The sequence below is a fragment of the Barbus barbus genome, assembly GCF_936440315.1.
Source record: "Barbus barbus genome assembly, chromosome: 29".
NCBI classification, from domain to species: Eukaryota; Metazoa; Chordata; class Actinopteri; order Cypriniformes; family Cyprinidae; genus Barbus; species Barbus barbus.
In genome coordinates, this window is record NC_136757.1 from 3956823 (window position 1) to 4017770 (window position 60948).

At 37.4% G+C, this 60948-nt stretch overlaps 3 protein-coding genes across 6 annotated transcripts; 1 reads left to right on the top strand and 2 right to left on the bottom strand.

Annotated features, from left to right (window-relative positions):
• The first annotated feature begins 388 nt into the window (after nucleotides 1-388).
• On the top strand, nucleotides 389-20097 carry LOC306848875 (KN motif and ankyrin repeat domain-containing protein 3-like). Its single transcript, XM_079383649.1, has 11 exons — nucleotides 389-570; nucleotides 10462-10543; nucleotides 10619-12253; nucleotides 14570-14678; nucleotides 15034-15258; nucleotides 15422-15512; nucleotides 15631-15850; nucleotides 17239-17381; nucleotides 17656-17856; nucleotides 18646-18744; nucleotides 19349-20097. Exons 2-11 carry the CDS (start codon nucleotides 10507-10509, stop codon nucleotides 19409-19411), a joined length of 2823 nt encoding a protein of 940 aa, XP_079239775.1. The 5' UTR covers nucleotides 389-570; nucleotides 10462-10506; the 3' UTR covers nucleotides 19412-20097.
• A 1274-nt stretch (nucleotides 20098-21371) lies between these two features.
• Nucleotides 21372-40853, bottom strand: LOC306849835 (dipeptidyl peptidase 9). 4 transcript variants are annotated; one of them, XM_079385178.1, is made up of 21 exons: nucleotides 40699-40853; nucleotides 37394-37471; nucleotides 37054-37292; nucleotides 35048-35160; nucleotides 34787-34960; nucleotides 34525-34696; nucleotides 33697-33807; nucleotides 33420-33548; nucleotides 31807-31868; nucleotides 31623-31723; nucleotides 29654-29831; nucleotides 28907-29066; nucleotides 28706-28785; nucleotides 28468-28620; nucleotides 27245-27380; nucleotides 27007-27152; nucleotides 26067-26213; nucleotides 24112-24264; nucleotides 23641-23783; nucleotides 23030-23141; nucleotides 21372-22052 (listed from the first exon to the last, which is right to left on the bottom strand). In XM_079385178.1, the coding sequence occupies exons 3-21, from the start codon at nucleotides 37274-37276 to the stop codon at nucleotides 21960-21962; spliced, it is 2586 nt and encodes an 861-aa protein (XP_079241304.1). In that variant the 5' UTR covers nucleotides 37277-37292; nucleotides 37394-37471; nucleotides 40699-40853; the 3' UTR covers nucleotides 21372-21959. The 4 variants fall into 4 exon arrangements, with proteins under 4 accessions (XP_079241304.1, XP_079241302.1, XP_079241305.1 ...); XM_079385176.1 differs by having other exon boundaries at nucleotides 37381-37471; XM_079385179.1 differs by having other exon boundaries at nucleotides 21373-22052; nucleotides 34525-34693; nucleotides 40699-40842.
• Nucleotides 40854-41229: 376 nt separating this feature from the next.
• Nucleotides 41230-57304, bottom strand: LOC306849230 (putative glutamate receptor). The gene is made up of 10 exons (XM_079384117.1): nucleotides 57130-57304; nucleotides 56819-56900; nucleotides 49722-49753; nucleotides 49447-49626; nucleotides 48959-49185; nucleotides 48769-48866; nucleotides 47142-47359; nucleotides 46535-46754; nucleotides 46104-46348; nucleotides 41230-43308 (listed from the first exon to the last, which is right to left on the bottom strand). The coding sequence occupies exons 2-10, from the start codon at nucleotides 56877-56879 to the stop codon at nucleotides 43213-43215; spliced, it is 1377 nt and encodes a 458-aa protein (XP_079240243.1). The 5' UTR covers nucleotides 56880-56900; nucleotides 57130-57304; the 3' UTR covers nucleotides 41230-43212.
• Between the last annotated feature and the right edge of the window lie 3644 nt (nucleotides 57305-60948).

Consider the following 60948-nt stretch of genomic DNA (forward strand, 5'->3'; position numbering starts at 1 on the left):
TTTTATGGATTCTCCTCCGTGAAATGCGCCACTTAGTCGACGCGAGCAAAATTAAGTGACGATTTTTAAAAATCGACTAGTCGACTAAATCGCAACATCCCTAAATCTGTTACATTGCTTTAATAAAGTAATTGAAATAGTTACAGTATTTATTGCATTTTAGATCTTTGTAATCTCTAATTTAGGCTATTATTTTCCAAAGTAACCTTCCCAACACTGATCATAATATGTGAGAATTTGCTTTAATAAGAATTGGGGACTTCCAGTCTGGGACATAGCATATTTCTGCCTGACTCGGATGGATCTAAATGCAGAGCTCTTGAAGTTGAAGATTACGACGCAGTTCCAGGGGTGGGAAGAAATCAGATCCAGCCATTCAAAGCAGTGCCAGCACCGCCCATGAGCCCCAGCCATACACTTCAACAGATCATTTCAACCGGATCCCACAGACCCTTCATAATTTACTTACAAGGAATGAACGGTAACTACTGCTCGTCTGACGGCTGAAAATAAATCAGTGCATACTCGGATTATTATAACGCGAAAAACAAAGTAACGTCACCCTAAAGGGTAAGACAAAGATTCATGACTTCCGAAAAGTATGAGTATGCTATAGAGAGGCTGTGTCTACTAGGATTGTTCTTGCTTTGATGATAGTTCAAGCTTTAGGTAACTGTAACTGCTAGCCTATAACTTTTGTGAATTTCTGCAGAATAACAATACTTGGCTCTATGTTCAACAAATTCAAGATGTATAATTGTGTCTAATCAGTATGGTGTGTGGTGCAGCCTACATTGCTTCACTAATTAGTGTTTGTTTGTTTAAGCTCACATCCTTGGTTTTAGGGGAAAGAGAACTGTAATATCTTATATAAAGTCTAATTCATTCAGTTTTTGTACACAACCTACCTGTAGTGTTCACTCAGCCATATAACCCAATAAAGTTTATATGCAAATGCATTGAATTTATGGGAAATGTTGATCAAAATAGGCTAACTACAGAAAAACACCAATGAAGTGTTAAACCTGTAGCCCTTTTACATTTCACTTAAATATTTTTATTTATCCTGATTTCGTTTTAATGTTAAATAAATAAATGGGTTTTAAAATGCATTTCATTGTTCCCTAAATTTTGGTAACAGGATTGCAAAAATGTTGAAAGTAAAAACTAATACGGTGTTGAAAAAGATGTGATTTAAAATGTGGCATTGGTTATTTTACCCGCTGTTTTGTACCATGCATACTCAAATTATATGCCTTTGTGTTGTTCTTGGAATGCAATAATTAAATAAATAATCAAACAAATGAATGCGACATAAAAAAAGAAAAGCACTAAATATGACATTTCACGACCTTTTCACTAATTAAATCATCCTGATCTACTGATCTCAGCAGAGAAAACTACTATTAACAATGCTCTATATTGTTGTTGCCCCAAAACAGTTCTGTTGCTTGAAAATTGAACTTGCCTCCGAAACGTTAAAAGAATCACATGAAGGTCTCATGATTCTATTTACAGGCCAGTCCCTGTCTGGGTCGCCCCTCCACCATTCACCCGTACTCATCTACACAGATATAAAGTGGAATGCATGTGTGCACAGAATTAGATTCAGATTACCAAAATGTATATACAACGCCTTGTGATTGACAAAATTCAGTCTGAAATGGTAGATTATTGATGCAGTGATGAGGATTTGGTGGATGCTTAGTTCATGTGATCATGTAGGGGCAGTCGTGGCCTAATGGATAGAGAGTTGGACTTGTAACCTGAAGGTCGTGGGTTCGAGTCTCAGGTCCGGCAGGGATTGTAGGTGGAGGAGTGAATAACCAACACTCCCTCCACCCTCAAAATCCTGAGACCCTTGAGCAAGGCATTGCCCACTGCTCCGGGTGTATGTTCACTACTGTGTGTTCACTTGGATGGGTTAAATGCAGAGCACAAATCCCGAGTATGGGTCACCATACTTGGCCACACACCACGTCCCTTCCCCTTTCCCCTTTCATAAATATATTAATAGTAAAAACTTCTGTTATGGTTCCACACTATAGCTTTGCACTGTAACACCATTAAATGTGATCTAATAACATTCTCATTTAATCTAATATAGTTAAATAATGGGACATGATTTGACTCGCTTCCATGACAGAAGTTCTTTGTTGGTCCATCACTGTGGATCATGTATAAGTTGTTTACAGGCGAATAGAGCCTGCAGTGTTCACGGCAGCATGTTCTGGAGACTTTCTGTTCCTCTAAATCACATTATTTGTCAGTATGTGGATAATATTAAACGGGCTCTGTCTGAAACCACGTCACAAACAAAGTTAATGTCCTTAATGTCTGTATGTTTAAATCAGCATAGAAAATATCAAAATGTTATGCAGTTCATTTATAAAATGTATACTTTGATCCAGTTTTTCAGTTTTGTTTCGTTAGAACACAGTGGAGACTTTTAACCAAAACCGTGGCCTTTTATAGAAAAGAGGAACAAAACCATTTGTCAGTATTTGTGATATACAATGCCAGGTTTATTAGACGGCTAGATTAGGAAGCAGGCTTGAGAAGAAGACAAATACAAAGAAGACAGTCAAGTTCAGTCATACAGTGGAATTCAATGAAAGTCAGTGAAGGGTGATTCGTTTCCACAGGAAGTTATCTGAATGTTTAGCAGAACAGAAAGCATTACATTAACTATTAAAAAATCAAGGTCTTTTATATCATTTTGTAGCTAAGAAACAGTCAATATGCTAGTAATATGCATGCTAAGAAACCAGTGTTACCCATACTTTCTCTCCCGCACCACGTGTCACTTCATATAATCTATGAAGAGGAAGAAACGTACTGTCACGTAATGTTATGGCTGAGATACTCTAACTTTGACAGGATCAAGTTAATAATCGAAAACAGACTCTTATGAGACCAAGACCGGCCAGAGACCCCAGACACACAAACACAGCTAAACAAATACTAGATAAAGAACAGGACATTCTGCTCATTATTCACAGAGCTAAGCTTGATCGGTTATCATGTTGAATATAAACATAAAACAAAGTATCAAAGTAATTGATATGTGTATGATTTTACTTAAGTGCAAATAACTATAGAGTCTATTTATACTATGTTAAAATAACATTTTCTGCTATTTATACTACTTATTGCAAATAGTGGCAATTATCTGCAGCTCAGTATTGTAGTACATTATAAAACAGTACGCGATAATAACGTATTGAGTGTAAATTATAGTTTTAATTCAAATTATTAAATGGATGCCACCTTATTGGGACAATACACCTACCCTAACCCTACCCGATACTTTATTTATTTATTTTTTTTAATAAATGCCTTTCCAATCCTATATGAGATTTGAATAGGGAGAAAAAAAAGATGAGTGTCTTTTTTTTATTGTTGAATAACCCAATCACACGTTGGTGGGTGGAGTTTTTGCCTACAAGGCGGCTATTTGCACGTATAAATAGACACTCGTTTACTTAATAAGCACACATGGATATGATTTTACTTATTAAGCACATATGGAGAATAGCTTGTAGTCTAATGCAAGCCAGCCTCGTTCTTTTCTGGCTCTTAAGAGTGTAGACACATAGCTATCATTCTTTTGAAATCACAAATCTGACCTTTTATGAAAATGAATAATAACACGTTTCTCGACAAGCTGTATCATTTGAGGTATTATTCATGTTCGTTCATGATTTACACATACTTTCATATTCAATAATTTAATGTTTGAGTATGAGCAGTACTAACAGTGATGATTGCCCAAGTAAGCACCCCTAAATAATGAATCTGCCGGTGATTTCGACTGGCCTTGAGAATCAGTTTATACTGCCCTTAAATGTGATCAGCTGTTTTTCACAGGAAGTGTCCATTTTCTGAAGCAGCTTTTAGAAACAATGGGAGGATGTTGCTGCTATTCACTGAACTGTGTCACGGCAGACGGTCTCCATCAGGCTTTTAAAGTGCACTCTGGTGGTGTTTTCCATTTACTAAAATTTTACACCAACAGAACTAAATAATGCTTTTGACAGATCTAATTCAAATTAAACGAATAATCATATGAGTGGCTTAAAAAAGTTGTTTTATTCTACATGAAGGGGGATTTATTGTGGCAACCGTGTTGAGCTTTCACTATTTTCACTATTTATATCACTATAGGGGGTTATGTCCCTTATTAATGAAAATCTAAAATTTAAATAAACATAAAAATGACATTCTGCATTTGGTGACCAAGCCTCTTGTTGGTATACAAACTGTAAAAGAAGACACATTTACAAATATGAGTTTTGTAGTGCCATCCCAAAGAGGCACAAAATGACTTTTACCTTAACTGTTCCCTCCTGGTGAAATGACCTGCCCAACTCGATCCGAACCTTCAAGAATCGGCTAAAAACACACTTAACCCTCTAACACTTTTCTTTTGAATTATTATAAATAATACATAACTTGACCCTCTAACACTAGCTCTATCTATAATATCTACTTTTTATTATTTTTAATAATTTAATAACTAACCGGGACTTGTCACAACACTTATATAATGTTTTTGATTGCTTCTCATTTGCAAGTAGCTTTGGCTAAAAGCGCCTGCTAAATGATTAAATGTAAAAAATGAGAGCAAATATGTGTAGAGTTCATGATGGGAATTAAAAAACATAAAAAAACTACTAATCTTAATTTAGAAAATACATTCTGCTGATGATAGTTACTAGCAAGCAGAATTTAAATTAATGGGGGCTTGGGACAAAAATGCCCCCCAAATTTACGATAAGGGGACTAAAAAAATCTATTATGACTGTTATGGATAAGTTAAATGCGAGACTGAAGGAAAAGTGTCTATTGTAGATTATTTAGACATTTAGATCTGCTCACACTGTATTACAGATTAATTTTTTACACATCGAGCATTATATGTAATGACCATTCAGAGGTGTTTAGATTAGTCACCAGTAAATAGGAAATCCAGTGAAGTCTTGTTAAGATTTCTCATCATAAACAACAAAGTGCAGATATGATTGGTTTTGTCTGTGTAGCAAGCAAGAATATCCTTTTCCCCACACAAAAACTAAATGTCTTCTACTCTGAATCAAGGGCAATAACTGACAATAATAATTTTTGTCATAAAATTACAGGCCACCCTGTATTTTTTATTTTACACATTTAGATAGGCCTATTTTATATAAAGAAAATAACATTAATCTCATTATGCAATTATGGTATGTCACCTTTGAGCAGTTGTCTGTGTAAATGAACCCACCGTGTCCTCCTTTGCAGTGTAAAGATGACTTTTGTTGATGTTGATAACATTTTATTGGTAGCGTATAGCATTCTGATTTACTGAATAAATACACGTTTTTGACACAAAAGACAGCACAGATACTTTTAATTATTAGAATTAATAAGGTCATTAAAAATGTACAAACTTGCAAACAACCCCAGAGAGCAAATATTTCCACTTAATGGAAAAATAAATGTCTGACCCCGCTATTAAGTAAAACTTAAAAAAAAAAAAATTATGTCATAAATTTGACTATGATGTAAAAATGGCTTGTGAGCATTTTCAACTTGTAAAACTAGTGTGCAGTGACCCCTAGAAGCTAATCTGAACTGGCCGTTTTCAACCATCTCCTGTGTAAGACATTCAGTACAGACTGTGGGTGAGCCGTCTTAGGCTGAGACTACTAAATCAGTAACCCTTTTATCATTTAATCAATATTATTTGACTATTGTCATAGATGTCAGCTGATATGAGAATACTGTAGAAGGACGTCTCACAAAAAGTCCCACAGAAGTGAGATAATAATTCATTATATAGTAAAAATTCCTTTGTGGCAAGCTGAGAACCACCCATCTTCAAAGGCAATTCATGTTGAGTGAAGTTTATTAGACTTACACATATGCAACTGATGTTCACTGATGGCATGTTTTGTTCTTTAAAATGTGATCATACTTCCTGCAGCATCTATAACTTTAAACATTGTCTTTTGTATCCTGAAAAATGATCTGATGTCTACATGTGCTACGTTTCCTTGTTTATTTTTCCTTGGCTGGTCCTTGAGGAAACAGCTTTTGCTGCATTGATCGACTGTCTAGCACTCGCTGTCCTGAAAGACAATGGCTGCTGTTCCAGGAGACCCTGGGGCTGTATCAGACCCACTTCCCTTCAGGAAAGAGCAGCTGTGTTGCTGAACTGGCTGTGACACTAGTAAAAACAAAATGTTTGGTTTGACCAAAAATGCTAAATCTGTTACTCACACTCAAACAACGTCAAGACAAAAACACTATGAATGCACAATAAAAGTAACTCCAAAGATGACTTCTTTTCTTCTGTTGAAAGGAAAAATAGATATTTAGCAAAATGCTCAAACTGTTCTTTTTCCACAAAATAAAGTAAACAGAGATGGACACTGCCAAAGCTTCAAAATGACACCAACACCATAATAGAATCATGTTTCCGTGTAATGTGTATGCAATATTCTGTCTTCTTAAAGAGTTTATTCACCCAAAATTGAAAATGTAAATTTCTGACATCAATTTCTGACCCTCATTTTGTTTCAAACCCATAAGACTTGTGTTCAAGTCTCTGTTGAAACTTCATACAACCAAAATGTAATGATGCAAAAAAATTCATAAAGCTGCTGAAAAACTAATCCATATGAAACAGTTTAATCCAAGTTTGTGAAGAGATGTGATTATTTTATGTGGTGAACAGATTTAATTTAGGCTTTCATTCAGAAAAAATCAATGATCGACAGACATAGAGTATATCAAATAAACATGGAAGCTCAAACATATGTGCATGATTCATGAGAACGATCATAAAGAGTGCGTTGATCATAAACCACTGAATTAAATCTTTTCTTCAACTAAAGTGATAGTATCCCTTCACAAGTTTTATGCCTTTATGACCTTTTTGGCTTGTAAACGTTTTGGTTGCATGGATCTTCAAAGGCGGGACAGAAGCCTCCCCATTTCATTAAAAATATCAGTAACACTTTAGTTTAGGGACCAATTCTCACTATTAATAGTTGCTTATTAGCATGCATATTTGGTTATTTAATAGTACTTATAAAGCACAGATTAATGGTAACGCCTTATGCACGACCATATTTTAGATTCCTTAATCCACAGTATTCATTGCTCTTAACCACCACTGAACTGTTGAACTATGTTCAATTGGTCACCACCAAGATGTGAGAACTAATGGCATTCGTCACAAACCTGGAATGACACATCTCGAGACACCAGCTTTGAATATGTGCAAGTGCAAAAAGTTTTGAGAGCTTTGGCGAAGAGAAAGATTTTCATCAAATAACAGCTTTTATTTCAAACTATCGTATTGCTTCAGAAGATTTGGAACATGGTTGTATAGACTACTTTATGGTGCTGCTTACTTTATGTGTCTGGTAACCTCTGGTAACTGTATACAGTCATGGCCAAAAATATTGGCACCCTTGGTAAATATCAAAGAAGGCTGTGAAAATTAATCTGCATTGTTAATCCTTTTGATCTTTTATTTAAAAAAATCACCCTAGAGTGCTCAAAATTGTGAATATGAATGGGAATATACTTCAGAGATATTTTACTCATAAGAATTTCTAGGGGTGCCAATAATTGTGGCCATTGTGTATTAGCGAAAAACATTTATTTCATAATGATATTTCCCCCCATTTTAAATTCTTATTATCCAATGAAAGGTTAGATTTTTGTGAATTTTTTTAAATAAAAGATCAAAAGGATTAACAATGCTGATTAATTTTCACAGCCTTCTTTGATCGTATTTACCAAGGGTGCCAATATTTTTGGCCATGACTGTAGTTTCATTTTATGGAAAGGAGAAGACTGGCCATTATGCTAAATATCTAATTTTATGTATAGAGGGATTTTGCATGGGTTTTGAACAATATGGATGTACGTAAATAATGACACATTATGTTAATTTGTTTGGGGCAAACTACTCCTTTAAGTCATGTGATTGCTCACAAATTCTTGACAGTGCTGTAAGGTGGGTGTCAGAAAGCTCTGCACAGCTTTTTTATGGGACTGCGCTTTTTTTGAATAAGATGTGTCCTTGCCCAGCCTGCAGAGTTCACATAACAAATAATGCGAATAGAGACCTCCTGCTTCCTCTGCAGAAAAATGAGAGGGAGTGCTATGAGGTCACTTTCAAAACATGACTCCCATTCAGACAACGCCACAGTGGAAGATTTGTTTGAGTTATTTGCCTGCTCTGAGAAGTCACTGTTCCCATGTTCAAAGTGGTGAATGTGATTCAGAAAGCTCTTTTACTTTTATGGACAAGAACTGAATGAAAGGTACAGGGTTTGAACACTGATTTTTTTTATTTAACTTGGAAAGCTCTTATATGGATGATATACAGTAACAGTCAAACATTTAGACTCACTTTATTGAGTTTATACGGTTCAGCTTCTTAAAATTCTTAAGGCTTCTAATTTAAATTAGTGTAATTGACATATAAACATTGCCTACATGTGTGAAAGTATTCACAAAACTTATGTTTTGAAGCAGAAAAATCTGTGTCCAGCATACATGGGGACTTCTTTTATATTGTTCAGAATGCATCCCAAGATGCATCTCAGAAGTTGATGTCTAGAGCTGGAATCTAGATTTTGGAGAAGCTTAAATATACAAAAGCTTTGATTTGTTTGGCTTTTTTAGTCAAAACATAATCCCCATCCATTTTTGTCATTTTGTAGTTTTGATGATGTTATTGTCGAAAATGGAAAACCGTAATAATAAAGAATGGGTGGGTGTGTCCAAACTTTCATCTTGTAGTGTAAACGTTCAGATCTTAGTCAAATTGTGGACATGCTTTTGTTTTTGCGGTCCTGGCATGTTTGTAGCATGCTGGTTAAGAGGTGCAGGAGGTAGACAGGAATGTGTTTTTCCCCTCTTACCTTGTAATTAGGCTTTTACCAGCAGGCGAACACAGTGATACGTCTCAGCTCACAGCTGGAAGGACGGGGAAATCCTGCAAGCCGCAAATCAAGACAGCACGCTGTGAGTTGGCAGGCTAGACTGTAGACGCAGAGACTGGAAACCTGGTCAGCTGCACTGCACCACAGTCAGTCTCTCCAATACAAAACATATTGAAGCATTTGGGTTCAGTCTCCACGTGGTACCATTACTTCGCTCAGTCAGTGGAAAAAACAGCTTTAGCCTGTTAAATGCGATCAAACGGTATGCAGTATGCTTTTAACAGTCTTCGCCAACACTACTTAAACCAGTGTAGTGCTTCTGTTTTTTCGCCTTGGCCCAACAGTCTTCTCATTATATCCTGCATTCGAGCCGTTCGCCACCCTGGTGGAGTCTTTGTTCTGGATTGACATGTCCGAGCCTGGTCACATTAGCGCTGTGTGAAATAGGAAGTGTTTGGTGGAATGTGCCTGGGGCTCTGTGAAAACAGTTATGTGCAACATGCTTCCCCTCCTCTGTGAGGGTGTGTGTGTGTGTGGTTTATTTTGTACCCAAAACAATCACAACACTTTAAGTGTTGCTGTCACTAAAGAAAAGGGGTGACATTCTGAAATTCATGTCAGTTTTTCATCCAATTTGTTATAACATAATTTGGCCTCAGATATTTGGTCCCTACTCAATGCCATGGTACTGTATTACCATATTCATATACACACATGGTAATCCAAGGCTTTTAAAATATACTATGGCCTATTTTTGAGCAAACATGACATTGTCCAAAGTAGGTAACATTTCAACAAAATTAATAACCTTGCAATACCATGGTTTTAATCGTAAACCAGAATATTACACAGCAGGAGCAGAAGTGAAATTCTAGAACAGTAGAGAAAGAGAGAAAATCAGGTGTGATGTAAATGCATTTTTTTGTTTATAAAAATTTCTGTGAACATTGATGGCACAAAGACGTTATACTCACTAACAGTCATGCCATTATACTACAATTAAAAGAGATCATAGAGTACAAAAAGGCATGCAACCTACTTATAATGAGGGTTACAGCTATATTTATTTTTGTCAGCCAGAATAGTCAAAGCTGTTTTCAAATTGCCTATTAAGTTTGCTGGATAGCTAACCACAATTCCCAGGTGATCATAAAAACCTCAGGACTGTGTAGTCTAAAAACAACAGTTTCTGTGATTTGAGACCAGAGCATGTTTCAACTAGAAACTGTGGCATCCTGGTTGCTAACATTGCAGTGATCTAATAAACATACAATGCAACATGAAGCAACACCATTACCGACTAGCCCATGTCAATTATAGCAGTTCAGGAACTACCATTGGCCACTGGACAAAAGAACAACCCTTAAAACCTTCACAGTGGCCACATACCTGTTGTAGAATGGTCCAGAGATGCTTTTAGGTTCAGTTTGTTTTGGGTCACCAGCAGCTCCCAAACGATGTTTTCATTTGTCTGATGACTCTATGGCACTGAGATGTTGTCTTTTGCTTGTAGGTGTGCTGATTTGTCTTCTGGAGGGGCAGCACAAGGCTCCATAAAATGACCCAATCTGTGCATATAACCTCCAAACTGCCAAGTAAGTGGTTGTTTTTCTGCTCTCGGTAGATAACACTGTTTCAAGATGAACACATCTGATATGTTTGCATTGCAGATCTGAGCGCCCCTTTTCATTGCTCTACTGAGGAAGAAACAGATCAAGGTGGCTCCTATTCAGTACAGACGCCCTATGGATTCCAGCTGGACCTTGATTTTCTCAAGTATGTTGAGGAAATAGAGAGTGGACACAGCATTCGTAGGGCTAATGTGAACCCTCGGAGGGGATCCCGGGGTGACCGTGGGTATCAGAGGAATTTAAGTGTTGGTGGGCGGGCCAGTGGCTGGACCTCCACTGAGTCCCTTTCCTCAACAACCAGTGAGAATGGCCAAACTAACCCACCTTTTCTCCAGAGCCCTATCACATCGCCTAGTAAATCACAACCACTTTCCCCATTACCAGTCATCGGTCCCAGTCCACCTACTTGCTCCAAAGTGCCACCACCACCTCCACCACGTAACCCTAGGGTTGAGAGAACGCTCCTTGAAACTAGTCTTCGGCTCCAACAGGAGCAAAGTCAGTTTTCCAATGGATTAGGCTCTAATTTGTCCGACCTTTCCAAAGTGAGTTCCAAAGCCGGTGGATTTAATAGGGACTTTTCTCTAGCTTCTTCCCAGCTTGCTTCAGATGCCCACTTGCTACAGATATCACCTGTTGTTCAGAACCCCCTTTCTGGGGTCTGGACCAAAGCAAGTCCTCAGACGTCTGGAAGGAGCACGCCAGCCTCCAACTCAGGAACACTGCCTCCTGGGCAGCTTCAGACAGTGCGAGAACAGATGGCCACTGCCCTTAGGCAGCTAAGAGAGATGGAAGAGAGAGTCAAAGGACTACCAGTTCTAGAAAGAGAAGTTGCCATGCTCCGTGCCGAAAAAGAAAGGTTGGCTAAAGAACTTCAAAAGAAAACAGAGGAACTTGATGCAACGCTCAAACTGCAAGTCTCCACTGAGGCAGCAGTAGGAGCCTCCCAACCAGGATCCCTGCCATCGTCGTCACTTTGGAATAAAAAGCCAGAATGCAAAAGTGATGAAAAAGACAAAAAGGACATAAAGAAACTAGCCATTCCTCCTGTAGAAAAAAGATCCATAGCAGTAGGCAGTGACAATCCCATTGAGACTGTGGTTGTCTACAATCGCCAAGCGCTCAAGGATGCTGCTGTCGAAGCTACTATTGATGTTAGTCACGCAGCTATTGAGACTGAGACTAGTGTTATGCATGATGAGGGAATTCAGACTGGCGTGGCTACAGAAGATGTGGCAGTCTGGGTAATAGAATCATTTCTAGGGCTACAAAGTGAGACAGAACGAGAAATTGACACCTTGCAGCACACTATCAAATTTCAACAGGAGTCAATCCAGGTTCTCGAGACACGATTAACTCAAGTCAACCAAGATCTTGAAGCTTTAAAGGCTCAGGAAATTGAGAGGGCATCCAAGATTATGCTGGACAAAGGGACAATAGCAAAACCACAGACAGCAAATGCCCAATTGGAAACATGTCCTGAAGTTTGTTCAGTTGGAGTGTTGTTTCCGGATGCGACTGACCTGGCGTATGTTTCAAAAAATGACCAAAGCATTCAAACAGATCCTGTGGAAACTTCAAAGGAAAAAATGGTGGAGCTAGTAAGCATTGGTATCCAGTGGGAATGTCTTAATGATACACAAGACGCTGAAGAACAGACAATGTCTGCAGAGGGTGAGCATTGTTATTTTCATTAAACATGTTCCTAGTCATACTGTGAACAATTATTTTAAGAAAAAAAAACACCTTATTAATCTTTAATTAAAATGTTAGTCTGCCTTGATTGTCCTGCTACTGTTGTAGGTAATACAGCCTATCTAACATTTTTCCAGTACTTAACGCAGTAATAAATGCTCTCAGAGAGTTTAGCATGGTTATATACATGGCAATGTTAATCTATTTGGTCTTGGCGGAATATATCAATACATCCACATTCATGCTGCGGTGAGCATGTAAGAAACACTGCTGCTGCACATATAACATATAAGAAATAACTCCCGTGTATAACATATATGAAATCATCTCGTAGCAGATCTAGCACCGGAGGAACCTTTTCATAGATCCTGGAACTATTGGCGGAAGTACCCGCTTTTTGGCATGTTCGCACCGCAGGAACTAGAAACGGTTTTAGTTCTAGGAACTCCGTTTGGAGGAACTAAATTAGCTCCTACTTCAGAGCAGGGTCTAAAACAGTTCTATAGGAACTACTAATGACGTAAGTGTACGGTGATTGGCCAAATGCATACGAAACACCGGCTACCTGGCATTTTTAAAAAGCCATGTAAAAATACTTACTCCATGAACATGGAAAAGAGCGATAACAGCATTTACCTGTTGTCTGCAGTGTAGTGTTCTTTTCTCAGCCTCGATATGTAACACTGCAAGTTGTCATTGGAGATTTCGTCTCTAAGCCCAACTTTTTGCTCTATCAGTCGTGCAAATTGTACATTTACCTGCCATCACGAAGCCTAGAACACACAACAAAAACAGCTCCGATCATGGTGTCCTCCATTCCCCGGTTGTTGACGTATGTAAATAAAGAGTTGTTGGCCGCTTCAGAGCTCCTGCTGCCGGTGCGAATGCAACCAGGAAAACGCCCTGAGGGAGAAATTGGTTCTCTAGGAACCACCCTGCTCGCTAGTTCCTAGAACTAAGTTCCTATAACTACGCAGTGCGAAAGCCCCTAACGATAAAGATATAGTTCTAAAAATTGTTCTCAATATTAATAGCAGAGTTTACACTAACAATTTTTTCCAGCTGATGAACGATATAAACATTGACTTCCAGTCAGAATCCATCCTGCTATAAGGAGCTCGAGAATTTAAAGTGGCAGATGCACATGCGCTTAAAATAAACAAATGATTTCGTACGCTGGTGTGGACGCTAATATCATAATCGTTATAAGTTATCATTCTTGGTGTGAACGGGGCTCACTTAAAGGTGCCATAGAATGGAAAACTGTCTTTACCTTGGCATAGTTGAATAATAAGAGTTCTGTACATGGAAATGACATACAGAGAGCCTCAAACACCATTGTTTCCTCCTCCTTATGTTAATCTCGTGAATAAAAAAGACCACTAAAAAATAGGCGAATCAGAACATAACACCGACTGTTACGTAACAGTCGGGATCACTAATAGTTATGCCCCCGACATCTGCATATACCCGCCCATCTTCTAGGCCAGCCGCAAGCCGAACCATCAGAAGTTCTGCAGGTATTGTGAAGAAACAAGCGCAGACAACAGCGAAAATGGCAGATCGTGGAAATAAATGTCATGTTTCAGGCTCTGCAGGGGATGTGAAGTGCAGGGATGAGTTGGTGTCTGTATTCAGAAAGGCATGGAAAGCATTCTAATAAAATAACGTGAGCCACTAAAGGGACATGGTTAGCTCCTTGCTAGTGGTAGCCTGTTACATTACAGTACATAAGATTTCCCTTACCACATAAACAGAGTAAGGAGATATGACTGAGGATGATGGCGAATGATTTACAGATCCTGAGCACCACTGACAAGCATCTGATCTTGTATAATGTGTGGTAAGTACTGCCGCTCCATAGTGTAAACAGAGTACATGCGATTGTGAATCTCGAAAGTGAAAGTAAAAAACGATTGTGCATTTGAAAAGTTTCAACGCCCAGGCTCCCTGATGCCCGCATTTTATTTACAGTATAATTACCCAACGATATAACTGCGCGAGAATGTATTGAAATATATATTTTCCCTGTGTTTCATTCCTGTGAGCTACTGAAATGAGCCGCGCTGTGAAACAGCCAATCAGAGCAGAGTTCAACATTATTGTTCAATAATTCTTTCTATGTAGATATCAGAGAACCATTTAAAATATTGTATCAATGCATTCTATGGCACCTTTAAGTCCAACTATACATTTGTTACATGTTGATATTAAATCAGTCTGTTTAAGAGAACCACATGTTTTTAAGGTTATCCATAGGAAAATCCCTTTAAAAATTATTTCTTTGCAAAAAAGCTGCAGGCCCTCTGAAATCTATCATGAAGAGGAAGGATGGGAGTGGTGCTGGCGCAGCTTCCAGCGGTGGCAAAAAGAGCCTGAAGTTTGTTGGAATTCTAAACAGAGGGTGAGTTGCTAGAGCACATTTAAAAAAAAAAGACATATTGGCACAATACCATTACTGTAGTAACAGACTGTCACAGCCTGCGTCCCATGGCTTATTGCTTTTATAAAGTGGTAACAACAGTAATATGCTAAAACTAGTCAATTTGATTCACAAATTAAAAATATTATTGTTAATGACAACAAAAATAATTATCCTGCCTAGTAACGACTGTATAAAATATCATTGGTTTCAAACACGGCTCTTTCAATCTGTTTTTAGAACTGTAACTATCCATTTTGTCATTATTTCTTATATAAATCTTTCAACTTGGCCAAACTGTCAATTAAACTGAATTTCTCCTCCTAAATTCTTTCAGATATGAGTCAACCTCTAGTGAAGAGGACGAGGAAGAGGATGAAGAGAGTTCCTCAGATGGAAGTGAGGCTGGTGCGTGTTCAGACAGCAGTGTGGAAGAAGGGGCAGCTCTAGAGGACACATCTGATGAAGAGATGAATATAAATGTGGATGAAACTGACAGTGATGAAAACATGCCAGCTGGGACTGAAGATTCAAAGGACCAGGAAGAGGAAGTGAAGGAAAAGTAAGTGCATGCAGATTTTGGTGATGACTAAAATTTCACATAACAGAAAGTTCGTGGCTTAGCTTTGAGGTCATCTATATGGTAGCGTACATCTAAAAATATTTGTATTGATTCATGGCTATGATGTAATGAACACAAACAATAAATGGAGATCATCTTACAGGTTTGAACTTAGTGCCAAAATGCGTGAGGCTTGTCTAATTTTGAAGAGCCACCTTAATGACGGAGCGAAATCAGTGAAGAGTAAAGAAGTGGTGAGTTCAAATCACACAAATTACTTTTTACTCAAATTGTAGTTAGAAATTAATCATTTCAAATTACATTCCAGCCAAATTGAACCATTATGTTGTTCTGTTAACATGTCTAACGCAGTTGTCCAGCACTCATAGCGTTCAGCTGGAGTGGTTCAGAGTATCCAGTGCAAAGATGGCCCGGCCTTCACGCGTGTCAAATTACCTGATGTCTTTCTCAGAGGTCTCCCCCGTCCTGCTCGAGCACATAGTCAACATGACGGATGGCAACGGCAACACTGCCTTACACTACAGCGTCTCCCATTCCAACTTCACTGTGGTGGACCTACTGCTTGACACAGGTTAAGAGAATGTAGCTTTTTAGGACACACAGGGTTCCTACAGGGTTTGTAATTTTCCAGGTCTGGAAAAGTATGGAAAAGAGAAAGCAGAGATTGGAAAAATATTTGTGTTTCCAGACTTTTGCCCGTATTTAGTTTTTTTTTTAATAATAGAAAAATAAGAATTTAATGAAAATAAATGTAACGTACAAGTAGTGAGGTTTCATGGCAGCTGTTTAGTGATTCTTTAGTGGTTGTCAAATAGGACTGAATGAATTCAAGGTGCACTTTTTCATTATGCAAAATGCAGGTTATAAGAATCTCACCACATTCTTAGCACCGTATTAATTAGCCTCAAGGACCTTTGCAAAAAGAAAAATATATACAGACTTTTATGTGCGCACAAGAAAACATTAAACTTAGCATATAGGAAAATGCACACTGTGCCATCAGCCCATTTCGCAGAGTGGTTTCTAGGCCACTACTGACTATGCATTAAAGGCCTTGAAATATGGCATACTGCCCCAATGAAAGCCAAATTTAAACCCTGTTTTTTTTTTTTTTTTTTTTTTTTTACAGAACCAGTCTTTTTTATAGACCCTTGAACATTTTATGTCATGGTTTCTCCACCGCCACAGAGGATGTGTTAAATTGGACATTAGGCCTCGATATTAGAGGTGCTACCGTAAGAAAAGCAAAATTTTGACCAGGTAGATCTCTGTTAATTCATGTGCATCCATGCTATCATTTTATTCATCGTAATGAATAGATGGCAGTGATGCACAGAGGAAACAGGTTATATAAAACCAGAAATTGTAATGTGTAAGCATGCAAAATATTTACATGTGAATAGTTTCTCGAGTGCACAAAAAAGTTTCTTGTGTGCATGTAAAAGTCTGTTTTTTTTTTTGTATGTTGTCACTTTGAGAAAATCAATAATAAAAAAAAAAATCCCTGAGAAAATAAAATATTTACAGATGACTGTACTATATACTAAATATAAAGGTGAAAATAATGCTCAATGAACCATTTATGTTAAATATGGTCTGAAAATGTACCGGGAGGTTTGGAAATTTGAGTCTGGAAAATTATGGAATTTTAAAATAGAAAATGGGTAGGAACCCTGGATTGGACACATCGGAATAACACGGTAACAAGAAATGTAATTGGATAAATGCACCTAGCTAAATACTTAAAGGGGTCATGAACTGCCTTTGGTTTTTATTGTGTACTTATCTGTCAAGTTTCTTGGAATTCACAACCGATATTACTTATTCACGTGTTGCTTTTGAAACAGAAGTTCAAGCTTTGAATAAAGTCTAAAGTTATATGCTAATGGGCTGTTCTGAGTTGTCCAACAGTTCGGGACATTGTTACAAAACCTCAGTTGTGGATGTGTTCATGCGCAGGCATGTGCAACATTGATCAGCAGAATAAAGCTGGATATACAGCTGTGATGCTGGCAGCGCTTTCAGCAGTGAAGGAGGAGGACGACATGGCAGTGGTCCAGAAACTCTTCCGTCTGGGCAACGTCAATGCCAAGGCGAGCCAAGTGAGTCACCCAGTTAATTAGTTATTCATCTGCGATTATATCCTCTGCTAATTTGAATATGACATTTCAACTTACACTTTTAAAGGTTGTTTATTGCCATCTATTGTTCCATGAAGAACCTTTAACATCCATGGAATCCTTCCATTGCACAAAAGGGACTTTATAGTGGAAAAAGGGCTCTTGTTAAAATGAGTGTAAATTAGTGAAAGTGTTGATTGGCGTCCAGCAGGGATCCTCCAGCTGAGCGTGTGTGTTGTGGTGTGTCTGTGGTTAGGCTGGACAGACGGCTTTGATGCTGGCCGTGAGTCACGGTCGGCAGGAGATGGTGCGAGCGCTGCTCGACTGCGGTGCTGATGTGAACATCCAGGATGACGAGGGCTCCACCGCTCTGATGTGTGCGAGTGAACACGGTCGGGCTGAGATTGTGTCCTTACTGCTGGAGCAGCCGGGGTGTGACATTTCAGTCGTAGACCATGTGAGTTCATCACAACGATAAATTTACGATAAAAATCAAGCAGTTAGTTTGTGTCATGTAATCAAACAGCCGGTGAACATTATTAACAGCAATGATTATATGTTGCGATAAAACTTATAGCACAATTTGGTAGTTTTGTATGTTGTCTGAGGGTTGGCATCATCTGAGGTCTTCTGAGGGGTTGGCATCATCTCTTCTCAGGTGTTCGGTCATCTCAGATCATTTAAGGGTTGGATCCAGACTGAAGCTTCTGTCATTCCTAGTTACCTCAGGATGCCAATAGTCCAGTCTAGAGGTCATGAATGCATCAACTAGCTTTTCTGCATCAGAAACAGAAACATTGCCAAGTTACGGAACATGTTACCTAAGATGGATATTCTAATATTTTTTAGATGCACCTGTATATATGGATTTGACTATATATATATATATATGAATTGTAACTATCTCACAATATGACTGTATTTTCTATATGAAAATGTATCTCTTTTTATTCTGAAGTGGAAGCAGATGTGTGTACAGATGTAATTCTAACATTTTGAATGTGTTGTCCTGCAGTCATTTCTTGTTGCGTGTATAGGTGGGGTCCAGAGTAATTGTGTAAGCTTGAAATCCAGTGCAGTCACTTGTTCCATTACAGCAGGAAGTTGTACTCTGTTTTACAGATAATGATGTAACAGAGAAACAGGTCACACCCTAAATGTTGCTGGACTTGGCATCCAGTGTTAAAGCATCCAGTCCAGCAATGCATTATGGGTAAATCCATGCTCTTTGACTTCTTTCCTCTAGGATGGCAGTAATGCTCTCTCCATTGCTCTGGAGGCGTCCCACAATGATATTGCTGTTCTACTGTACGCTCACATGAACTACTCGAAAACACAGGCAGATGTAAGTCCTCTCACACTGAACACTCATGCAGCCCGTTTCTAACTCATTCAAGCAGAACAAACACATGGATTTCGGCAGTTTAATTACACTTTACAAGACTTGTTTAAGTGATGAATGTGAAATAGGAAAAATGCAGGGCGAGACAGCAGTTTGGAATTGATTTGGGTCATGAAAGCGGGTGTTACCAGAATGGAGCCAGATGTGAATGGAGATGATGCCTTAATACAGTGGTCTCGAACTCAATTCCCGGAGGGCCACAGCTCCAAATCACACGCTTGGAAGTTTCTAGTGATCCTGAAGACATCCTGAAGCTGGATCAGGTGTGTTTGATCAGGGTTGGAGCTGTGGCCCTCCAGGAATTGAGTTTGAGACCAGTGCCTTAATAGCTGTTTGGCTACTTTTTAATTTTGTCCAATAGCCCATGCAGCCTAACTCGCATCAGAATAAAAATAAGTCATTTCAGAGACAGAGCATGCTATTATTTGGACAATTATTGTGTTTTCATGCACTGATTAATCGCTCACAATAAAAACAATATGAAAGATACTGTACGGAATAAGATTATAATGTGGTAAGATAACTTTTGTGTTTTTTCTTTGTTCAGGTATCATCTAAAGCAATCTCCCGAAGCCCGTCCACTCCTAAAAAAACATGGCCCTCAGAGTGATACACGGACACATGACTAACTAGCTTTACTAGAAGATTATAACAATTGTTATGTTTATATATCTATATATATTTATATTGTATTCATTTTTATGCACATATTTAATGCACTATAATGCAACATTGCTATGTAAAATACTATGCAAACCCATTAATGCAGGTAAGACCAATAACTTCAACAGGTGTAGCTACTATAGTAAGTTTCTTACTACCATGATGTCAGTGTTTAAAATAATGAAATAAGGTATTTGGGATAATTGCAGCTTAGCTGTAATGTTATTGTGATTACATGGTGTTTTGATTAGCGGTCAGAAAAACTCATGCAAATCATACATGAGCATGAAATACTGCAGCAGATTAGGGTGAATCACTCATATTCGTTTGAGAAACTCAATAATTATGAAACGCACACCGTGGCTTCATAACACAAGCAACCTGCGACTGCTGTTGACTGACTGTGCTGTTTGGAAAAGGCCAGCCGCAGACACCTGCATGAACTCCACCCTGATTTATTTTTATCCTTTGATCTAATTGGATACAACTCAGCCATATAAAGTCTATAATAATTGTGTATTTTACTTGGTTTCTATGCTTTGTTTAAATGATTGTATCATGCTGTGCAGCTTATGCTATTTCATTTAGCATTTTTTTAAATGTACAATTAAAGGAAAATTGTATAAAGTCATTAAGAAAATGCATTGCAATGATTGTGTAATTACAAATAGATGACATAGTTTCAGTAGAAATGACGTTAAAGTATATTTTAGTTTTGTCAGTACATTCTGCATTTTAACCAGATTTCATGATGAAATGACATATAAAGATGTACTTATACTTAAGTCGTTAAAGCAAAATACTTACTAAATGTAAATAACATGCAATGAAGTGTCCAAAAACTTTACATTTAGTTCAAATAAGATATTATTAGTCGTATTAAAACATGAGAAATCTGAGGAAAAAGTAAGGCAAGCAGAAATTTAAACACTATCTTTGCTATCAAGAGATTTAACCCACCTTCAGTCAAAATGCATATATTTGGTGAAGTATAGTGGTAATAACTGGTTCTGTTGCTTTATAGACTTAAAGAATAGTTATTTAGAGCTAAAGGACACATTTCATGATAGATGCGGTGTCCTCTTGGCATAGCTGAAGTCTTGATGATGCACCGAAACGTGGCCTTGGATCTGGTCTAAGCTCACGGTCTCAGGCTGAACCAGAGTCTATTTCTATTGTACTGAAGATAATCATCACCTCAACCAGCGATCTACATGGTATCATTACCATTACACCACTGGGCTCTGAATGGCTTGTTTAGCCACTGTACAGCGTGGCTCAGTCTTTAACGTGCTGCAATGAATGCATCCTGGTCTGGACTCAAACGCAGCTATAAACTGAAATCTTTTAGAAGACAATGGTGTTTTAATATGAAAACACGGCTTTGAGAGTCGTTCAAGTTTCTTTCACATTTTAGTCTAAAGCGAGACACGGGTTTGTTTTCAAACTTATAGTTGATGTTCATGAGCTTAATATCACTGCAAAAATCAGTACAGCACCAGAATGATGCAACATCTAGATCAGACTATAGTGGATTTCAAAAGTGTAAAGCAGCACTAAAACTAAAGAATACCGCTAGTAATTTATTTTTCTGTTTTTAAGGAAACAAGTCCATTCACGTTGACAAATTGCATTCGGTGGAAACAAATAAAAGGCATGTTTTCATGAACAAAATATCTTAACCTTGCAAAGCCTTACATATGAAATCATGATTGAAAAAAAATATATATATATATATATATTTTTTTTTTCAATCATGATTTCATATGTAAGGCTTTGAAACACCACCCTACATTTTTTCCTCATTAAATTAAAAAGTCTGCATCATATTACAGAAGTAAATCAGATGGCTTACTTCATGCTACTTTGACTAAAACAGCATACATGAAAGACAAACGACCACAACTTCATAAAAAATATGTTCCTTTAATAATACACACTTAAAATATGAACTGCAGGTAGTAGTGTGAGGTGTCCTTACGCGAGAGCCACAGGACTGCGGCTAACAGTGACGCTGGAATTCATGTTGGACCGAAACACGACTGCATTCATAGAACTGAAAAAGCTTAAGTTAAATGAGCAGAGGGGGCGGGTAAGAGCATTTCTGTACGTACATGTAGAAATCCAGTCTGTATTCTGATAAGCCACTAACTACAAATTTAGAAAAAAAAGACACATTTGGCAACATAATCAGTGTTTCAAAGGGAGCCGGAAAGGAAACATTACCTAGATGTGGCACATAATCCAAAATTTGTTTAATGAGGTTAATGAGCTACTGGGTTCTTCTCCGTTCTTGGATGTGTCCTTTCTGTTAAAAGTGTGCCGACATGCGCAAAATTACATGAAGTTTGGGGACGAGTCAGTTTCTGGCTGCGAAGACACTCCTTCCAGAAAGAGTGCGAGAAAGCAAAGGCGGGTTGGGGAACCGGTGAGGGCCGTATTCTGTCTTTGCTGCTGAAGGAAGAGGAGGGGGCTGGGATTGGAGAAGGCGCTCATCAGAGGTGCTGCTGGAGGAAGTACAGTAGCATGATCTCGTAGTGCTCTCCGGACTCGGGACAGCGGATGCTGTGCCTCTCATTGGGGTAGAGCTACAGAGAACACAAATGAATCATGTGGTTGAGGGGGAAAAAATATGGTAACATTTTTACTTGAAGCCTTTATGTATAATGCATTATAAAGGGTATGCATTATAATTATTCATAATGTGTGTTGTAATATCTTGTAAATAATCACAACCAAATTTATAATGCATAGTGTAACAATGAATTGATACGTTTTATTCCATGGCCTGTCTGAATACTGGATTCTGATTGGCTGGCAGGTATGCAGTATAACCGTTTAATGCACAGGTAGTTCCAAGTCAGTTTAATCACCGTTCTATATTAATGCTGCTTTAATTGATGCACACTAACCAACACGCATCACTCGCTCGCACACACACACGGAGAGAGAGAGAGAGAGAGAGAGAGAGAGTTCCAATGCACACGTAAACTTCCAATGCTTCCCCGCAAATTTTTATGAATAAAATAAAAGATACTAGATCAGGATAATCAACAGCTAGCCGTGCATTAAAGGATTTTAATGCACGACGTGGAGGCAAAGAACCGCCCGACGCGAATATTCCTTGCTGGGGAATTTAATGTAGAGATCTAGTATCTATCTTTTATTTTATTAATAAAAATCGTGGGGAACCGTAGGAAGTTTGTGTGTGTGTGCAGCACAAACTCTCTCTCTCTCTCCGTGTGTGTGTGTGTGCGAGCGAGTGATGCGTGTTGGTTAGTGTGCATCAATTAAAGCAGCATTAATATAGAACGGTGATTAAACTGACTTGGAACTACCTGTGCATTAAACGGTTATACTGCATACCTGCCAGCCAATCAGAATCCAGTATTCAGACAGACCATGGAATAACCCTTACATAATGTATTAACGGTGTTTACAATTCTTTATGAGATAAGGTGCATTTCAAGGGATAATTAATTCATTATACATGAAAGCTTTAAGGAAAGTGTTACCAAAACTACGAATGTTACAAGCTTATATTTTTCATTCTTAGTTTTCAAACCTGTAGCTGATATGGCTTTCCTGCACGGATGAGTTGAGACACCAGGAAGTTGGTGTGGAAAAAGTGCACGTTTTCATCAAGGAACCCATGTAAAATAAGTAATCGGTTTGGCCTTGGAGAAAAAAAGCAAAAAAACTAGTTATCACAGAGAAAATACTAGTAATAATGCTCTGACAATGCACTCTGGAAGGAGTTATCTATTCGGTTCTGAACTTAAGAGCGTAATATACAGCCTATTCTATCATATTTAATACATTGAACATTTCTAAGGCCACCAAATTGTCAATTGTCTGAAAAACCTGTTGCACACAATCTACGACATGCCTTCTGTCATCTGATTGAGAATTTTTACTTTTCAAGCAAGTAGAAGGCCTTTAAGTATAATTCTAAAAACGTCCATCAGGTTGTGCTTCCCAAGTCTTTTTAGTAGTATAATCTTTTTATAAAGCAAATGTAAGAAGAACTTTTATATTGTTAGGAACATTTCAAGATGAACACTTACTGGACTGAAGCAACTTGGGTTTACTTGGCATCCATACATTCTTTAGAAAACTCATGTTCAATTTTGAGTATCAAATATGATCATCAGGCAGTAAGGCGCAGTAACTCACTCGTTGGGAAGTTTGTCGACGTGCAGGGCGACGGAGCCCGCCTCATATCCCTGCTGGTTATTTTCAGGCACGTCCATGTAGCGTTCGGTGTAGCCGGTATCGTATGCCATCCACACCGTCACAGGAGCTCCTGCTATGGCCACCTGGAGCACAGAATGGCTAACTTGCTTAACACATGATGAGAAGAAAACTACAGCTACTGATTTTAGAATTGAAGTTTCAAAAAAAAGTTTGTCGCTTATATGCAAAATACAGCTGTCACTTCTATTTTGGTAATTCCAAAAGCATAACAAATTTTGTTTGATTGACTGTTTTAGCAAATCAACAAAGATCTCTGGTGAGGTGCATTTAAGACGCCACCTGCTGGTTAAAGTAGGTTTTATCAACATGCATGGGCTGGGTTGAGGGATAGTTTACAAAAACTGACAAGAATTTTTAAGACGATGACACTGGGGCAGCTGTAAATCTTACCTTGAAGATGTTTGGCCTGTGAATGAGGCCCATGAGAGACAGGAATCCACCGTAAGACCAACCATGGATGGCAACTCGACTCATGTCTATGAACTTGTACTTCTCTGCTACATACTGAAGTCCCTCCACCTGATCTTCAATCTCCACCTGCCCCTGAGGTTGCGGAGGAAACAATAGCAATATAAACAGAAGAGTACCATACTGGGTTTAAAACCTTATTTATGACCCTGGACTACATAACCAGTAATAAGTGTTCATTTTTTTTAAAAACTGAGATTTACACATCATATGAAAGCGTTCCATTGATGTATGGTTTGTTAGGATCGGACAATATTTGGATGAGATACAACTATTTGAAAATCTGGAATCTGAGGGTGCAAAAAAATCTAAATATTGAGAAAACCCATTTAAAATTGTCCAAATTAAGTTCTTAGCAATGCATATTACTAATTAAAAATTAAGTTTTTATATATTTACGGTAGGAAATTTACAAAATATCTTCATGGAACATGATCTTTACTTAATATCCTAATGATTTTTGGCATGAAAGAAAAATCGATGATTTTGACTCATACAATGTATTTTTGGCTATTGCTACAAATATACTACTTAAGACCGGTTTTGTGGTCCAGGGTCACATTTAAGCCTGGCATGCTGCATTCAATGATCTTAAACTTCAACCATGTGAAATACTCAAGGCAGTCTGAATGCTTCATTTAAAAATACCAATATCAAAACCTACTTACACTGCTGTAAAAATATATTTACATTTTTTTATTGATTCCTGTGATGGCAAAGCTGAATTTTCCGCGTCACATTATCCTTCAGAAATCAGTCTAATGTGCTGACATTATGTTTAGGATTTAATTAAATTTTTAGGATTTGTTGCTAAATTTGAAGTTAAAAAAGAACAGTATTTATTTAAAATAGAATTCTTTTGTAACCTTCTAAATGCGCATACTACCACTTTTGCTCAATTTACAGCATACTTGGATAAAAGTATTAATTTCTCTAAAAAGAAAGTCACACTGCCCCCAAACTTTTGAAAAACGGCATGAAAATTGTATGTTAAATTCAGCAAGCGACCACCTAGTGTTCATCCAAAACGAACTAGCCACTACCTTACTGGTTCAAGACAAACAATAAAAAGTTCCTTTAATAATCATTTACATAATTTGTCAAATGTCATCAAATTAAGCAGTAGTCATGTGCCAATGTAATTACACAAACTGACTTTATATCACACTTAAGTGACCTTCAATAAGCAGTGATACGAATATGAGTTGGACAGAACTGGAGGCGTCTAATTCAGTCTCTGACTGAGATTTACATGTGGGATCATGTGCCAGTGTCAGAGCCGTCACTCAAGAATCATTTTAACACCTTAACATTTCACCACCGATCATTCAGACAACTTAAATTGCAGCATGATCATATTTGCGTCTATATAAAGCATTTATGCAACCTGTTTTCGAATCACACTGGAAAAACAGGTGATATAATGTGTTAAATGTGAGACTGTTTACAATGTTAGGTTCACACAGCGCTCATAACTCAACAGATCATGGGCCATGTGATGCACGCTGATCCTGTTCCAATCTGTGTGATTTCTACAGCAAATGTGGCACAGACGTGCTTCTGAAGTGGCATTTAGGTGAGTCTTTAATGTTGGTGAGAGGTGGAAGAATTGCAGAATTACAACTATGATACTAGGGCTGAGGTGGGTCAGAGCGGGTGGGTCTTTACACTTCATTTTGAGCAGGCGCACAGAGCAGCCTCAACTCAGCTGTGTAAAGACGTGCAAAAACCAATCCCAGTTTATTCTCAAATATGCCAGTCAAACGGTCTCTTACTGTCTATATGTGTTCTATTTGGTTTGCTAAGATTTGTTGCAATGTTGACCAGACTTGTCAAATGTCTGGTTACATAAAACTAGACGGTTAAGTTCTAGTTACCATTTTGTTTTTAAGGGCCCCCTCAAACTTGAGGCCTCTTTGGCATGACCCTCTTCCATCAATGACCACCACAGCATAACCCAGAGACGCCAACGTGTTCAGACGTAGATACTTCACACCCTTGTAAGAGTTATTCACTAACTGCACCTAAAAAACAAGAAAAATCAAAACATGTTAAAAGTACAAACGTGGGGAAAAAAACCCATGCAACCAGTAAGATACAAGCCAATGATGCAATCAAATGAAATGATAAATTCTGGGTGTGTAGTTAATGAATTTCTTCATGTTATATTTCCAAGGGATTCTTTGCCAGCCCAAAATTTCTTCAGCCATTTTTGTAAAAAAAGATAAAAAAAGCAGCAATTTTTGTGTTTTAATGCCATTTTGTCACCTCTGATTTGGTGTGAACAGGCCTTAATAACAAGAACTTTAATTTTAGGTGAAACTATTACCTTGGAGCACAAAACCAGTCTTGAGTCGCTGGGGTATATTTGTAGCAATAGCTAAAAATACATTGTATGGGTCAAAATTTGGGATCGATTTTTCTGTTATGCCAAAAATCATTAGGATATTAAGTAAAGATCATGTTCCATGAAGATATTTAGTAAATATACTGTAAATATATCAAAACCTCATTTTTGATTAGTAATATGCATTGCTAAGAACTTAATTTGGACAACTTTTAAACGTGATTTTCTCAGTATTTAGATTTTTTTGCACCCTCAGATTCCAGATTTTCAAATAGTTGTATCTCAGACAAATATTGTCCTGTTATCATAACAAACCATACACAGATGGAAAGCTTATTTATTCAGCTTTCAGTATATATAATACTACACAATTTCTAAAAATGGACCCTTATGACTGCTTTTGTGGTCCAGGGTCACATATAATGGGCATTTTTCAGAAATCTACAGGGACACTTTTCAGCCAAACCCACCTGTGGGCCGCCGTACACAAACAGGATTGTGGGATGTTTTTTGCCTGGCTTCAGGTTGTGAGGTTTGTACAGCATTCCATAGAGATGGAAACCGGAACTGGCAGGGAAGCTGAATATCTCAGGAGGGACATAATCAGCCGGGCAACCTGCACAGCACAAGCAAACATGTTATTAGCAGAGCATCTGTTGTTTCCCATTGCTGTGTAACATCACCCTGAGCTCACGGCCCTGCTCGCACCTGTAGCCTCCATCATGCTCGCCCAGAACTCCGGCTCTTTGTGGAGCGGGTCACTGTCAGAACCCATCAGTTTGTAGACGTGAACACACGGAGGCGTGCTCACGTTACTGTAGTGGCTAATGAACATGTCAAAGTTCTGCAATGAAACAGGAGAAACAGATTCAAATCATATCAATGCTGACAGCAAAGAGTGACGACTGCCAAGGCCTGTCATGAAACACCACTTGGTTTGCGAGATGTCGTAATAAAGTAAAGTTTATTCAGACATTTCGCCCTTGAACATTAAACTGAAAGCTCCTGCATTTGTTCACACAGTTCTTGGAGTATACACTACTTGTCAAACATTTGGAATAATTAGGACTTTTAATGCTTTTGAAGGAAGTCTTTTATGCTCACCAAGGCTGCATTAATTTGATGAAAAACACAGTAGAAAACAGTAATACTGTAACATATTTATTCCTGTAATGGCAAAGCTGAATCCTTCAGAAATCAATCTAATATGCTGATTTCATGCTTGAGAATAATATCTTTGTATTATTAATGTTGAAACAGTTTTTGCTGTTTAATAATTTTGTGTGTGTGTGTGTGGGGGGTGTGTTGTACCATAAAGTTTCGGCTAAAAAAATTAATAAATCCATTAAATTGATCGCAAATGACAGTGATGGCTGCTGAAAATGTAACTTTAGCACAGGAAGTTACATTTTGAAATAATGCAATTTAATTACAATTTAAATAGTAATATTTCAAAATCAACTAAATGCAGCCTTGATCAGCACAAGAGAATTGTTACAAAAATAAAAATTACTCCAAACTTTTGATTGTTAGTATAAATGCCACAAAGGCACAGCCCACTGTAGGACTGTAACATTTACATTTAGTTATTTAGCAGACGCTTTTATCCAAAGCGACTTACACAGAACTAAATGTTTGTTGATTTTGATTGCTTCCATTGTCCTCATTTGTATGTCTTTCAATAACCACATTTATTATTAATCAATAATAGCGTTATTAATAAATTAATTATTTAAAGTGTCTATGTTTATGCAATTCAGAAAAAAAACTAAATTATTTTAATTATTTTTTTTAATGTTATATTACCAGGGGATTCTGGGCCAGCCAAAAATTAGCATCAGACTAAAATTATTCATTGATTTAGTGTGAACAGGCCTTAACAGTCTCTCTCTCTCTCTATCTTGCTCTCACACACACACACACACACACACCTGGCTAACAGAGCAGCTATGAGAGAAACCCGGCTTAGTAAGTCTGACAATTTCTCCAGGAGATTCGTAGCTCACAACATACAGATGGTGCTCGAGTGGAGTATCTTTTGTGCCCTGGAAATACACCAGTTTGGTTTCTTCATTGACCCAGATCTGCAAAAGAAGATGAAAGCAAAGTGTTACCAACCATATGGGAATTTATGAGAGACATTTGTATTTTCATTTTATCGAATAAAACCTTTGAGCCGTGTCTGGCCAAGACTTCCCACTCTCCATTCGTTAAAGCCACCTCCTCCTCTATCTGGCATTTGAAGTCATCTAAATAAAACATAGTCATTAATATTACAAGGCTCCATGTTTAAAAACATTAAAACATTTTGTCATATGAAGTTGTTATGAATGTGTTTTGGCTCAATCTGTTCGAGCTCAAGCGTCTGACCTTCTGCTGGACTGTATTCTCTGGACCACTGCTGGCAGCCCGGCTGAAAGAGACTGGTTATTCTGTACAAATGGCAGAAGCCCGTTTGTGATTCGTTCACCCACAGGAAGGAGATCTTGTCATTAGTTGTTTGAATGAAGGGATAGAAGATATCATGGACCTGTTGGGAATAAGACAAGAAATACATTTAAAAGAGTCAAAATGTCCCAAAACATATTGATCTTATGTAGCCCCGCCCCTTTTTAGTGTTGCGTTTGTTGTCTTCTGGTTGTATTTCCACAGTGATATCACAAATTTATGAATGAACCGCTCGTTTTAAAATCTTACTGGTTTAATGACATTAGTTAAGACGTGCTTTAAACATTACAATGCTCACGATAACTTTCATTAACTCTACGATACATAAATCCACTGTATCGGCTAAATTACTCTTAGACAGCGATGCCATAGAAACACACAGAGCTACCGCACAAACAGAAGTTCAAAGACAATATTCTTAAGATGGTGACGCGCTCGTTTCGCTCCAGAATAAAAGTATTGATTTATTTCAAAATTTAAAAGGTAATGTAACAACTAAAGATATCATAAAACATGAAGTATAATTGAAGACATTCTTTCCCGTCTCTATTAGCGGTATGGTTTTAATATCTTTCATACGTGTGCGAAATCTGCTGGTAGCTCTGCGGATCATCTTTTTGCTTTGGTCAGTGACCGTTATTAACTTTGCTCTGTTGTCGTCGCACTCACATTGATCCATATGTCGGTGACCTCCTCGTAGATGATGAAGGGCTGGACTCCCTCAGGCATGGCTTCCACATGCTCCTCCCACTGCGGATCATCCACGCTCACAGGTATGAAGAGCGCAGGCGGTAACAGCACTAACTGCAGCTTCTGTTGACTGCGGTCTAGCAACACCGCCCAAGCACTGGGAAGAGACAAATTTGAGCATGGAACATTAAGATACATTTTCAATTTATTTAGATTTTTATATTCTCCTTTTTCATTTAAAGTTTTAGTAATTTTGTTGTCTTGCCATTTTTTATTTTTAAATAAGATTACAAAGCTTTTATTAATTTTAATTTCAGTTTTAGTTATTTTAGTACATCAGTTAAAAAGAGAATTTTTGCCTTTGCAACTAGCTGAAATAAAATATGATTTTAAACTTATATATTATATACATATATAAATGCGCGCATTTACATGGTTTAGCACTTTTTAACGCCATGCCAGCATCAAGGCTATTTTCATGGCGATCTCAGAATAAATTACACAAGGTATACAATTAACAAAAAGTTATACAAGACGTTTCAAATCTACACTAGACAAAAATTCAAAAATACATTCAGGTGATACATTTTTAAATAAATCAGTTAAACACCCCTGAATAAAACCATTGTCTGTTTACATAAAAAACATTACAATCTAATAAAATGCGTCACAGTCATTTTTGTTTCACTTTTACACAGTGTTTGAACATAAATGATACTAAATAATAATAATAATAAATGTGTGTACACAACCACCCTACAATGATAAAAATCCACCCAGTGCTTTTTTTTTTTTAAATCCCCAAAAATAAGTGCTTTCTCAGATCAAGATGTTCACAGATTCTTGGCAGTGTGATGTCACACAGGCCCAGGCTCCTCCCACGATTGTTAATTGACACTGGCGTTTTATCACAGACCTGCCCTGAGTGAGCTGTAAACAGTCCGCCATTGTTTCACCGCCGGAGCAGATGTAGACAAGAATGTCTCTTAAGCGATTGAGGTGTTTTGTTGTAGGATGTAATAATGAACATAGCAGTCGTCTTTTACTCCTGACATCAGAGCCACAGAAGACGCAGATGATTAACGTTACTTTTGTTTTTGACGGGAATGTGCCCCTGATCTACCTAAATGCGTCTATGTTCGTGTGAATCATTAGTGATCCAGCTTCACCTACAGAAGAAGTGAATATAAGGTTCTTTTATGAATCTTTGCAAATCGCCTTTCCTAATAACGTGCTAGTTAGCAAGTTTCACGATGAATACGGCTAAAGTGCCCCTATAATGTTTTTTTGACATGAAAATGAGAACAATCGGACCAAATTTTAACAGCAGATTAGCGTCGCGAAAAGAAGGGGTTTGGAAAAATTAATCGTTGAGTGAACCGTTTGGGAGTCGTTGAGCAAATAAAGTAAAAATAAATGCATATTATAAAACAGCGAAAGTGCTTTTTGACCCTGCATGCATGTCAACCTGTTGTTGGGGACTCCCAAAACCAAAATATGAACCTTTCATTACCCATTATAGGGGCATTTTAACAGTCTCTCAGAGAATGGCTCATCACAACACGGAAGAAAGGGGCGGGGTGAGCAGAGCTCATTAGCATTTAAAGGGACATGCACCGAAACGGCTCGCTGTGAGCAAGGGTGTTGTTTTACACTACCATTGAGAAATTTTAACCAAAGTATGTTATAGACTTTTCATGAAGACCCTAAAGAATCATACCAACTTGTGGAAAATGGGCATCTGATGTCCCCTTTAAGCTAAGGCTATAATATGGATTTTATTTATTTTTTGAGGAGCTTGGCAGCTCCTGATCACCGAACACTCATGTTGTATGGAAACAGAACTCTTTTTTTTCTGTTGCACAGTATTCCTTTTATATGAACACAGAAAGATAACACAGGAAAGACCTGAGAGTGAATTTCTTAAAAGCAAGTACTTGTGACTTACAATTTACCATCTTTTGTCCATCCAGCTCTTGCAATGTACTCAACCCCAGGAAAGAGAGTGGTGAATGGGAGAACAAGCTCTTTGTTTTGTGTGCTAATAATCTATAACAAGATAAGAGATCATTATAAAGCCTTTCAACTAGGCATAAATGAAAGAAAAAGTGAGCCCGGGCACAGGCACCTACCTTGCCGTGTTGGTCGGTCCGAATCTCTGCAAGTTTCAGGCTAATTTGAGGGTTCTTACTTCCTACAAGCATCGAGAGGGGATTATTAGCATAACAATTAGCACAACTACATTGACAAAATATTGCTAATATACAAAATTATGCAAAGAATGTAATGTAATTATGCTGTAATCTTAAGAATACACTTATGAATTGTGTTTCCACATGTATTTATACCATAATTTCTGGCTTCAGTTACACTTAATGATTCTGCTAATGCCTAAGTACTACTGAGGACGTTGAGGGGAGATGGACATTATGAGGAGGTCAACAGCCTCTTTGTTTGATTCAGTTAGATTGATTCAACCTAATAACTTATTAGCCATCCATGAGACATTTGTTCACAAAACAATACACAGGTTCCACCAGGGATGTACTGGCCATTGGGAGCACCGGGACATTCCTGGTGGGCCGATCACCAACGCGAGGGACACCTCCCCCGCATTAGGTGGTGTTTTTAAATTAGAGCACATGGGAAACTGCAAAAAAGTAAATACTCCAAAAGTGTGAAGTGGCCGTGCAAAAGCAGAGCGGGATCAGTTACCCACACAGCGCTGATGAAGGTAAGCTGCGCATCTGTCACAATGTAAGGTGATAAACAGCACAAGTCTCTGATCCATTCAGATATGACACAGAATTGTTTTATACGGTCATGTGATACGAGAACAGTAAAGGTTCTGTAGTGATGCTAGCAACAATGTATACACTGCATGACGAGGTCAATTGGAAAACGCCAGTACTTGTCAATTCAGCACCATAGTAATTTTATTTGTTTATATTGTGGAAACTTAATTTCCTGTAAAATGAAGTAAAATGTTAATTCAGTAATATCAGTGTCTTATATAAATTAGGTGTTTACGGATTAAAAATATTAAAGCTCTTAAAGGCATAGTTCACCCAAAAATGAAAATTGTCATCATTTACTCAACATCATGTCATTCCAAACCTGTATACATTTCTTTCTTTTGTGGAACATAAAAAGATAATTTGAGAAATTCAAGAAATTGTTGTCCATACAGAAGAAATCAAATTGGTCTGGCAACATTCTACAAAATATATTTGCTGCACAGAAGTCATACAGGTTTGGAACGACATGAGGGTGAGGAAATGATGACAGAACGCATTAACAATAAACTTTCTGCATTCTAGCTCAAAATCAATGCTTTACCATCAAGTACATTTCTGTGTGACAAAAATACATTACTAAGTTTGCTGCATTTGACGTGAATTCAGTAATATTTATCATTATTTGCTTGTCCTGTTTTATTTATTCATTTATTTACTCCAGTTGAAGGCCCTATAACCTAGCAAAACATTCACGGGGGAACTCGAGGGCTGGATTTGTCCAGGGCCAAATTTTAACCCCAGTCCAGCCCTGGCTTCCACTGTATATAGTTTTGTTTAACCGGCGTGGCCAGAACTACTGGCTTTTGCACAAGGCAGTCTCATCACATCCAGTTCAGATGGCAAACTCACGATTGCGCTAAAACAGTCCAGAAACACTATCTATATTACAGTGTGGTGATTCATTTGCATATGTTTGTGCTGTTTTAACAGTGTGTGTTTGTGATTACCGGTGCGAGGATATCTGTACACATCTGCCTTCCGCTCCTCCAAAGCTGGCGAGGGCACATGAATAATCTCTACTTCTGACTCGTCAACCTCTTCATACAGCAGCTGGAGCGTTTTGCCTCCATCTGCGTCTGCAAGCAAACAAGAACAGGATAATAAGGGTTATGCAGCAGGTGGCTGATGCATTTTGTGTATAAAAACGCATATGTACAAAAAAATGCCAGTGGGGGCCTTCAAGTCAAAAAGACTGACAACTACTGCTTTAGGTGTCCCACAAACCTTCAGGAGCTGCTGGAGACCACCAGTATCCTGTGAAGCGATCAAACTCCTCCTGGATCACAAAGGTTGCGACACCAGCAGACTTCGGGTCTTCCTTGACGTTATTCAATCCTGTCCAAGGGTAGTAGTAATATCAGATTTCAGAAAAGTCTATTCACTGTAACTGATGTGTTTTCTATCTGCATCAATGCTCAAAGAGGGGGACATTTTTCAGCGTATTGTCTTTGTGTTGCACCTGCTGCACACTGCTGATTTTCAGACCATAACTTTGATTTAACACTCAGTTCCAAAGACATTGAAGGGACATTTGCAAAAAATGAAAGTTTGCTGTTAACTGACTCTCAGGCCATCAAAGATGTAGGTGACATTTTTCTTCAGTAGAACAGTAAAGGCGATTTTTAGCTGAATCCGTGGTCCTCGCTGATAATAATGATGTAAATCATGTCCAGTTTCTTGCACAGTCTGATTGTTTTACTTCATAAGACCTCAACATATCATCAAGAGTAACGGGTATTAATGTTGTGTTGTCTGTAAATGTTTTTTTGACTCTCAAAGTGCCGGTTTCCGCTGACTTGCATTTTATGAATCCAGCAATGAGCACGGTTTCAGCTAAAAATCTTCTTTACAGTCGTACTGAAGAAAAAACGTCACCTATATCTGGGATTGTCTGAGGGTGGGTATATTAACAAAGTTTTCATTTTTGGGTGAACTAACATTTAAGTTGAAAATAACCCAGAATATATCCTTAATAGTCAACACTATAACTGTTTCTGTATACTATACTATATATACTATAACTGCATTCTGTATACTAACAGATCAACAAACCTTTATGACAGAAAGTAAGTCTTCGCTCCTCTCCAGTTTCGATATTCGCCATCCACAGGTCGTTATTATTTATGAAGGCAATGAAACTGGGATCACCAGGCGAGATCTTGGGGTCCATGCGAATCCCTGAGCACTGAGTCTTAATTTCCACAGGCTTCAATGGGGCAGCCTGCTAAACATCACATGACTTTCAGGCATGGGGACACACAGCTTTCCCAGAATTATCAAACAGAGCGCAGCAGAAAAAAACAGCTAGACTCACAATGAAGCCATTATTGCCGCCATCACGGCAATAGAAAAGGCTGTTGCTTGCTTGGAAGAGGAAAAGGCCGCTTTGTGCGTGATAGTCGTAGGACGTGATGCCGAAGACCCCCAGACGCTTCCTTTCACGGAGAAGCTCCTCCTCACGGGAATATACGCCATGATGCGGAGTCGCCTATAGGATGGACACAAATTAATATAATTAATGTTATAATCCCTCATATCTGTGTTTTACATGTAACAAAAAAACATGAAAAAATACCTGAAAGTGATCTAACATCTGCTTCCATGATAACACCAGAAGGGCTTCTTTCCGTATTTTCTTTGGGATTTCAGAGTATAATAATGAGTTTTCTCTGCTCCCATAGGGCATTCCTATTGGAGTATGAGAAAAACGACAGAAATTAAAGAAACCTACAAATGATAGAAACTTGGTACCATTTGAACAGAAACACAGAAAAACCTGGCTCATACAAATCACTTGATTTTATAATAAAGGTTAAAAGTTCTCACTAAAAAATACTGAATTCTTGAAATTTGTTCACCATAATCTTATTATTATTATTGTAAGATACACTACCAAATAATAGTTTGGGATAAGTAAGTTTCTTTAAAAACAACAACAAAAAATACAGTAAAATTTAAATGTTACAAAATGCATATTTAAAAAAAATATGGTTCTTTTGAACTTTATATTGAAAGATCCTGATAAAATGCATCATTTTCCACAAAAATATCAAGCAGCGCAATGTTTCTAAATCAGCATATCAGAGTGAAAAAAAGGATCTAAAGGATCACGTAACAGATCATTTATAACTCACAGAAATAAATTAGACTTTTAAAATATATTAAATTAAAACTGAAAACAGTTGTTTTAAATGGCAATATTTCAGATTGAGAAGATGCCTATTTTACTGTATTTTTGATCAAATAATGCAGCTTTGGCGAGTACAACTCTTAAATACATTTAAAAAAAATCGTACAGACTCGGTAGTGTGTATGGTCATGCGGTACGACCAGAAAGTCATGTGGTCCAACCAACATGCAGAAACGTGAGTGGGACAAAAAAACAAACTGGAAATGATACCATAAATACTCCCTCTGCACACCCTCATGTCTAAGTCAATACTAGGGCTGGGGTAAAAATTTGATACAGCATAGACTGCGTCATTTCATCAGATTTGTAAGTAAATCATTTATAAATCTACACAAACACAGGAGAATACATCGCGATTTCAAAATAAAAGCTCAAACCCTCTGAGTTTACACGGATAGATGTCCACATATTCATTTAATTGCAGCAGCTAGCATTTCTGTCCTAAAGAAATGGCCAAATATTAAAGATTAAGTGGACATTTGAATTAAAGGGCGTTTGGTCAATATTAAACAAGGATTAGATCGTGCAGTAATGTGTAAAAACAATCGTTAGGTCGTCTATTGTTTATGTATTTTTTACAGTTTTGTTCAATAAACCCATATGATTTCTTGATTTATTATTGCATCACTGCTATTATTTATATATGTATATATATATTAAGTAATTTTAAAGGCTATTGTTCACTTACATCTATTTTTATCACCACAAAACAATTCATTTTAATGGAAATTTTATTTCCAAATTCAGTTTTTTCCATTTTCATTCCCATTTTTGTTTTAATGGTTAAATTCAATTAATCAAAAAGCCTAATTAATTGAGTTTTACAGTTTTATCTTTACCGAATTACATTTTCCATTATTTTCTGGATTTAATGGTTCCATTAAACTGTAATAATCAAAAGCATCTCCAATTAATTGATCTTATATATAAAAAAAAAAAAAAAAAAAAAAAAAATGTATTCCTTTTTTTCCAGAAATACTGCACATTTACATTTTCTCCCAACTAAATTCTGGTAAATAATATTTCTGGTAAATACTCCTTTAAAAAGTGTTTTTTAATTATCATTTTATTATTAGTAGACTAGAACACGTAGATATGTTGTCTTTCTTACACTATAATACTGAACTGTGATTTCAGTGATTTGGACACTTGCTTCTTGCACTCTATGCTGCACTTTACTTTTGCTTTAAAAAAAAAAGAATTTCATAGAAATTTGGATTTCATTTGGTTTAATAAAATATAGTTTAATAAAATATTCTTAAGTAAAATTGTTGATTTTGTTTTGCAGGAAATTAATCGTTTAGATTAATCGATAAATTAGTCGATAAATTAATCGAAATAAAAATAGTCGTTAGTGGCAGCCCTAGTTCATATTGAAGGGAAAATGGTACCAAGGTAGTAGAGCCGGTGCGAGTGAGGGCCAGACTCATCATGCTTCTGAACGAACTGGAAGTCATGGGGCGCCTTGTTTATGATCATTCCAGAGTACTTCCGGCTGCCGTGAATGATGTCACGCAAGCCATCCCATGAGTGCTTCTCCACAAAAAACTGAGAAGGGATGTCATCCATTTCCACAACCTCCGTGCTGTCTGAGATGTCATCTACTGCGGTCATTCTGACAGCTGCAAAACTGAACACAGGAGCGATTCATCAGCCTAACATTCGAGAGCCGTTTGATTTATAACAAATGGATAAATATCAGGAAAGCGTTACTGTACCTTTTCCAACTACCTTCAGTTTCGTCTTCAAGTTTCACCCTTTTTCCTCTATACATTAACCAGCACACAGCCCTCAACAACTTCTGGCAACCTGCAGGAAAAAGAAGAAAAATGTCAAAACATGCATTTATCCCATGATTTACTCGACTGTTACAATAACGTAATGTCTTTAAATGATCTTCGTTGGGGGTGTTTCTCAGGAAAAAAACCCTGATAATCTAACCGCATATCGTAATATTAATTAAAACTCACAGCACAATACAAGCTATTTTTGCAGTCGATTTTCAAAAAACAAACAAATAATTGGGTAGATTACTTACAAACTGTGGTTTGTTAGCGATTTCAAGACAACAATTGTAATTAGTAACAATTTCACATTTTAAATGATATAATTAGACTATTTTTGATTCACCCTGTTTTGAAAAGGATAATCTTGTACCATATTAAACCAAATATACAAAGTGCATTAAACATTTCGGCAGGATTTCCCAGAGTTTGTAGGTTGATAATAGCTAATAATTAAAGTCAAATTAAATTAAATAATTTTTTAATAAAAACAAATCAAAATAAAACAGTTCAACAAAAAAATAAAATGGTCAGACTATGAATTGATATCATAGAACTGCAAACATATGAATGTGTTGTTGAACTACTGATTTATAATCAGTTTTTGGGGGGAATTCCTGTATTACGTGTAAATATGAAATTACAATACGTGAAATTTAATGTGTTTGAAGGACAAAACCCTGACTAACTGCCTGATAATTCAAATAATTAAAATGTGCGTGATTAGATTAGATATGCAATGTTGAGAAAACACCCTTTAAAAGTGAAATGCTAACCGCAATACCCTAACAAAAAACTGTTATCTGTAAACAAACTTGAATTTCTTTCCAAAAAAAAAAAAAATTCCAAACATACACATGCAGTAGACATTTTTATAATTCACCTAAATGATAAATGAAGATTAAGAAAATCAAATGAGAAAATATTTACTGCCACGATATGAATAACGATCATAATTACGATGATAATTGATCCGATTGACCATTTTAAATACATAAAACCAGTTACTACCCAGTCCTGCATGCAGTAAACTGCAGAAATGAGTGCAATGCGGTCAGTATGTGCTTTCCAGCAGGAGGGCCTCTGAGGTTTCAGAACTAAGATGAAGCATTAGCATGAGAAATGTTATTAATCTCAGCTCTGTGTGGAGTTGGTCTGAGTGACGTTACGGAGGAGGAAGTAGGATAGATGCTAATATTCCAAAAAGGTGATGATGATGATGGTATTATTACAGCTGGTGTCTAAATATGGCTTACCTTCCCTTAACAATTGATGATGTGGTAAGCTGTGCAAAGAGGTTGTGAAAGATATATCCATAAAAAACTATACTGGACCCACAAACTGCGAGCTAGTGTTGTTGCTCATTTCACATGATAATAGATTAGATTAAAGACACAGCCTGTATAACTGTAAGGGCCAAAGAGAGGGTGGAAACTGACAAGAAAAACTACATTTAAAAAACAAAAAGTGGAAAAATTGCTACATACATTATGGCCCCTTTAACAATACAATATTTCACGTTTGAGGGTTTCAGCAGTCAAAAAAACGTCCGGGAACCCCTGCTGTAGTTCATTTTTCAATACAATGGTATTTGATTTGGCCATCAAATGTGACCCTGGACCACAAAACCAGTCTTGAGTCACTGGGGTATATTTGGAGCAATAGCCAACAATACATTGTATGGGTCAAAATTATCCTTTTTTTTATGCCAAAAATCATGAAGATATAAAGCTAAGATCATGTTCCATGAAGATATTTTGTAAAGTTCCTACCATAAATATATAAATTTACATATAGCTATTAAACAGATGATTTTATCCAAATGAGGACAATAGAGGCAATCAAAATCAACAAAAGAGCAATGATATGCAAGTGCTATAACAAGCCTCATTTAGTTGACGCAGTACACATAGCAAGGATTTTTATTATATAATAAATAAAAAGAAAACAGAATAGAAAAAGAATAGAGCAAGCTAGGGTTAGAAGCCTTTTTTTGCTTTTGTTAATTGTATAATAAATAAAACAGATTGATTACAAAAAGATTATAAAAGTTAGTATAGAATTAGCGTAGAGTGCGCTAGAGTTAGAGGGTCAAATAAAGATGCGTTTTAATCGGTACTTGAAGATGACGAAGGACTCAGCTGATCAGGGAACATTTCATTTAAAAGTCTGTGAAAGTGAGTTTTATGCAAGCCAGTGCAAATTGATAGACAGAGGTGTGACGTGCGTTCGTTTTGGCTCATTAAAGATTAATCTTGATGCCACGTTCTGGATTAATTGTAAAGGCTTGATAGAATTGGCTGGAAAACCTGCCAAGAGAGCATTAAAATAGTCAAGTCTGGACAGAACAAGAGTATTGATTAGTAATATGCATTGCAAAGAACTTAATTAAGACAACATTAAAGGCATTTTTTTTTTTTGCACCCTCAGATTCCAGATTTTCAAACAGTTACAGACAAATATTGTCTGATCCTAACAAACCATACATCAATGGAAAGCTTATTTATTCAGCTTTCAAATAATGTGTAAATCTCAATAAAAAAAAAAAACTGACCCTTATGAAGACTGCGTTTGTGGTCCAGGGTCACAAATGTTTTCTATTTGATAGCAAAAGGCCATAATAGCCATAAATATCGCACGCCCTTAATAAAGACACTCAACAGCTCCACAAACAGCCGTCACTACCGGCTAATACATATTTCCTGAGAAATGACGCGTTTTAAACAGATCTTTATGTGATTGGTGTGCGTTATCATCTTGTGTTTTGTATAACTGGAGTGTGATGATGAAGGAATGACATGTTTGACCGGTTATTTGTGTTTTGTCAGTGCTAACAGTTAGCCGAGATGCTAACGTTACTGAACCTGGACGAAGGGAAGTCAATGGCAACATTTCACTCATTAGTTATATTTATATTATTATTGCTTAAGAATCATGTCTTCTACATAGCAGATCTCATGTAGGTTGAGCGGTTTCTAACACTAGTAGTATTATTGATATTAATAATAATATCAGGTGATATGATCACGCTAGCACATTATCTCTCGGCGTTCTCCAGCTTAATCAGCCGAGCTTTATATTGTCAAACACTGAAGCGCCTTCCTCAGCTCGTCGTCGCATTATTACAGATGATAAGGAGTATGTGCGGATGATTTCGTGTCTGCTCGGCCTCTGTTGACGGGCCGCTCACAGCAAACCGCATTGTTATTAACATTATCATTTCAATTCATGACCGCGCGACATCGTACTTACAGGTAGACCCTCAAAGAAAACTCTCATCTGTGACCTGTCGATTTCTTAAACGTATTTGCAGGTAAAAACACAGTCCATAAGCATGAGAACAGCACAAAGCGACAGTCATGAGTGCTGAGGAAAACCAACCGAACATCATCAGCCACACCGGAAGCGCCGACGGACTCCTACTTCCGCTTTCACTCCAGATGTAAAATATAGGCACTTTTAAATCAAATTATAGTAAATTACCACATTACAGATTTGATTATGTTATATAACTTAAATGTATAGAATATTTATATACAATAACAATAGCCTATATATAAAGCTTAATATATTTAAAAGTCCTATAAAATAGCGTTTCTCGCTAAATTTCTCACACAATTATTTGTTTGCTGTTTGAATATTATATAAAATAAATGTATATTAAAATAAAAATAGTAATATGTGTTTCTGTTGTTTAAATTAAATTCATTCAGCTCCCTTTTACGTTTACATGCTTTTATCCAAAGCGATTTACAAATGAGGACAACAGAAGCAATGATTATTAACGCAGTACATGTAGCAATGTGTTTTAATTTTGTATTATATAATAATAAATAAAAAGAAAACTGATAGGGGCCTATAATAGAAAAAGAATAGAGCAAGCTAGTGTTAGAGGCCTCTTTTGCTTTTGTTGATTGTGTAATAAATAAAAAGAAAACAAATTGATAGAATAAAAAGATTAGAAAAGCCAGTGTCATTTTTTTAAAGAAAACAAGCAGTTAGTAAATGAATAGAGAGCTTTTTCAGCTTTTTTAGAAATGATTAATTAAAATAATTCACTAATTTATCTTGAAATTATTCTCATCCTAAACGGTAAATTATGTCATATTTCTGCTGTATAATCCCAGTATAACAGAAGCTGTTGTATAGTAATGAAAACCCTTATCAAGCATATAGCAGGTTTACAGTCGGCTTCTCTGAAATAAAACAAGCATATCAAAAAAACTGCCATGCAAATCATGCAAATAAGGACCAAAGAGCTTTCTAAGAGCGTTAACATGAAACTGATACATAAATTTGGTGCAGCACAAAATCTAAGAGCTGTAATGTTCTTGTGTGGGCACCGTTGGCCATGCCGTCTCTCACTCTCTCTGCTTGAACAAAGAGATTTGTGGGAGAAGCCACAGAGAGGCCATTGTTCACTTGAAAGAGCTGCAGAATTCAATGGCTAAGAACAGAGTAAAGGTGACCCACTCGACCTAACGAAGAGCTGTAAACAACTGAGGCTGGCACAAAGAGGCCACTACTCAAAAAGAACCATGAGAATTTGCCAAGAAAACAGTGATTTAGTTCAGCGTGGGAAACATGTTGTGGTCGGATGAGACCAAGATAGAACTTTTTACTTCAAATTTAAAGTGTTATGTGTGCCGTAAATCTTGCAGCTCAATGGCCACAGGTCAATAATGCAGTGCTAACATCACGCTGTGGGGCTGCTGCTCTTCTTTAGGGACTGGACTTTCTTCTTGGAAATGAAGAATGGATGATGCAAAATGTAGTGAAATATTGCAAGAGAGCCTGTTTAATTCAGCTACAGAACTGAAACTTGCAAAGAAGTTGATCCCAAACATTGAATAAACACTGGAGTGGCTCAAACACAAAACAGGTGAAAAGCAATGATCAGGTCAAAATCTGATCTCATAGAGAATCTGTGGCATGTATCGAAGTGTGCTCTCCCTAAACAAGAAAACCTGGAGCAGAACAGATAGACGTACATAGAATACGTAGTACAAAACACTGGTAAAAAAAGAAAAGAAAAAAAAGTATGAACTGTGCAATTATTAATACACAAAAAAATGAATACTGAAAACAAGAATTAAATATGCAAACAGAAATAAGAAATGGAATATTTTCTGGGTACTGTGTATATATTTTGCATGCATCATTTTATTAAAAAAGAAATCAAATAAAATCATATGTGTATGCAATCTTCTCGTACATTTTTAGTAATATATCACTACTCATCATGGCACACATTGTTCTGCTATTAAAACAGCAATAGGGATGATCTCAGTATTTTAGATATAAGCAGGTTGAGTATATTTGGTCAGAACGTTTGGAGCGTCTTCTACCCTATAGCTATGCAACTGATCTTGTAATGAAATAATATAACAACCTATATTATTAACGATGAATCCTTAACTTAAATAAAACTAATTATTAGACATGCTTAATATAGTTAATAGAGCCACATTTTGTCTCTAGATAAAATGCTGGAGTATTACCTGCTGAATCTCATGAAACACGGGTCATATTACACCCAGAAAGCAGTGTTCTCGAATCCAAAAAAATAGTAATAGCCCTTATATTTGGCTTAATTCTCTTTAAGCAATGTAGAATTTTTCGATTTTGAAGTGTGCACAACCAATGCAATGCTTTTATGAGTTTCGCCCACCTAGTTTGGTTAGTAGTGAGTAACTTTGTTGTGGATGTAATAAACGTTAAGTTATTAAATGCATGTGTGTCAGTGCTTTGTTGGGGCTTTGCTTTTTAGGCTTTGCTTTTCTCAGAGGACTCCGGTGTAATCGCCTCTCCACCTCTGAAGCGCTGACTGAGTTCAGCAGACATCACAGAGCAGCAGGATTTCTGTAAGAAACAAGGTCATTTTCAGTTTCAAAATCTGTCTGTGTACCATAGCCTCAGGTCAATTTAATACCATGTTCCAAAAAGAGTACACTACTATTCAGTATTGTTTTTTTAAGTTTTTAATTAAAATTTTCAACAATGCTGCATTTATTTATCATAATATATTGTATAAATATAAAAAAGTAATATTGGGAAATATTATTACAATTTAAGAATGTTTTGGTGAACAGAAAGTTAGGAAGAACAGCATTTTTTTGTGCGTTTAAAAAAAAATGCAATTGTTTTGTAACATTTAATGTGTTTAGTTTAACCCCCACCCCCCCCCCCCCCCCCCAAAAAAAAATTGCTGCTTAATTTTTGTTGTTGTTGTGTGTGTGTGTGCGTGAAAACAGTAAACGAATTTCAAAAGCATACTTGTAATATATAACTTAATTCCCACCATATTTCTGGTATTATCTATCAAACGAATCTAACTAATTTGATCGTTCACATCTTAAAACCGCGAGTGCAGCGCATCAGAACCATGATCTTCTTCTTCATCAGTTAGGAACCTAGGTGTGCTGTTTGATAGCAATCTTTCATTTCAAAGACATGTTTCTAGCATCTGTAAAACTGCATTTTTCCATCTCAAAAACATATCTAAATTGCGACCTATGCTCTCAGCGTCAAATGCAGAAATACTAATTCATGCTTTTATGACCTCAAGGTTAGACTATTGTAATGCTTTATTGGGTGGTTGTTCTGCACGCTTGATCAACAAATTACAGTTGGTTCAAAATGCAGCAGCTAGAGTCCTTACTAGAACCAGGAAGTATGACCATATTGGTCCGGTTCTGTCAACACTGCATTGGCTCCCCATCAAACATCGTATAGATTTTAAATTTGTTCTCAAAACTCTGGCCGTTTGATAATACCTAGAATAAGACTGCGGACGGCAGATCCTTTTCATATTTAGCACCCAAACTCTGGAACAATCTACCTAATACTGTTCGGGAGGCAGACACACTCTGTCAGTTTAAATCTAGATTAAAGACACATTTCTTTAACCTGGCTTACACATAACACACTAATACACTTCTATTATTCAAATCCGTTAAAGGATTGTCAGGCTGCATTAATTAGATCAACCGGAACCGGGAACACTCCCCATAACACATGATGTACTCGTTACATCATAAGAAGAATGGCATCTACGCTAATATTTGTCTGTTTTCTGTTTCTGTTTCTCAATCCGTGTCTGGATCAGATGGTGGATCGGCGCTGGGAGATGATGTATGTGGCCCTGATCGTCGGCGGAGGCCGGACACCTGGGTGAGCCCCGGGGACATATCCCCAGTCAGTATCCATCCCAGATGGTCACTGCAGTCACCAGATCCAGTCCGTATCCAGCCCAGATGGTCACTGCAGTCACCAGATCCAGTCCTTATCCAGATCAGATGGTGGATCAACACCCAGAGACGACCTCTACAGCCCTGAACATCAGCGGAGACCAGGACACCGAGATGAGCGCCAGAGACAGATCCCCAGTGAGGACCCCGCCACTTAGACAGCCATCGGGAAAGACCACTGGAACCAGTTGAGCCCTTACAATCAGACTTTGCTGCAGTTGGAATTGAACTGCTGGTTCGTTTGGCCAGAGGAGAACTGGCCTCCCGACTGAGCCTGGTTTCTCCCAAGGTTTTTTTCTCCATTCTGTCACCGATCGAGTTTTGGTTCCTTGCCGCTGTCGCCTCTGGCTTGCTTAGTTGGCGACACTTCATTTCCAGCGATATCGTCGACCTGATTGCATAGACACTATTTAAACTGAACTGAGCTGGATGATGGCATCACTGAATTCTATAATGAAATGGCTTTAACTGAAAATCTGTTTTTTAATCTTTTCATTTTACATTATTGACACACTAGTTTCCTTTTTTGATATTGTGCAGTTGCTTTGACACAATTTACATTGTTAAAAGCGCTATATACGTAAATAAAGGTGACTTGACTTGACTTGTGTCATTATAAATGTATTTAGTGTCACATTTTAATCAATTTAATCTATCCTTGCTGAATGAAAGTATGATTTTTTTGGTAAAACTTTACAATGAGGTTCATTAGTTAACATTAGTAAACATGAACTAAGAATGAACAATACTTCTACAGCATTTATTAATCTTTTAATCTTCATAACTAACATGAATAAACAATGAACTACTGTATTTTCATTCACTAACATTAACAAATATTAATAAAGAGTGTAATAAATGCATTGTTCATTGTTTGTTCATGTTAGTTCATACATTAACTAATGTTAACAAATGACACCTTATAAGTGTTACCATTTTTTAAATCCTACTGGCCCAAAACTTATGAATATTAAAACACAAACACAAAATATTAAAGAGCAAAAACAGTTTTCAACATTGATGGCAATAATAAATGTTTCTTGAGCAGCAAATCAGCATATTAGAATGATTTCTGAAGGATCATGTGACACTGAAGATTGGAGTAATGATGCTAAAATTCAGCTTTGATCACAGAAATAAATTACATTTAAAAAATATATTAAATTACAAAACAGTTATTGTAAATTTAAGGTAACACTTTATTTTAAGGTGTCCTTGATACACGTTACATGCACTTACACCTAAGCCAAACCCTAATTCTAACCCTATAACCATATAGTAAGTACATGTAACTAATTAATATTACTCAGTAGTACTTAAAAGTATAATTACATTGTAACAAGGACACCTTTTGACCTGTCACATACTGTAGATGGAAAATGGACCCTATTAATATATTGGACCCACCTGCTGAGTGTTAGCAATTTTGCGTGATTTGGCTGCCAGTTCCATCAGAGCCAAGAAAAGCCCCAATCCCAGACCGAGGGCCAGTAATAAGAAGATTCCCTTCAGACTGGTGGGCTTCAGTGGAGCACTCTTGCCATTTTTTGCCACACAACTGCTAGACCACCACTTACTGCGGAAATAATCCAACTCACCAGACTCGCTCAGACGCAGAATGGCAACACTTAGGTTTTTCACTAAAGGAGAGCCTGAGGACATTAACAAACACATGCATAGTGAGACCTTTCAGGAAGCACTGCTAATACTGACTGATTGCAATATTTATGTACCATAGTGTTTACATGGTACATCAGTGGTAGTCAGTATTATTAAAATGGGACATAAAACCATAAATCATCATGGTACTGTCTAAAAATGAGAATTTTGGGACTTACCTAAAGGCGCGGCGATGCTGTACCCCCTCATGCCGATGATTTCTGGAGCACGTGTGAGGTTGCAGTATCTCGCCACTGCCAGGTCGAGGGACACAGATTCACCGATGAAAGCATAGTTGCCTTTCTGAGCCTTTCGGAAACCTTCTTCTGCATTGAGTGAATAGCTCTGGGCTTTCTTGATGTGCTCATAGATCCTGTGGTATGTGGGGTTGTTTGAGTTCTGGTCAAAGGCAGATAATAATGAAATATGGTTGAGAGCTGCAGTCATATGGGTGCATAACCAACTGACATTAAATGGTTCAAAATTCAGATCAGTTTGCACAAAATGTAGATTTCTACGCTCTTAAAAATACAGGTGCTTTAAAGGTTCTTCACAGAGATGCCATATAGAAGAACCATTTTTGGTTTCACAAAGAACCATTCAGTCAAAGGTGTTTTTTTAAAGAACCATCTCTTTATTAACTTTTTATAATCTGAAGAACCTTCTTTCGCCACAAAGAACAAACTTTGTAGAGAACAAACCCTTTAAAGAAATTCTTGAAGAATTTTAAATAATATTATATATTTTAACTAACTGATTCTGTTGATTGTAAATACTGTGTCTTACCTTGAAGAAGTTAAAAGATAAGGAATCTTTAATGGTGCCATACTCAATCAAGTTTTGATTAGCGAGGTCTTCAAAGCTCTTGATTGACATTTGCTGGTTGTCTGAATGCAGCCATAAACTGAGGTTGGCGAAGAAACATGCAAGCAGCACTAATGAAAACAGCCACCAGATAGAGGTAATGACCCGTCCCGAAAGAGCCTTGGGGTGAGGACCAGCACCTACGGCAACATTTATAATGAACTTCTAATTTTTAATAAACTCTGTCACTGCAGATTTGTTTTTAGGTAATTCAGCAAATCAGGTTCATTGGAAGAACATGCCTGTGCCAACATTTCTGCAAAATCATATATTGCTTCTTGCATGTTTTACGATACTTTCAAAGTAAAATATCCAGTGAGTGGTGCTAAAAGCACGTTCAGTTTATCTCAAACATATAAACATGGCAATGGTTTTTACCTTAGCTACCCTTGGTTACCTTCAATGTCAAAGCAGTTTGTAAATGAAATGTCTGGTGAGTGGCACTAAACAGTTAAAGGGTTAGTTCACCCAAAAAGGAAAATTCTGTCATTAATTACTCACCCTCATGTCATCCAAACCCCTAAGACCTCCGTTCATCTTCAGAACACAAATTAAGATATTTGTGATGAAATCCGAGAGCTCTCTGAACCTCCATAGACAGCAAGGATCCTAACACGACCAAGGTCCAGAAACGTAGCAAGGAGATCGTTAAAATAATCCATGTGACATCAGAGGTTCAACCGTAATTATACAAAGCTACTAGAATACTATTTCTGCTCAAAGAAAACAAAAATAACGACTTTATTCAATCGTCTCCTTCACGCCACCCTATAGCACCATTTTGGAGAGTATCACATACATAAACAACATATGCTGTTCTGTGTCAGGATATGCGGATATGCTTTGATTTGAATGTAAACAATGTATCCATGTGCGGTGCGGCTGACACAGAACAGCATACGTTGTTTATGTATGTGATACTAGAATTATCATTTTTGGGTGAACTATCCCTTTAATGCTTTATCGTGTTTGAAAATAACATACCATCTACACTAAACCTTACCCTAATAGTATTAACAGAAGCAAACATGCCATAAAGCTTCTTTTTTAAATCCTGACCCATGTTTCACTTGCACTCAATTGCTCCTCATCCCAAGTGCAGTGCTATACCAGGTGAGCATCCGAGCAAGTTTACTATGCCATATGCAGCTGATAATGTAAACATTAAAATGTAATGCAACGTAGAATTGTTTTGAGGTTTGTTTGGGATTGTTTTGTTCAAGTAAATGACCACAAATACGCCACTGCAATCATAAACTTGTGTAAAAAGGAATAAAAGATTTGGTGTTTTACTGCTGTGTTTAAGTGAAGTGTATATAGAGGTAAATTTTTTTAATTTTTGCAAAACAATATGAGCCTGTGTTGCTTGTGTGGTTGTTGCAATGTTATTCATAAACTGGCTCTCGTTTAAAATTATATAAGTAATCCTAGTAAATCCTGCTGAAAAAACAAACAAACAGTCTGAGCCAAATTGTTTTGATGCATTGCTTCTTTCATTCTGAAGTCCGTGTGGGTGCAAATATTCATAACCATGATTATCCTACACTACCTTGAAGAGTCATTGCTCCCACGGTATACCAAAAACAGTGTGAGAGCGTGAAGAAATTATTTTCTTTCTCTGGTTGCTCCCATTCACAGGGGCTAATCCTAAAAAAAAAAAATCATATTAATTCTTTGGAATATAATGTAAATATTATCCTACATTTCAAAGTGCCATGGTTTTATTATCCCACCCTTACCGTGACACTAAGAAGATGCAGACGGAGGTCAGCAGGTAGGCGACCAGCACACCCATCCACATCTCAGTGGAGAACAGGTTAAGAAGGCTGAGGAACTGCGAGTCATCAGAGGCCAAGTCTTTCCTCAGGATGAAACTAAGACCCGTCTGAATGAAGGGTTTGGTCATGTCCACAGCTGTCTCACGTTTAGCTGTAACAGTTAGAGGTGCCACAGCGATGTCTGCTTCCTGTAGAAATGAGCAATACAAACACACAAAGATGGTTTCTTTGGATACTTTTGCGTAATACTGTACCTGCAGGCAAGACTTATTAGAAACAGATATTGAATGTGAAAGGCATACCTTTGCATTTTCATGTGTTCAAGACGAACACAGAAGTAAATGAATACAATTGAAATAGTAAAGAAACTAACAAACTGTAGATGTCCAAATTACAACATTTAAACACTATATGCAACTACTTAACTCCAAAAAATGAATGATACTCACCCCTCTGACAACTTCTCCAATCATGCCGTTCCAGTTGCCACTTTCATCCGTTATGCCATACCGGCCGTCCTTCACGAGCTTAATATCATACTTAAAATCTAATTTCTTTGAGACAGCTGACAGCAGGTCAATGCAAAAGCCCTCCAGTTCAGAGCCTTTGGACATTGCATACGGTTCCTCCTGCATGGGATTGTGAGTAACACCAACCCGAAAACATGATTTAGTTATCATTACAGACATAAATGAGCATCCCCGATGGAACTAACTTAACTTACCTTGATGGTTGTAACTCTTAATACCTGTGGTCCTAAAATATAAAACAACATTTCATTCAGCCAGATACAAATCCATAAGAATCCTCCACTAAATCTTCATTACTACAGATATCAGGTTGAATGCTTGGCTCAGTCTTTTGAATGCACTCTTAAAAATAAAGGTGCTTCACGATGCCATAGAAGAACCTTTTTGTCTAAATGGTTCCATAGAGAACCTTTAACACCTGAAGAAGCTTTCTGTTTCACAAAAGGTTCTTTGTGGTGAAAGAAGGTTCTTCAGATTATAAAAAGATAGTTCTTTAAAGAACCTTTGACTGAATGGTTCTTTGTGGAACCAAAAATGGTTCTTCTATGGCATCACTTGGAGAACCTTTTGAAGCACCTTTATTTTTAAGAGTGTAATGTGGGTAACCAAACAGTTGCTGGTCCCCATTCACTTCTGTAGTATGAAAAAAAATACAATGGAAGCCAATGGGGATGAAAAACTGTTTGGTTAACAACATTCTTTAAAATATCTTATTTTATGTTCAGCAGAAGACAGAAACTCATACAGGTTTGGAACAACGTGAGGTTGAGTGAACTACCTTTAATACGTAGGGTTAAGGATTTGTTCAAATCAGTGACCTTAAGTATGAGTGGTAGTACAAGTGATGCTTGACTTTCTTCTTGTCTCTAATTGGCTGTTAGATGTTAGGTTTTTTTTTTTTGTGAGCTAATCCAATTTTCAAATCAGTGAGTAGAAACAGAACCAGGGAAAAAACACTGCTTGCCTCAATTTGACACGGGCAGAGCACTTGGACGGCATTCCTGGTTGCTAATGAAGCATTCTGTCACGCTGGGATGTACTTTGCACTCTTCTTCAAACAACCACTAATATTCCCAAATTTAGCAGATGCAGACAATGTCCCACTTGTGCTAACCGCAATGGTGAAACGGTCGCCTCACGGCCACTAATCTTGCTTTGACAAAATGAGACTTAAAAGGAGATAGTTGGAAATAAACAAAAGCTTGTTTTTGAGTGTGCACTGCCTCCTGCAGCGGAACGGATGCGGTGAGAGTTTGAGAAAGTTCCAGTGACTCTCTAAAGAAAGCGCTTACAAAATGATGGGAAAGTGCCCCACTCGTCTGGATGCAGCATCTGAGTCCACTTGGAAGTTGTTCTCTTTATTGTTTTGATCCTGTTTTTTAATGCAGACCACATTAACGAGCAGACATGCTGAAAGATGCATGAATGTGTATGTCAGTCTATAATCATGAATCAAAGTGTTGTTGCTTGAAGTTATATATGGGTCAAATTATAATAATTTCATTAATAAATAAATAAAGAGTATACTCAATTGTGGCATTCGCAACAATTAATGTGAATGAGTGAACAACACTGTTGAACTCTCACTGATAAAAATGATTTTGTGGTGAAGTAAATACTACATAAAAACAAATGTAATTTCTACATGAAATAATTTAGTTCAGGCAAGAATTAAAAAAGAAGAAGAGTAAATTCAATATTAGTACTCAATTTAAGCTTGTAGAATTTAAAGTTTGAACTTACAAGTATGTTTTACTTGGAATTGTTTATTTTTACAAAGTTTGTTTAAGTACATCATTATCCCTTTGTTCCCATCATGCACTTGGACATGAATAATTAATAAGGTAATTTTTTTTTGCTGTTTTTGAGATATTTACTGTTTTATGGTTGCTTTTGTTGTTAGGTTTAGTAACTTGCTGTTTTGTGACATCTGAGTTCATTTTTTACTCAAAATGACCCATTCATAATCAAACACTATTTACTGATTGTCACCATCATTGTGTATCACGTGCCAAGTATTCAGGCCTATGTGTTCATTCAGTTAATAACTATACTGAGTCAACATATTACCTTAAAAAGTAAATCACATACGTGATTGTAATTTAACCACATGGGGCCTTATTATACACCCGGCGCAATGCAGAACAAAGATCCAGGGGGCGGGGTTGGACCCACATCTAGGGGGTGGAGATGCGTGGGTTTAGGTAAATGTATGTTCAACGGGTAGGTTTAGGTAAATGTAAGGTGGGAGGAGTTGGAACTAGATCTAGCCACACCCCTTGGATCTTGTGTTCTGCAGTGAGGACCATCTCGCGCAATGCTTTCATTTTCACATCCTGCGCCGCGTTGCATTTGCGCCCATTTGTGCGCTCATGGGCGTGCTGGTCTAAAAGAGGTGTGTTCAGGAGCATTGTTGGCACGTTGTTATTTTGAGGAACTGAAAATAGACTGCGCCATAGACCAACTCACACTTGGTCTAAAGTCAATGGCGCATTTTTTTTTTTTGTTATTTAAGGAGCGCGTTAGTAGAAAATGCGCCTCTGGGCGGGTCCACAACGCGCGTTCACTTTGCTTATTACACACAGGGACGCGCAGCAGCACAAAAACATGCCAAATATTAAAAATTAAAGGATTACAGTGTAAAAGAATATTATTGTGTAGGCTACATGAATATAAAAATGTCATACATGCCATAATGGATAGTCATTGCGTGTATCAGAATTAGCCTACCTATATGCTCGCGCATGAGCAGATCCGTTTGCTCTCTGGAGACGCGTTCAGTCTGTGTGCGCCTTATAATTCCGCCGTTTAAATAGCGAATCCGCAAAGGCGCGAGCGCAACTCGCTCTTAAAGGGAATGGGAGATGAGACTCTGATTGGTTTATTGCACGTTATGCCCCAAAACACCAGGGACAACAATTTTAGACCACGCGCCGGGCGCGCCGACCGTTTTTCCCTTCGTTACAATAGCAAAATACGGAAACGCCCTGAGTGCACCTGCGCCTTGCGCTTTAGACCATGCACTTAGATCGTTAAAATAGGGCCCAACACACATGCTATTTCAAGACTGGTCCCCATGCTCTTTTCCAAGCAATTACAGTACTATAAACTGGGACTGTAGATCCAAAAAGATGCAAAGACCCATAAAAGAATCATTAAAGTAGTCAAAACTACAATCAATCCATGATCATTCATTCATTCACATCTTTTTCTTAATTTTTTTTTTTATAAATTGGTTAATCTGATTCACAAAGCTGATCTTAATGAAATTCTCAAGTTGTTTATTCACCAATTCATAAACTCGGTTTCAGTCAAAACTGATTTAAAATGTCCATGTGTTTCTTACAGAAATCTATATAGAATGACTTCAGAAGCCTCGTGCACAAGTTGCATAGACCATTTTTATGAAATTTTTATGTTGTTTTTGAAGTCTTTAGTCGCTGTCCACTGTAATAATATGGAAAACAATATGAATATTTTCTTTTTTTTAGGGGACTTATGGAAGAAAGCAAATCATGACATGGTGGTAATATAACAGTAAGTGATAAAAGTAGTTTTAAAATAGATATTTTTGAATGAACTATATATATTGCATTTCAAATTATTGTCATACAAAATTAATTTATGAAGACTTTGCATCTATTCTAGTTTTCTAGGTAAAGTTAGAGTTAAAGTGCTTGAGCAATGTTGAATAAGCCTGGCCAGTTTCTGGTGAGAATGTGTTGTTGTCTGAGTTTCATCCGTGTGACAGCAGGCCTCCATCAGTATCACAGCATATCACTGACACTCTCATCCTTCCATTCAAACCATGAAAAACGTACATGCCATCAAAACTGAAGTCATGTCATGGACTGCCCCGCATTAGTAACTGCTTAGTTAGAGGTGGCTAATTGATTAATCACACTCCTTGTAGTGAATAGCAGCAGTGTTCTCCGGTCTGAATGCTGATTGCTCCAGACCTGGCGGGACGTCATGAGACAGTGCCAGAGCAGTGCAGTGCCTCAGACTTAGACATGCCGTTTCAGACTCACATTGGCTCTATCTACATCCTGCTTTGTCCTAGCCTCAGACGGCACGTCCATGGACCGTCTGGTTATAGGCACTGTTAAACCCTATTCCCCTCAGACCCCTGAAGTCCTTGCTGTAATGACAACATCACATGAGCATGATGAAATGATTTCAGTTGTCATGATGATGAATAGCTCATGGTGTTCATGAACTCATGAAGGGTTAAAAAAGGGGCAAAACCTTGAAAATCTTGGAAACACCTCAAAATGTACATAAAAGGTCTAAACTGTCCATTAGTCCATAACTGTCCAGCTCGTACAGAAGCCCAAGAAATACACGATTTACAATCCTCGCTTTCTACTAATTGCAACCACAGAAATTTCTGAGCTGATTATTTTAAGTGACTAATCCCAGATGAAAAAAAGGAATGAAACCTACACATCTACTAATGAAACGTTGTTCATACTGTATGTTGTCCAAATCTCCTTGAGAATTTCCTATAGGTATTTAGGCCTAGAATGATTTTTTTCTCCATTCATGAGTAAAATAAGGTCTGTGGTAAACCTAACTTGACCAAACTTAGACGTATTGTTGTACAAAGTAAACGGCACACACTCACACCCCAAACATTCTAACATAGTGGCTTATTAAAATTATACATTTTTTAAATATACATTAAAATTTATTTTGTTGATTGTATACAAAATGTATACAATGTATATTTTTAAATATATATATATATATATTTTTCTTTATTTGACCCTCTAAAACAAGCACTCTCTAGTCTATTTTTTAAAATCTATTTGTATTCTTTTTTATTAAAAACAAACAAACAAAAAAAACACTTGACCCTCTAACACAGTGGCTCCCAACCACGTTCCTGGAGGCCCCCCAACAATGCATATTTTGCATCTCTCCTTTGTCTGACACACCCATTTCAGGTCTTGGAGTCTCTACTAATGAGCTGATGATCTGAATCAGGTGTGTTTGATTAAGGAGACAAGGAAAACATGCAGTGTTGGGGGTCCTCCAGGAACGTGGTTGGGAACCACTGCTCTAACACCTGCACTCTATTCGTTTCTGCTTGTTTTCTTAAAAAAAAAAAAAAAAAAAAAAACTTACTGTCAGCGAATCACAGTCACCTGCACTCTCGTTACCCAGATCTCAGTCACCTGTGTACTGACACCTGTCACCTGCTAATTACCAGCACTATATCCACTCACTGCCAGCACTCCTTCCTCGTCCGGTCTACCGTTCACTACCCAAACCTAGCCAGACTACTAACTTTGTGTTGCCTACCTACAGAACTCCTGATCTCCACCGCTTCAAGTCTCCACCGCTCATGTTCTCCACCGCTCCTGGAACTCCCTAGCCCTGATCATCCCCGCGGCAGTGCGCACCGCCGACTTCCCTTCCTGGATCCTGCCCCCGCTCCTCCACTCAGTACTCTCACTTGCACCTGTTCAATAAAGCCCTTGTATTGACTTTACTCCTCCGTGTCTCCTAGCCTGTTCGTGACACTTACTACGTGTATTGCATGTTAAGCTAACCGAGACTTGTCAGCACTTGTATTTTATTGCTCTTTTGTTGATTTGATTGCTTCTTTTGTCCTCATTTGTAAGTTGCTTAGGATAAAAGCATCTGTTAAATGACTAAATGTAAAAGTAAATATAAACATAACCACTTCAAAATTCATGTTTTCAGTATGGCTGTGTAATTTACATTGTAGAGCAAAATGTCCAAGTCAATTTATATTTACAACAGACTTTTTTTTTACTCATAAATTGAGATGGTCCTCACTGCAGAACACAAGATCCAAGGGGTGTGGCTGGATCTAGATCCAACCCCTCCCACCTTACATTTATCTAAACCTACCCGTCTCCACCCCCTGATCCCTAAACCCACCCATCTCCACCCCCTAGATGTGGATCCAACCCCCGCCCCCTGGATCTTTGTTCTGCAGTGAAGGGCTACTGCATAAACCATTATGAAAACCCATAGGAATCGCAGCAAGCATTTAGGGTGGGGCTAACCAGCCAAACCATAACCCCATTTGTGAAGGGAGATGCAGCAAAAAACCGGAAGCTAACAATACATTTTATTTTCTACCTATTAGATTTTGTTTTATTAACGTCTACACCCTAAACCTACCCCATACAATAATGCAAAAACGGTAATTATTGTTGTACAGTGTAAGAAAAATTACACTATATTGATGTGCGCATACCCAGTAGTTTTTGCTGTATCCCTTCTAGCCTTAACTCATAAACCATAACCCCTAGCCACAGTCAATAAACATATTAACCTCTCTGCTGCCCCCACCAGCTCCGGAGCACTAATGGTGTTTATGGTGCGAATGTTGACATTACTGGAAAATTCCTTGGTTTAATTTGGTTAAATTATAAGACATATATGGCCATGTGATCTCAATATGGCAAGCAGAAAACATTTTTAAGTTAAAAAATACACTTGGTGAGCCAAAACTAAGGATCATTTCACAAAAGTTTATGATGGACTACTTCTGTTTTCATGCAGGCAGTGTTGGGGAAAGTTACTTTTAAAAGCAATGCATTACAATATTGCCTTACTCCCTAAAAAGTAACGAATTACATTACTTAGCTACTTTTTATGGAAAGTAATGCGTTACGTTACTTTTGCGCTACTTTTTAAATATTAATACAAGAAGCTCTAATTATTGCAAATGCAAAAGCCCTTTCACACCAAAAAGTGTAATGAATAAACTTGAGGCTGAAGGAAAAGTAAATTCACGTCTGTACAGTAGAACGCAGGAGAAGAAGGTTCAACACTCTTCAGCAATAAAAAACAATGGAGCACAATTGTTAGCTTATCTAAAGTCATTTTTGCTTATTAGTATGGTTGAACTGGATCATCAAAGGTCAGCAGCCAATACATTGGTTAATAAAATGGGATTAGATACATTTGTGTTGTTTAACATTTAATTATTGCAGGTTTGCGTCATATTCTGAGTTTGCATTTCACAATTTTAATTCATTTTGATGAATACTAAATCTGTTGTTTGTGAGTGGGATGAATTAATGCACATTCACATTTAGTCTAGAACTACAGTAACAGCATGTTCACACAGTCATGTCAGTCAATAAATGGGAAAAAAGTAACTGCCGATAAAAAATACATACAAACAGTGTCTGAGCTTCACAAAGTTCATTCACAAGGCTTAGCAAAAAAGATTTATCTTAAAAACACAGCTATACATTCACCTGCAGCTTGTCTTACTATGTTTGATATCACAGTATGATGTTACCTGCAGCGCAGAGCCCAACCAGCAGTGCTGATGAGACCAAGACGAGTCCTAATGGAGTCATTTTTACTGCCAATAACCTGCACTGGAATGATATACATGGTGTTATCAAAACATCATTCATTCAAAAATTCAAATGTATGTAATTAACTTTTGATTTGAAAGTCAGCTGATCTCTTTAAAGATCTGTCATTGTACACTTTTAAATGTTTCAAATATTACATTAGTACAGCAAAGACAAAACCAAGATCAAAATGCTTAAACAAAACAGTTTTACTTATTAAACAGCAATAAATGAGCAAAAACAACCTTACCCTAAACTGTAGTCACCCCCTTATTATTGCTCAATGCATGAGGCAGCACACTGTATAAAGCTTACACATACACCCAAGAGACTAACAACAGCCAATAAGAGAACAGGGGATGGTCTTGAGTGGGGGGAAAGGTGGGGTTGTGTCTGACCACAACAAATCCACAAGGATTTATGGGTAGATTGAAACTTGGACAAAGAATAACAAGCATGTGATCCTGCAAACAAGGGATCTGAGAGCCGTGCATTACACAGGGCGTGCCGAAATTATTCTCTAGATGCTCATAGAAAATTGAATGGAGTGCTGGATTTTATTGTTTGACTTATTTTGCCTCTCTAAAATGGCCTAATCCTAATTTATAACCCTATAGAATGGACCTGGTGTGAACATAAGGGGGTTTGAACCTCTGCAGCGTGGCTCCACTACAAGCTAAAACCGCAACTTGAAAACTGAAGTGTAACTGAACCACCGTGATAAATGCACATCCAAAGTGAGTGCAAGCCACTCGAATCCTAATGAAGTGAACTTTTGTTAGAAAGACAACAGCCTACAATCTCTGCCACTCAAAGATTCATGTAAATCCAAGGTGGTTTTTATTTAGCCTCACAGAAGGATTCGACTATGGTCCGTCTCACCAGCCATCGTAGTCTTGGTAACCATGGCCCTCGGCATGCCTGAGCTTTTATCCAACACGCCAGTCATAAGTGACGATGAATAGGTCATGGTGTTTTTGAACTCATCAAGGGTTAAAAAGGGGGCAATCCTCAAAACATCTTGGGTCTTGACAATAACAATATCCAGTCAAAACTGGCACTGTGAAAATGAAAAGAAAAAAAAAATGAACAGAATATCTTTTAATTGCGTTTTGGTCCGAGAAGTAATTGGACATCTTGTGTGGGGCAAGGCTTTATTCTGTGACATTTTTTGTCAGCAGGAGTTCTCTGTGCAGGGCTAAGGGGTTGGAAAGGGTGAAGCCAAATAAAAGCCGGTCTTCTCAGAATGGGCCTGAATTACAACACAGGGGGCAACATCTTTGGACAGAGCTCCTCTGCATTTTCTTTATCTAGATGTCAGTTTTAAAGACACAATTTGCAATTGCTCAGACATTGCCAGTCATGCTCTGACACTAAACTGAATCTAGTCAGTATTGTTATATTACTGATATTTACAGTGGCCATATCTGGACAATTACGTGACACTTAACACATGTAAATGTGATTGCACTAGAAGGATTGCAAATGTGTTTTGTTTCCCCGACAATCCAAAGACATGTGGGACAGATAAAATGGTGATCCAAAATTGCTCTTATTTCCGGATGTGTGTTTCCAGCATTCCCATGACCCTGCTTGAGTTTTGAGTATACTGAGATAAAGTCCTTGTGATGGTGTCTCTGGAGGACAAGGGAATTGCATGCATCTGAGAGCCATGCAATACAGGCAAATATTCTGCAGATTGTCAAAGCCTCAATAAACTCCTAATTTGCTGCTTATTAATAGTTATATATAAACAGCCAATATGTTAATAATAGGCATGCTAATAAGCAAGTTAATAGTGAGAATTTGTCCCAATACTAAAGTCTTACCATCAATTTCTTTTTCTAAAGCAAATACTTATAGTTTTGAACATGCTTTTGCATCTCTTTGCATGCTAATATTTCTCATGTTTCTCTTTTAAGCTTTTTCACCTGTTTGCCATCCATAACAATGACTTACCCTGCAAACTTTATTCTTTTGTTCTTTCTACTTCTTTCTTATTATTTATCAGTATGAAACTCTGCCTAAATGCTAGCCGTATTCCAGAGTCCTCTTCTCAATGTTTCAGATGAAGCTGGTGTTTGGTGAGTCTTGCAGGTGAGCACCAGTGATTCCCAAACTAGAGACTTTATTTCTTATCTTGTTGTTTTGAGTCTGGACTGCCAAATGCCATAGACTGATTGAATTTCTCAAAAGAGGCTGTTGAATGTTTTGACAGTTTATGTTGATATTTTATGCTTTTGTATTTACTCAGTAATTACTTATAAGCACCTGCAAAGGAAATTTATATTTAGAATATAAAAAAGTTCTTTATTTTCCCTGCACATTCTGACTCACAATACTTCCCTTAACATTTTATGAGCTACCAACATTTTTTACATTAAAGTACAGTATATAGGAACAATTTAGCTTTTGTCCAGCACATCGAATTTGTATAAATTAAATTCATACTTGTAAAAAATTGCTGTATTGAATTTATGAATTATTTTATACAGAACACACAGTTTTATGCAAATTACACAGAAACTCTGTTCTTTTTGTATTTCATTAATATGTTTTAATGTGTGTTTGTTTGTTTCAGAAAGATTTATTAACTTTTAGCAATATATTGGTAACACTTTACAGTAAGGTTCCATTCACGCTAGTTAACTACATCATTTAGCATGAACTAACAATGCAAAATACATCTAAAGCATTTATTAATCTTAGTTAATGTTAATTTAAACATTAACTAATACAACCAGAATTCCGAAAATGTCGGGACGTTTTTGTAAATTTGAATAATATGAAAACTAAAAGACTTTCTAATCACATGAGCCAATATTGTATTCACCATAGAACAAAACAAACATAACAAATGTTTAAGCGGAAAGATTTTACACTTTTATTCACTAAATGAGCTCATTTCAAATTTGATGCCTGCGACAGGTCTCAAAAAAGTTGGCACGGGGCAACAAAGGGCTGAAAAAGCAAGACATTTTGAAAAGATACAGCTGGGAGAACATCTAGCAACTAATTAAGTTAATTGACATCAGGTCTGTAACATGATTAGCTATAAAAGGGATGTCTTAGAGAGGTAGAGTCTCTCAGAAGTAAAGATGGACAGAGGCTCTCCAATCTGTGAAAGAGTCAAGTCAAGTCACTATTATTTGTATAGCGCTTTTAACAATGCAAATTGTGTCAAAGCAGCTTTGCATCAGCTTGTATAAAGCTGGGTGGCTTTATATCAGCTTTACAGTATTTAGACGGGGAAATAGTTTGTCGAAATAGTGTCATTCTCCTCTGGCCAGACAAAATCAGCAGGGTAAAGCAGAATCAGAAAGCAGGACTCATCTGGTTCCTGTGGTCTTGTCCCGATGGCCGTCTTGGAGACAGGGTCTTCACTGGGGATCAGTCTCTGAAGCTCATCTAGGTGTCCTGGCTGTAGAGGTCATCTCTAGGTGCTGATCCACCATCTGATCTGGATACAGTCTGGATCTGGGTGGCTACGGTGACCTCGGAATAAGAAAGAAACAGACTAATATTAGCATAGATGCCATTCTTCTAACGAAGTAACAAGTACATCAGGTGTTTTGGGAAGTGTTCCCGGTTCCTAATTAATGCAGCCTAACAATCCTTTAACGGATTTGAATGCGGTAATGTATTATGTGTAAGCCAGGTTAAAGAGATGGGTCTTTAATCTAGATTTAAACTGACAGAGTGTGTCTGCCTCCCGAACAGTGTTAGGTAGATTGTTCCAGAGTTTGGGCGCTAAATAGGAAAACAGTCTCCCACCCGCAGTTGATTTTGATATTCTAGGTATTATCAAATGGCCAGAGTTTTGAGATCGCAGCGGACGTGAAGGACTATAATGCGATAAGAGCTCACTCAAATACTGAGGTGCCAAACCATTCAGGGCTTTATAATTAGCAAGATCTTAAAATGTATACGATGTTTAATAGGGAGGCAGTGCAGTGTTGACAGAACCGGGCTAATGTGGTCATACTTCCTGGTTCTAGTAAGAACTCTAGCTGCTGCATTTTGAACCAGTTGGAGTTTGTTTATTAAACGTGCAGAGCAACCACCCAAT

Excerpts from the sequence above, each read along its gene's own strand:
- LOC306848875 (XM_079383649.1), top strand. The coding sequence starts at position 10,507 with ATGACCCAATCTGTGCATATAACCTCCAAACTGCCAA. Across the intron at positions 15,259-15,421 it reads GAAGAGGAAGTGAAGGAAAA|GTTTGAACTTAGTGCCAAAA; the intron begins GTAAGTGCATGC and ends ATCATCTTACAG. Across the intron at positions 15,851-17,238 it reads GGACCTACTGCTTGACACAG|GCATGTGCAACATTGATCAG; the intron begins GTTAAGAGAATG and ends GTTCATGCGCAG.
- LOC306849835 (XM_079385176.1), bottom strand. The coding sequence starts at position 37,436 with ATGTATAGAGGAAAAAGGGTGAAACTTGAAGACGAAACTGAAGGTAGT. Across the intron at positions 35,161-37,053 it reads GCACCGGCTCTACTACCTTG|GAATGCCCTATGGGAGCAGA; the intron begins GTACCATTTTCC and ends ATACTCCAATAG. Across the intron at positions 23,784-24,111 it reads ACAGGCCAAACATCTTCAAG|GTGGCCATAGCAGGAGCTCC; the intron begins GTAAGATTTACA and ends TCTGTGCTCCAG.
- LOC306849230 (XM_079384117.1), bottom strand. The coding sequence starts at position 56,879 with ATGACTCCATTAGGACTCGTCTTGGTCTCATCAGCACTGCTGGTTGGG. Across the intron at positions 49,754-56,818 it reads GGTTGGGCTCTGCGCTGCAG|GACCACAGGTATTAAGAGTT; the intron begins GTAACATCATAC and ends TTTATATTTTAG. Across the intron at positions 49,627-49,721 it reads TAAGAGTTACAACCATCAAG|GAGGAACCGTATGCAATGTC; the intron begins GTAAGTTAAGTT and ends AATCCCATGCAG.